Source organism: Triticum urartu, chromosome 2A (assembly GCF_056163025.1).
Source record: "Triticum urartu cultivar PI428250 chromosome 2A, HENAU_Tu73, whole genome shotgun sequence".
NCBI lineage: Eukaryota > Viridiplantae > Streptophyta > Magnoliopsida > Poales > Poaceae > Triticum > Triticum urartu.
Genome location: NC_141874.1, coordinates 448,537,053 through 448,609,141, shown reverse-complemented (window position 1 = coordinate 448,609,141; position 72,089 = coordinate 448,537,053). Strand labels below are relative to the sequence as shown.

Here is a 72,089-nt window from a genome sequence, read left to right as displayed (position 1 = left end):
GACAACCGTCTGGCACCCATGGGTAAGCATTGTGTGTGCATGCTACTTCTTGAGCTTGCGTTGGTTTTTCCCTTGAAGAGGAAAGGGTGATGCAGCAAACTAGACATAAGTATTTCCCTCAGTTAGAGAACCAAGGTATCAATCCAGTAGGAGACAACGCACAAATCACCAATACCTAGACAAACAATCAAACAACTTGCACCCAACGCGATAAAGGGGTTGTCAATCCCTTCACGGTCACTTGCAAAAGTGAGATCTGATAGAGACAGATAAAACTAAACAAACGATAGAGTAAATATTTTTGGGTTTTTTTGGTTTATAGATCAGAAAGTAAAAGATTGCAAAATATTAGACCAGAAACTTATATGATGGAAAATAGACCCGAGGGCCATAGGTTTCACTAGAGGCTTCTCTCAAGATAGCAAATAATACAGTGGGTGAACAAATTACTGTCGAGCAATTGATAGAAAAGAGCAAAGTTATGATGATATCTAAGGCAATAATTATGAAATATAGGCATCATGTCCGTGTCAAGTAGACTGACTCCTGCCTGCTTCTACTACTATTACTCCACACATCGACCGACTCCTGCCTGCATCAAGAGTACTAAGTTCATGAAGAACTGAGTAACGCATTAAGTAAGATGACATGATGTAGAGGAATAAACTCAAGCAATATGATGGAAACCCCATCTTTTTATCCTCGGTGGCAACAATACAATACATGCCTTGCTGGCCCTACTGTCACTGGGAAAGGACACCGCAAGATTGAACCCAAAGCTAAGCACTCTCCCATTGTAAGAAAAAAACCAATCTAGTTGGCTAAACTAAACCAATAGTTCGAAGAGAATTACAAAGATATCAAATCATGCATAAAAGAATTCAGAGAAGATTCAAATAATATTCATAGACAACCTGATCATAAATCCACAATTCATCGGATCTCGACAAACACACCACAAAATAAGATTACATCAGATAGATCTCCAAGAACATCGAGGAGAACATGGTATTGAGAATCAAAGAGAGAGAAGAAGCCATCTAGCTACTAGCTATGGACCCGTAGGTCTAAGGTAAACTACTCACGCTTCATCAGAAGGGCAACAGAGTTGATGTAGAAGCCCTCCATGATCGAATCCCCTTCCGGCAGGATGCCATAAAAGGCCCCAAGATGGGATCTCACAGGAACAAAAGGTTGCGGTGGTGGAAAATTGTTTTCGTGGATGCTTCTGGTGGTTTGGGAATATATGTGAATATATAGGAGGAAGATCTAGGTCAGGGGGTCACCGAGGGGCCCACAAAGTAGGGGCACGCTCTACCCACTAGGCGCGCCCTCCACTCTTGTGGCCGCCTCGTGGCTCTTCTGACTTGCACTGCAAGTCTCCTGGGTGTCTTCTGGTCCAAGAAAAATCACCGCGAAGGTTTTATTCCGTTTGGTATTCCTTTTCTGCGAAGCTCAAAAACAAGGAAAAAACAGAAATTAGCACTGGGCTCTAGGTTAATAAGTTAGTCCCAAAAATAATATAAAATAGCATATTAATCTATACCAATATAAAAAGACCCAAAGGGGCAGATCCAACAAATCTCGGCCGTTCATTCGGGTTAATACAATAGTCCTTATTGTCCTAATGGTGAGTACTAAACATGTTTAGCGTTAAACGATTCTTTCTCCTAACCCCCTTCCTTTCCCACGAAAGAAAAGAACTGTCGCACGCACCATCGGGCATGCTCCCTCACTCCGCCCCAACCGCCTCCACCCGCCGCACCATCACACTGTCGCCCTTCAAGAACGCCCCCACCCATCTCCTCCTCTTACACCGCCTGGCCGGCCGGTGGGATGCCGCCTCCTAATACACCTCCTGGCTGGTCATCGGGGACGCTCACGCATCGCCTCGCGGACGTCGACCGTCGGTGATGGCACCTCCGCCTGCATCGCCTGGCTGGTCGGCTTGACGCCGCCTCCTCCTACACCTTCTGGTCGGCCGTCGGGGACGTAGCCTCCTACTACACCGCCTGGCCGGCCGTCAGGGACGCCGCTACCTCCAACGCCACCGCCCCACCATCTAACACCGCTGCCTAACCAACCTGATCCACTCAATCTGGATTGCCAACGCTCCGGACTTTCTTTGACATGTACATCTCTAATCAAATCTGATCTCAAAGTTCTTTTTTGTCTGTAATCTGGACGAAATTTGACAATTGTACTGAACTTGTTGCAGGGTTGACAAGAATGCATACGGTCAGATCACTGAAGAGGAACTCATTTCAATGCTTCTGAATTTCTCTTCTGTTGTCAAGTCCTCACTTTGACGGCCTCTACAAACAGCTCACCAAGATCCTCGAGTGCGTCAAGGAGTACACAATGTTGATCATAGAGGAGCTCGACCCCGACTAGCACGGCTAGATCGAGAGGTCCATCCTTTTTCACCCTTCATCTCTTTCCGTGGAATATTTTGCTTTAAGCATAACTACTCTACAAGCTTATTTGGGTAGTATATTTATTTGATTGAGTGGATGTGACCTGGAGGTGTGCTCAGTTTTATTTAGCATGTTTAGATTTGATCTGAATCATATCTTATGTAGCACTAGCCTAATTAGTTGGCCATGGAAGGGGACGACGGCTGTGGAATTAGTGGCATCTCCTCGATGATGCGCTTGGTAGCAGTTGGGTAGTTGATCAGTTGAGATGGTTTGAATGGATTGTACTTTCATTTTTGGATTTGTCTTTTAGTGGCTTGAGGAGAAGGTAGGTGCCCCCTCCCCTGGTTACTTGCATGTACAATTAATTGCGTCGGTTTTAGAACAATTTTAACCCATTTGTAAGAAGATATGGACTTGCCAGCTGGTGGTGTTAGATACACAATTACTTTTGGTTCTACTTTTCTACAGAAAATATGGGTATATCTTTGAGATGAATTAAGATTACATGTGCATTGCACGTGCGCATTTACTAGTGCATATAAAACATCCCAAACAGATAATATAATAGCATGGAACAATCAAAAATTATAGATACATTGGAGACGTATCAGCGCATTCGTCATGCTAGCTTGCGCTTCCTTCTTTCCTAAGTTTTCTATATTATACTAATGGTGTTATATACAAAGACACTACCATTTCCCGCCAGTTGGTACTAAAACCGACTGACCTTGGGGTAGGGACTCCCTAGCTGTAGATCTTAGATCTATGGGTAATGATGTGTCTCCAATGTATCTATAATTTTTTATCGTTCCATGCTGTTATATTATCATTCTTCAATGTTTTACAATTATTTTATAACAACTTTATATCATTTTCTGGGACTAACCTATTGACATAGTGACTAGTGCCAGTTGCTGATTTTTGCTTGTTTTTTACTTCGCAGAAAATCAATACCAAACGGAGTCCAAACGCAGCGAAACTTTTTGGAGAATTTTTCTAGGCTAGAAGACACAGGATGGGCCAAAGAAGTACCAGAGGGGGTGCCCCGAGGGGGGCTCAACCCACCTGGGCACGCCTAGGCCCCCAGGCGCGCCCTGGTGGGTTGTGCCCACCTCGGTGGCTTCCTGCACCGCCTCTTTTCTCTATAAATACCCCAATATTCCAAAACCCTAGGGGAGTCGACAAAACACAATTCCAGCCGCCGCAAGTTCCAGAAACCACAGATCCTATCTAGAAACCATCACGGAGGGGTTCATCATCCTCATTGGTGCCTCTCCGATGATGCGTGAGTAGTTCATAGTAGACCTACGGGTCCATAGTTAGTAGATAGATGGCTTCCTCTCTCTCTTTTGATTCTCAATACAATGGTCTCTAGGAGATCTATTTGATGTAACTCTTTTTGCGGTGTGTTTGTTGGTATCCGATGAACTTTGAGTTTATGATCAGATCTATATTTTGATCCATGAAAGTTATTTGAGTCTCTTGATCTCTTATATGCATGATTAATTATAGCCTCACATTACTTCTTCGAATCTTTGGTTTAGTAAGGTCGACTAGATTGATTTTTCTTGCCATGGGAAGAGGTGCTTTGTGATGGGTTCGATCTTACAGTGCTCAATCCCAGTGACAGAAGGGGAGATGACATGTATGTATCGTTTCTATTAAGGATAAAAAGATGGGGTCTATTCCTACATGAACAGATCTTGTCTACATCATGTTGCTACCTCTTGTGAACTGTGCTGGTTTTCCCTTGAAGAGGAAAGGGTGGTGCAGTAAAGCAGCATAAGTATTCCCCTCAGTTTTTGAGAACCAAGGCATCAATCCAGTAGGAGACCACGCATGAGTCACCTCGTACCTACACAAACAAATAAGAACCTCGCAACCAACGCGATAAAGGGGTTGTCAATCCCTTCACGACCACTTGCAAGAGTGAGATCTGATAGAGATGATGATGATAATAATAATAATAATAATAATAATAATAATAATAAGATAAATATTTTTGGTATTTTTATGATATAGATTGAAAGTAAAGATTGCGAAATAAAATAGATTGGAAACTTGTATGATGGAAAATAGACCCGGGGGGCATAGGTTTCACTAGTGGCTTCTCTCAAGAAAGCATAAGTATTATGGTGGGTGAACAAATTACTGTCGAGCAATTGATAGAAAAGCGAATAATTATGAGAATATCTAGGTATGATCATGTATATAGGAATCACATCCGTGACAAGTAGACCGACTCCTGCCTGCATCTACTACTATTACTACACACATCGACCGCTATCCAGCATGCATCTAGAGTATTAAGTTCATAAGAACAGAGTAACGCCTTAAGCAAGATGACATGATGTAGAGGGATAAACTCATGCAATATGATATAAACCCCATCTTTTTATCCTCGATGGAAACAATACAATGCATTTCGTTTCCCTTTCTATCACTGGGATCGAGCACCGCAAGATTGAACCCAAAGCTAAGCACTTCTCCCATTGCAAGAAAGATCAATCAAGTAGGCCAAACCAAACTGATAATTCGAAGAGACTTGCAAAGATAAACCAATCATACATAAAATAATTCAGAGAAGATTCAAATATTGTTCATAGATAATCTTGATCATAAACCCACAATTCATTGGATCTCGACAAACACACCACAAAAAGAGTTACATCGAATAGATCTCCAAGAGAATCAAGGAGAACTTTGTATTGAGATCCAAAGAGAGAGAAGAAGTCATCTAGCTACTAGCTATGGACCCGAAGGTCTGAAGTAAACTACGCACACATCATCAGAGGGGCCATGGAGTTGATGTAGAGGCCATCCGTGATCAATGCCCCCTTCGGCGGAGCTCCGGAAAAGGCCCCAAGATGGGATCTCTTGGGTACAGAAGGTTGCGGTGGTGGAAATAGGGTTTCGTGGTGCTCCTGGATGTTTGCGGGGTATATGAATATATATAGGAGGAAGAAGTAGGTCGGTGGAGCAATGAGGGGCCCACAAGGGTGGAGGGCGCGCCCCCCTGCCTCGTTGCCTCCTCGATTGTTTCTTGACGTCCACTCCAAGTCCCCTGGATCATGTTTGTTCCAAAAATCACATTCCCGAAGGTTTCATTCCATTTGGACACCGTTTGATATTCCTTTTCTGCGAAACACTGAAATAGGCAAAAAAAACAACAATTTGGGTTGGGCCTCCGGTTAATAGGTTAGTCCCAAAAATAATATAGAAGTGTAAAATAAAGCCCATTAACATCCAAAACACATAATATAATAGCATGGAACAATCAAAAATTATAGATACGTTGGAGACGTATCACATGTCATCGTTCTTATTACATTACCCCGTTTTTCCATGAACTTAATACACTAGACGCAAGCTGGATAGCGCTCGATGTGTGAGGTAATAGTAGTAGATGCAGGTGATATGTCTCCAATGTATCAATAATTTTGAATGTTCCATGCTGTTATATTATCATTCTTGGATGTTTTACAATCATTTTATATCATTTTTTGGTACTAACCTATTGACATAGTGCCTGATACGTCTCCAACGTATCTATAATTTTTGATTGCTCCATGCTATATTATCTACTGTTTTAGACATTATTGGGATTTATTATCCACTTTTATATTATTTTTGGGACTAACCTATTAACCGGAGACCCAGCCCAGAATTGTTGTTTTTTGCTTGTTTTAGGGTTTCGAAGAAAAGGAATATCAAATGGAGTCCAAACGGAATGAAACCTTCGAGAACGTGATTTTCTCAACAGATAAGACCCGGGAGACTTGGACCCTACGCCAAGGCACGTAACAGGAGGCCAAGAGGTAGGGGGTGCGCACTACCCTACCAGGCGCGCCCCCACCCTCGTGGGCCCCTTGTTGCTACACCGACGTACTTCTTCCTCCTATATATATCCACGTACCCCCAAACTATCAGAACAGGAGCCAAAACCCTAATTCCACCGCCGTAACTTTCTGTATCCACGAGATCCCATCTTGGGGCCTATTCCGGAGCTCCACCGGAGGGGGCATCGATCACAGAGGGCTTCTACATCAACACCATAGCCCCTCCGATGAAGTGTGAGTAGTTTATTTCAGACCTACGGGTCTACAGTTAGTAGCTAGATGGCTTCTTCTCTCTTTTTGGATCTCAATACAATGTTCTCCCCCTCTCTTGTGGAGATCTATTTGATGCAATCTTCTTTTTGCGGTGTGTTTATTGAGACCGATGAATTGTGGGTTTATGATCAAGTCTATCTATGAACAATATTTGAATCTTCTCTGAATTCTTTTATGTATGATTGGTTATCTTTGCAAGTCTCTTCGAATTATCAGTTTGGTTTGGCCTACTAGATTGATCTTTCTTGCAATGGGAGAAGTGCTTAGCTTTGGGTTCAATCTTGCGGTGTCCATTCCCGGTGACAGTAAATGCAGCAAGGCATGTATTGTATTGTTGCCATCGAGGATAACAAGATGGGGTTTTCTTCATATTGCATGAGTCTATCCCTCTACATCATGTCATCTTGCTTAAGGCGTTACTCTGTTTTTAACTTAATACTCTAGATGCATGTTGGATAGTGGTCAATGAGTGGAGTAATAGTAGTAGATGCAGGCAGGAGTCGGTCTACTTGTCTTGGACATGATGCCTATATACATGATCATGCCTAGATATTCTCATAATTATGCTCAATTCTGTCAATTGCTCAATAGTAATTTGTTCACCCACCATAGAATAATTATGCTCTCGAGAGAAGCCACTAGTGAAACCTATGGCCCCCGGGTCTATCTTTATCATATTGTTCTCCTACTACTTTGCTATTTACTTTGCCTTTATTTTACTTTGCATCTTTATCATAAAAATACCAAAAAATATTATCTTTATCATATCTATCAGATCTCACTCTCGTAAGTGGCCTCATAGGGATTGACAACCCCTATTTGCGTTGGTTGCGAGGATTTATTTGTTTTGTGCAGGTACGAGGGACTTGCGCGTAGCCTCCTACTGGATTGATACCTTGGTTCTCAAAAACTGAGGGAAATACTTACGCTACTTTGCTGCATCATCCCTTCCTCTTCGGGGAAAACCAACGCAGTGCTCAGGAGATAGCAGTGCCAATTGCTGTTTTTTGCTTGTTTTTTACATCGTGGAAAACCAATACCGAGAGGAGTCCAAACACAGCGAAACTTTTTGTGGAATTTTGATGGACCAGAAGATATCCAATTGGCCAGAGAAGCACCTGGGGGTGCCCCAAGGGGGCACAACCCACCAGGGCGTCCCTGGGCTCCTAGGCGCGCCCAGGTGGGTTGTACCCACTTCGGTGGCCTCCCACGCCGCTTCTTTGCTATATAAATACCCAATACTCCAGAAACCCTATGGGAGTCAACGAAAATCAATTCCAGCTGCCGCAAGTTCCAGAACCACCAGATCCAATCTAGACACCATCATGGAGGGGTTCATCATGGCCATTGGTGCCTCTCCGGTGATGCGTGAGTATTTTTTTGTAGACCTTCGGGTCCGTAGTTAGTAGCTAGATGGCTTCCTCTCTCTCTCTCTCTCTCTTGATTCTCAATACAATGGTCTCTTGGAGATCCATATGATGTAACTCTTTTTGCGGTGTGTTTGTTGGGATCCGATGAACTTTGAGTTTATGATCAGTCATATCTTTTTATATCCATGAAAGTTATTTCAGTTTCTTTGATCTCTTATATGCATGATTGCTTATAGCCTCGTATTTCTTCTCCGATATTTGGGTTTTTTTGGCCAACTTGATCTATTTATCTTGTAATGGGAAGAGGTGCTTTGTGATGGTTTCGATCTTACGATGCTTGATCCCAATGAGAGACGGGGAACCGACATGTATGTATCGTTGCTATAAGGATAACAAGATGGGGTCCATTTCTACATAAATAGATCTTGTCTACATCATGTCATCGTTCTTATTGCATTACTCCATTTTTCCATGAACTTAATACAATAGATGCATGCTGGATAGCGGTCCATGTGTGGAGTAATAGTGGTAGATGCAGGCAGGAGTCAGTCTACTAATCTTGGACATGATGCCTACATAATGATCATTGCTTGGATATCGTCATGATTATTTGAAGTTCTATCAATTGCCCAACAGTAATTTGTTTACCCACTGTTTGCTATTTTTTTTGAGAGAAGCCACTAGTGAAACGTACAGCCCCCATGTCTCTTCTTTATTATATTTGCCTTTGCGATATATTTTTATTTGCTTTTATTTTCAGATCTATTAAACCAAAAATACAAAAGTACCTTGCTGCAATTTATTCTTATTTATTTTATCTCACGTTCCCACGAGATCTATTTATCCAATCTATCATATTTTTACCCCATCCACTTGCCAATTTCTGGCGCCATTGCCCAAAAGGGATTGACAACCCCTTTAATACGTCGGGTTGCGAGTATTTGTTATTTGTGTGCAGGTGTCGTTCACATAGTGTTGCGTGGTTCTCCTACCAGTTCGATACCTTGGTCTCATCACTGAGGGAAATACCTACCGTTGATGTGCTGCATCATCCCTTCCTCTTTGGGGAAATACCAACGTAGTTCAATCAGACATCAAAAGGAACTTCTGGTGCCGTTGCCGGGGAGACATCAATATCTACCAGGTTCCTAATCACAAATCTCATCTCCTTGCAATTTACATTATTTGCCATTTGCCTCTCGTTTTCCTCTCCCCCACTTCACAAAAAATTATCGTTTTATTCGCCCTCTTTTTCGTTCGCCGTTTTCTTGTCGGGTCTGTTTTTGAGTGCAATCTTGTTGCGTAGTCACAATGACTCAAGAGAACACCAAGTTGTGTGATTTCTCCAATACCAACAACAATGATTTTATTAGCACTCTGATTGCTCCTCCCGCCACTAGTGTGGAGTCTTGTGATATTAATACCGCTTTGCTGAATCTTGTTATGAAAGATCACTTTTCTGGTACTCCTAATGAGGATGCCACATCCCATCTTAACACATTCGTAGAATTATGCGACATGCAAAATAAAAAAGATGTGGACAATGATGTTGTGAAGTTGAAATTATTTCCGTTTTCTTTGCGAGATCGTGCAAAAATTTGGTTTTCTTCTTTGCCTCGCAATAATATCGATTCTTGGGATAAGTGCAAAGATACTTTCATTACTAAGTATTTTTCGCCCATGAAAATTATTTCCCTTAGAACGCAGATCATGAATTTCAAGAAACTTGAACATGAGTATGTTGCACAATCTTGGGAAAGGATGAAATTGATGGTAAGGAATTTCCCAACTCATGGGTTAAATCTTTGGATGATCATAGAAAAAATGTATGCGGGGTTGAATTTTGTTTTTCGTAATCTTTTGGATTCTGCCGCGGGTGGTACTTTTATGGAAATTATTTTGGGTGAAGCCACCAAATTGCTTGATAATATTATGGCAAATTATTCATGATGGCATACCGAAAGAGCTCCTACTAGTAAAAAGTTAATTTGGTTCAAGAAATTTCTTCTTTGAGTGAAAAAGTTGATGCTCTTATGAAATTGGTTGGTAATAAAAGTGCTCCTATTGATTTTAATGATGTGCCTTTGTCTACTTTGGTTGAACAAAATAGTGATGCCATAGATGTGAATTTTATCTCTCGAAATAATTTTAATAAGAATGCTTATAGAGGTAATTTTAATCCTAGGCCTTTTCCTAGTAATTCCTCTAATAATTATGGTAATTCCTATCATAATCCTTCTTATAATAATAATAGGATCACCTCTGATCTTGAGAATAATATTAAAGAATTTATCAAAAATCAAAACGTTTTCAATGCTAAAATAGAAGAAAAGATGAATAAGATTGATGATATGTCTAGAAGTATTGATAGAATTTCTCATGATGTAGAAACTCTCAAGATGAATTTTTTTGCCTAAGGTTGAGGAATCAATTAAAACTCTTTATGTTTCTATGGATGAATGTAAGAAAAGAACCGCTATGCTTAGAGCTAGAAGAGGATTTTTACAAAAACGTTTTCTAGTGATTGCTTTCATAAAAGTGATGAAGATCTTAAAATGATTGGTGTTTATTCTATTGATTCTTTGTTTAGTAAAATTAAGATTGATAATAAAGGGACTGCAGAAGAGTCAACTTTAGCTAGAAGGCGTCCCGATAATTCGGAGGGTGAAAATCTTGTTGAGAAATTTGATAAAAGTGGGTTTGAAGAGGTCAAAACTTTAACTAGTGATGTGCCCACTCTTTTGGATTACAAAGACTTTAATTATGATAGTTGCTCTTTGATTGATTGTATTCCTTTGTTGCAATCCATGATAAATTCACCCCATGCTTATGAACAAAATAAAGCTTTTACTAAACATATTGTTGATGCTATGATGAATGCTTTGGAAGAAAAGTTGGAATTAGATGTTTCAATTCCTAGAAAATTACATGATGAGTGGGAACCTACTATAAAATTCAAGATTAAAAATTATGAGTGTTTTGCTTTATGTGACTTGGGTGCTAGTGTTTCTACAATTCCGAAATCTTTATGTGATGTGCTTGGTCTTACCGATATTGAAGAGTGTTCTTTAAATTTGCACTTGGAAGATTCTACTATTAAAAAGCCTTTGGGGAGAATTAATGATGTTCTTATTCTTGCAAATAGGAATTATGTTCCCATAGATTCTATTGTTCTTGATATTGATTGCAATCCGTCTTGTCCAATTATTCTTGGTAGACCATTTTTACGTACTATTGGTGTCGTGATTGATATGAAAGAAGGCAATATTAAGTTTCAATTTCCACTAAGGAAGGGTATGGAACACTTCCCAAGAACTAGAATTAAGCCACCATATGAATCAATCATGAGGGCATCATATGGATCTAGAAACAAAGATGGCGATACTTGATCCTTTGCATTATGCCTAGTTAGGGGCGTAAAACAATAGCGCTTGTTGGGAGGCAACCCAATGAATAAAATCTATTTTCTTTCTGTTCTTGAGTGTTTGCACAATTATGCTACTGTTATGATTGTGTTTTTTGTGTTTTAATTAGTGTTTGTGCCAAGTAAAGCCTTTATGATCATGTTGGGTGATAGTTGATTTGATCTTGCTGAAAAACAGAAACTTTTGCGCTCACGAAAATAATTTTCATTTTTAACAGAAGTGCGATAAAATACTAATTATTTTTGCAAAAGATTAATATACAAATTGCTCAGGTTGTCCTATTTTTGGAGTTACAGAAGTATTTGAAATATCCAGATTGCTACAAATTGTTCTGTTTTTCACAGATTATGTTTTCTTTGCATTGTGTGCTTGTTTTGATGATTCTATGGTTTCTTTTGAAGAGTTTTTGCCATAGAAAAGTTGGAATACAGTACATATAATGTAAAAATAAAATATAAATGGGTTTGCAACAGTACTTATAGTAGTGATTTGTTTTCTTATACTAACGGATCTCACGAAGGTTTTGTTAAGTTTTGTGTGATTGAAGTTTTCAAGTTTTGGGTGATGTTATGATGGATGAAGGAATAAAGAGTAAGAAGAGCCTAAGCTTGGGGATGCCCATGGCATCCCAAGCTATTATCCAAAGAGAAGCAATCAACTTAGCTTGGGGATGCCCGAGTGGCATCCCCTCTTTCTTCTAACGACCATCGGTATTTTACTTGAAACTATATTTGTATTTGTCACACATTATGAGTTTTGCTTGGAGCGTCTTGTATGATATGAGTCTTTGTTTGTTTTGCTTTGTGTTCTTAGTCATGAATCCTTGCTGGACACACCTTTTTGAGAGATCAAATTTATGCCATGACTTGTTAGAATTTCTCTCTATGCTTCACTTAAATCTTTATAAGCTATGGAATTGCTCTAGTGCTTCACTTATATCTTTTTTAGCATGGTGTGCTTTAGTATTTTTGGAGAAATGCTCTCATGCTTCACTTAAATTAATTTGAGAGTCAGTAATTTTTTTAAGAAATTCTCTCTTGCTTCACTTAAATTAATTTGAGAGAACAACTTTTTTATGCTCATGTTCTTCACTTAGATTTGTTTAAGCTATCAAAAGCAACATATGAAAATTAGTCCCAAAGTGTAGATATCCAAGGATGATATAATAAAAACTTACATGAAGATCATTGGACAAAATAAACTTGATTCTTTGTTATAGTTTTGAGATATGACGATGTGATATGTGAGTCATGTTGATGGGTAATTATGCTTTAGTAGGAATATTGGTGTTAAGGTTTGTGATTCCCTCTGCAAGCACGAAAGTCAATAGTTATGCAATGAAATTACATCCTACTTGTGGTGCATTATTCAGTGTTAGTTATGCTTAATGCTCGCTTATGAGATTTTTCGTTTCTTGGTTGGTCGCTTCTTAATATTTTGCTAGCCTTCATTTTGCACTAAGTATGATCACTACTTGTGCATCCAAAATCATTTAAACCATTTTTGCCATATGAGTCCACCATACCTACCTATATGCGGTATTGTCATGCCGTTCTAAGCAAATTTGTATGTGCCATCTCTAATTTTCAAAATAAATTTCTCTTTTGTGTGCTAGTACAACTCATGAAACAGTGGGGGTGGCTAATATATTTCCATGCTAGATATGTTATTCTCACGATGAGTGTTTATTCACTTGTCATTGCACGAGAGTACGGCAAAGGTATTAGGGACGCCCAGTCCCGAAATGAAAAAATAAATTTACTTTATGTTGTCAAATAATAAATTCCTTGGAAAGTGTTGGTATGGAAGGCACCGGTGGATACGGCTAGCCATGGAAAGTGAAAGTATGGTTGAAAAAGGAATAACACTATTGCAGGATGCTGCTAACGCGACACTACGATCAAAGACCCTTCGACGAAACTGTGTGCGATGCCATAATCGCAAACGATGGTGTAAAAAACCGTCAAAAAACGTGCAAAACATTTGTGATGGCGGAGCCATCAAACATGGTTCAGATTTTAGTTGCGTGTGCGATGCAGGGCATATGGTTCAGTTCAATTAACTGTTTGCGATGAGGAGGAACAAAAGAATCGGGCAGCCAGATGGAGGTGTGTGCGATATACAACATATGGTTCACTCGGATGAACTGTTTGTGATTAGGCAACACAAAAGAAATGGTCAGCCAGATGAAGGTGTGTGCAACGACACGCGGTTCACTCGGATGAACTGTTTGTGTTGAGACATGAGAACAGAAACGGTTCAACTTAACAAGATGTGTGTGATACGCAGTAAACATGTATGTAATCAGAAATGTGTGCGAAGACCGACAATAACACAAACGGTTGCTGCTAATAAGATGTGTGTGTTGTGCGATACATGAACTGCCTGAGTAATGCGCCTGAACTTCCCTCTGTACGAACCCGACCTTCGGTCTATCTTCGCAACCATGGCTCCCCCCGCGAATTATTCTGCTTAGTCATGTTCTATATGATGTTAGTGTAATCTAGAAACTTTTTTAGCAACTAAATACCGGTTTTAAATAGAAATCTCGCTCATTGGCGGATTTTGCACTCGGGTCATGATGAAATTGCGTTTTTTGCAATTTTACTGCCTGAGTTGTTCGACGTGAACTTCCCCCTGTGCTAGGTTGAACTTCCGCCAACATTGTCGAAATGGGGCTTGTGGTACACCGTTGGAAAGCTATGGACACCAGTATCATGACCCAAGTCAAATTTTTGGCAAAATGTAAGTGGTTTAAGAGCAGTTTCGAAAACATTTTTTTCTTCATACAAAAAAAGTGAATCGTATTTTCGATCGCATTTCTAAACCGTTTATCGGAATGAGGCAAATAATATGGCGTTGGAAAGCTACTACAAAAACTGCTCCATCCACGTGTTGAATGTTTTCTCTAATACCCTATGGATAAAGAGTAATTTGGCAAATCGTAAAATTTTGCAAACCGAATAGCCGAGTTCGTATTTTTGATGTCATTTCTAAATGGATAATCCAATTGAGGCAAATGATATGGCGTTGGAAAGCTTACGGAAATGCGCTACTTTTTCATGTTAAAAGTTTTTTCTAATTTTGAACGGTATAAAAGTAATTTAGAAAATGGAACAAGTTCCACCGAGTTTGTATTTTCGAGGTAATTTTTTACCGTACGACCGAATGCAGCAAATTATATGGCATTGGAAAGCTTGGGAAAATGCGAAACTTTTTGGTACATATTGTTCCTCCCAATTCGTTACGGTTTTAAGTAAATTTTGAAAATGGCTAAAAACGTATTTTGGCTGTAATTTCTACAAACTTTATCGGAATGGGGCAAATAATATACCGCTGAAAAGCTGTGGAAAATGCGAAACTTTTTCATGTTGATGGTTTTCTCTGATTCCTAGTCATTTTCAAGTAATTTCGAAAATGGCAAGATCATGCGTTCTGCCTTTATTGCGAAACAGATTTTTCGAAAATGCACCGTGTGAAGACTTGAACTTCTTGGCATGTCTACTTGAACTTCACTCTGTTTTTTCACGTGCTTTTTTTATCCTAGCTCTCCATCCACTGCTCGTAGCTCTCCATCCACTCATCGAAATTGAACAAGTGTTATACCAATGGAAAGCTGTTGTAAACACGCAACTTTCCCGTGTTGATCATTTTTTCATACTCGCGACGATTTTAAAAGTTTTTCATCTGGAATTCATTTAGCATAGTAGTTGAACGTCTTGCTGTTTTCACGTTGAACTTTTGTGACGTATTTTCATTTTGTAATTTTCTCATCCATTCGCCCGTGTTGCACAAACGATATTCCTTTTGTACAAACCTCTCTCACAATAATTTTTTAACTCTCTCTGACCGAGGACTTGAACTTACACAAATGATATTCCTGTCGTTTTGAAGTAATTAGAGAAATGACGAGATCATGATTTCTGCCTTCATTGCGAATGGAAACGCACTTCGTGAAGTAGTTGAACTTCTCGGGCATGTCTATTTGAACTTCACTCTATTTTTGACGTGTTGTTTTTTGCACTGCATGAAGTAGTTGAACTTCTAGGGCATGTTCGTTTGAAATTCACCTTGTTTCACTTTTTTTGTATTTTTTCTTATATGAAATACATACCATGTAGTACATGAACTTCCGGTTGTTATCGCTTTGAACTTCTCTCTGGTTTGAGAGAATTATTTTAAAACACAAAGAACAACATATTTTTTATGTATTTTGGACATCTAAATACATGGTGAACCTATCTCACAAGAATTTTTGAACTTTTCCTCGCCGAGCACTTGAACTTCGAGGAACCATTTTTTTTCGTTTATGAGTTGTTTTTAAAAGTACAAAAAATGGTGTTGTATTTTTTGAACAGGTAAATCCTATGTTTTAATAAACTCTGAACTTCTCGGTTATTTCAATTTGAACTTCACCTTTTTATATTTTGAGTAAAGAATTCTATTTGATTTTTATGTGGAAAAAATCAAACATGGAAATACAAGGTGAAGCTCTCTCACAAGAATTTTTTAACTTCCCCGGAAAGAGCACTCGAACTTCTTTCAACAAATCTTTTAAACTTTTATTTTTTTTCTATACTTGTATTCTCAAATGAAATGCATTCCTTGCAGTACTTGAACTTCTTGTTGTTTTCACTATCAACTTCTTTCCACAGGTAAGAATTTTTTGAATACATCAAAACATGTTTTAAATGGTATACATGGAAATTTTAAACCGTTCATCGAAATGTGGCACATAATATACCCGGTGGAAAGCTTATGAATCACAACAAGTTTTTCATGTAGACATGTATTACAAATTCGTTGCCGTTTGAGAGCAGTTTTTAAAATGGCAAAACAACGTTGTTTTTTGCTTTTTTAAACAACATATAAATGAACGACGGGTGTCTCATAAATATAATTTTGAACCGTGCAGGGTGGAGCACATGAACTTTTTGCAACAAACCTTTTAGGCTTTTAGTTTTGTATTCTTTTATTCTCTTCCGAAACGAAGTAGTTGACCTTCCCGCTGTTTTCACCTTGAACTTCTGTCACGTATTTTTGTTCAACCTCTCTCACAAGAGTTTCTGAACTTTCTCGGGTAGAGCACTTAACTTCTAGCAACAAATTGTTTAGCATTTCCTTTTTCATTCTTTTTTAATACAGAATGCACACCGTGTAGTACATGAACTTCTTGCAGTTATCAATCTGAACTTCTGAGATCATGCATTCTGTCTTCATCACAAAAACCGAGTATCCGAAGATGTACTGCATGAAGAGGTAGAACTTCAAGAGCAGTTCTATTTGAACTTCACTCTGTGTTTTCACGTGCTGCTATTTTATAAACTCCGTACTTCTCTGCTATTTTAATTTGAACTTCGTAGTTCCATTTCTATAGAAGAAAAAATTGACTTTTCTAAGAAAGCATCGAACAACTTTTTTGAATTTAATTTTTGTTCTAGAAACGAGAAGAATATGAGGTTTTGAATACATCGAGCTGCTCCATTATTTTAATTTGAACTTCTTAGTTTTATTCTTTAGTAACAAGAAAACTTTGGGTTTTTTTTAAAATGCCAAAAAGATGTTGTTTTTTGTTTTTTGAACTTGTAAATCCTAGTTTTTAATATACTTTGAACTTATGTGTTATTTTTAGTTGAACTTCACATTTTTATGTTTAATTAAATATTTTTTTTGATTTTTAAAACAGAAGCATAAAACAACAACTTGATGTCCATATAGAGTCAACCTTCTTCAACAATTCACTTTGAACTTCAAATAAACAAATTGAAAAAACAAAAATACTTGCACAGTACCGCAACCATTCTCATCCATTTTTGAGAAATACATGAAGAAAAATGTCCAGCCCTTTTGTTGGCATTTTCAACAAACAGGTGAATGGCATAAAAAGAGAGGGATCTAGGCAGCGTCACTTGCTGGTGAATGTTGCTTCCCTTGCTGGTGAAACCTTGTTCATTTGGTCAATGCTAAAGTAGATCTGGAGGAACACACACACAAACAGACATACAGTCATACACACATATGTGGAGTGAGAAATTATGTGTACACACTTAGTAATACATGAACCTTCCTGGAAGTAATACATGAACTTATCTGTACAGACTTTTTTCTCACGTACACACGCACATCGGTTTTCCATGGAAGTTCAGGTTTGTGATCTTTAAGCACATCACCAAGAAGTCTGGAACAGAGGCGCGCCACTTCGTGTGAAGCTGCCAATTACTACTCACAATGGGTGATTAAGGCTGCAATTTACTCAAAGAAAACATGAAATTTGCTGCCCACTTTGTTGCAAACCCATTCCATCAAAAAACACATCCTATTGTTTAGTAAGTGCATAACTTTTACACCATCTATGGGAAGCAACCTGGAGCCATGGGACGAGCGCGGAAGTCCTGTCCAGTCAACCAGAGAAGGTCGGGATCACCTATGAGCAGCGACAGGGACGGCAGTCAGCTGAAGTAGCACCTCTGCTCCAATCGCTGGAGCACGGACCCTTCATTGTGGCTAGCCTCTGATAGAGGCGGCAGACAGGGTGGCGTAGTTTGGGAGGGGCGAGGCGTTGCCCATGAAGTAGGAGGCCGAGGGAAGATGCAGCATCGGGGGAGGCCAGTCCTGGTGGCAGGGGCCGAGGGTGCCGGCGGCATGGGGGATGAAGAGCCAGTGCCGCGATGGACGCAATGGGAGGGATGCCACTGCTGCAGTTGAAGCAGGGGCAGGGAGGACGCGCCAGCGGCGCGATTGGAGGTCAGTGCCTAGCGGCGGCGGCGCTGGTCGTAGGGCAGTGGCGGCGCACTTGGTGGTCAGAGCCCTGCGGCGGCGCGAGCCAGGGAGGGAGGCAGCGGTTGCGGGCGTTGACCGGACGCGCTGCGGTGGCTGGGCGGCGCGCGACGGTGTGGTTCACCTGGCAGCGCGCGGCGCAGGGGAGGCAGGCGGCGGCGCGCAGGAGGTGGGACGGTTGTTGCGGGAAGTGCGGGAGGTGCTGGATCGGGATCGGGCGAGGTGGTGGATCGAGATCGGAGGAGGTGGGCTGGTATTTTTTTTTTTGTTGTTGTCGCTGCCCGGTTCGGGAGTTCGGGAACGGACCCATTCGGCCCTATAAGGGGCGTTGTGATCCAAATAACTATATATATATATATATATATATATATAGTTATTTGAATCACAAAACAGAGCAACCTGACCGGCCCACTATCACGTTCTGAACGGACACATAACCTACCCACGAACTTCCTGGTCGTCTCCAACCTCTCGATTCCTCTCATCTCCGGAACCCCAGTGCCGCCATCGGCCTCCTCCGGCAGGCCCGCCGCCACTGCCGACCTCCTACCGCAGACCCGCCGCCACCGCCATGCTCCCGTAGACCCCCCCCCCCCCCCCCGCCGTCGCCGTCCTCCTCTCGCAGGCCCCACCGCAGACCTGCCGCCGCCGCGACCCTCCTCCCGCAACCCCACCGGCGGCCTCCTCCCGCATCCCCACCGGCGGCCATGCCAACGCGTGTCCCTGTTGGATCCACCCGATCCAACCCCGCCGGCGGCCTCCTCCCGCATCCCCGCCGGCGGCCACGCCAACACGCGTCCCTGTTGGATCCACCCGGTCCAACCCCGCTGCCATCAACCTCGCCAGCCGCCGACGCCGCTGACATCGCCTCCATCCACCCCGCTATCAACCTGTGATCTTGCACTCGGCCAGCAAGCTCTCCCTCGTTTGCACACCTCCAACTCACCATGGACGGCTTGCCCTCCTCTGCTCGAACTTCTTCTTCAACCAACGTCCAATCCGAACACCAGCGTCGACCCCAGTGCAGCGCCTAGGTCCGCCATCCCGCATCCGCCTGCATACACCAGTGCGCTACCACTAGCGACCTGCCCGACCCCCTGGCCTCCTACACACTGTTGTTGCTCCTTGTACTTTCTTTGATGAAGTTAGGTGATGTAGCTATCTTTGGATGTAGCAACACAGCTATGGATATTGTGATGATGCTATTAGTCCAGTGTACATACTACAGAGTTACATACGTAATCACGTACTGCTAAAATTGATCTCTAGTAGTACATCTGACAATGTGTTTTACAATCTTCTCTTTTCGCTTATCTTGCCAGCACCACTCAACCGAAGATCGACGATGTCGCCGAGGGCGCAAAGGAGACGGTGCAGGAGACCAAGGAGGCCGTGCTCGGCGAGTCCGACGATGATGAGGACAAGTTCAAGCAGTGGGTCGGGCAGGGGAGGTACGATCAGAAATAAGTGAGAGGGAGGTGTTCCCTTGGTGTATGTCTGCGCGCAGTCATGGCCTGCCCAAAGCAATTAGCTCTGCAGTTTGTATGTCAACCACTAGGCTTGGTATTTGTATGTATAATGTGATATTGGTACTATACAACTTGCCACTTCCCGCAGAAATAAGTAATATTGAGCTTCTGAATGTTTTTTCTTCTCGTCTGAACTTGGATGCACTTTGCAAGAATGTCAATGTATGTTCAACAAGGCATTTGCTTTGATATAAAAAATGAATTTGGATGAGTTCCTATAAAATAGAATGTGTGGCAGGTCAAATACAAAAACAACTGAAGTTCAAAGATAACAGACTGGACAAAAAACAGGAAAACTATAACAAAAAAGTATTTGAACAAGAGTTATGTGGCATGTGCAAAATTAGATCAAAAATAAGAAGATAATACTGAAAATGTGATACTGAAAATGTGTGTGTGTGTGTGTGTGTTCGTGTGTGTGTGTGTGTGTGTTCGTGTGTGTGTGTTGTATCTCCAGGTGCAAACAACTGGTGTGTTGGTCCATTGGTTTCAGTTACATAGGTTGGTTTTCTCCCAAGTATATCTCCAAAATGGAGATTTTCCCTATTTATAAAAAGTAAAACCAAGAAGATCAAATTAAAACAACAGAGCAATTCGATACTCATTAAAACTTTTGGATTTTTCTTGTTTTTTAAAAATAACCAAATTTTATAAAAGTTAGATTTTCCTCGTTTCAAAAAAAATAAGAGAGAAGGCCAACTCAAAATAACAGAGTAGTTCAAAAAAAGTTTGTAAAAAATGGATTTAAAAAACTAGAAAAAATTGAAATAACCGAGAAGGTCAAAAAAACCATAGAAGTTCAAATTGAAAACCCTAGAAGTTTATTTTGGAATAACCGAGAAGGTCAAAAAACCTAGAAGTTCAAATTTAAAAACCAAGAAAATTGTTTGTTTATTTAAAACCATATTTTTGTAAGAAGTTCAATGTAAAAGAAAGAGAAGTTCGAAGGTTAAGAAAACTTGGATGTTTTCTCATTACAAAATAATAAAAATGAACAAATTCAAATTAAAAAAAGGAAAAATTAAAGTTTAAAAATAATTTTCTCGTTTTTAAAAACACCAGAAGTTCAAAATAAAGTAATGGCGTGGTTCGATGTTTATTAAAAAAAGTAGGATTAAAAGTTTCGCATAATAAAATGATGAAGTTCAAATTAAAACAAAGGAGAAGTTTGACGTATACGAAAAACTCAAAATCTTTTCCGTTCTCTATGAAAAAAAAGCTTGATGTTCAATTAAAAAAAGTTTGATGCTTATTTAAAAACATATTTATTTCTAAGAATAAGGCTAAGAAGTTCAAATTAAAATAACATAGAAGTTTGAAGTATATAAAAAAACTCAGATTTGTTGCAAGAAGTTCACGTGCACCTCCGTGCACGGTTTAGAATTTATATCACGGGACGTCCGACCTCCAATTACATGTTTTAAAATGGCAAAAAATGACGTTTGACCTTCAATTGCGTGTCATTCAACGTATACAGAAAAATGTGACAGAAGTTCATAGTGAAAACAACGAGAAGTTCAAATACTGCAAGGAATGCATTTCAGGTGAGAATAAAAGTATAGAAAAAAATCTTAAAAGGTTTGTTGAAAGAAGTTCAAATGCTCTGTTAGGGGAAGTTCAAAAATTCTTGCGAGAGAGGTACTACATGGTGTGTATTTCATATAAGAAAAATACAATAAAGTGAAACAGAGTGAAGTTCAAATAGACATGCCCCAGAAGTTGAAATACTTCACGCAGTGCAAAAAACAACATGTCAAAAACAGAGTGAGGGTCAAACAAACATGCCCGAGAAGTTCAACTACTTCACGCAGTGCGTTTCCATTCTCAATGAAGGCATAAATCATGATCTCGTCATTTCTCTAATTTACTTCAAAACAACAGGAATATCATTTGTGTAAATTCAAGTCCTCGGTCGGAGAAGTTAAAAAATATGTTGTGAGAGAGGTTTGTACAAAGAGAATATCATTTGTGTAACACTGACGAAATGGATGGGAAAATTAAAAACGAAAATACGTCATAGAAGTTCAACGTGAAAACAGCACGAAGTTCGACTACTATAGTGAATGAATTTGAGATGAAAAACTTTTAAAATCGTCGCGAGTATGAAAAAACGATTAATACGGGAAAGTTGCGTGTTTACAGCAGCTTTCCATCGGTATATCACCCGCTCAATTCCGGTGAGTGGATGGAGAGCTACGAGCAGTGGATGAAGATCTACTAGCAAAAAATCACGTGAAAAACAGAGTGAAGTTCAGGAACACGCACCGAGAAGTTCAGGTTCTTCACGCGGTGCATTTTCGAAGAATCTGTTTCGCGATAGAGGCAGAACAAATGATCCCGTTGTTTTCGAAATTACTTGAAAACGGCTACGAATCAGGGAAAACCATCAACATGAAAAAGTTTCGCATTTTCCGTAGCTTTTCAATGGTATATTATTTGCCCAATTCCGATAAAGTTTGTAGAAATGACGGCGAAAATACGTTTTTCGTCATTTTCGAAACTGACTTAAAACCGTAAAGAATAAGGAGAAACAATACATACCAAAAAGTTTCGCATTTGTTCAAGCTTTCCAACGCCATATCATTTGCTGCATTCGGACACACGGTTAAACAATTAGCTCAAAAATATGAAGTTGGTAGGACTTGGACCATTTTCTAAATTACTATTAAACCATTCAAAATTAGAAAAAGAAACTTTCAAGATGAAAAAGTAGCGCATTTTCATAAGCTTTCCAACGCCATATCATATGCCTCCATTGGATTAGCCGTTTAGAAATGACATCGAAAAAATTAACTCAGCTGTTCGGTTTACGAAATTATACGTTTTTTCAAATTACTCTTTAACCATAGGGAATTAGAGAAAACTTTCAACATGTGGAAGGAGCGGTTTTGCAGCAGCTTTCCAATGCCATATTATATGCCTCATTCCGATAAACGGTTTAGAAATGCGATCAAAAATACGATTCACGTTTTTTGTGTGAAGAAAAAACGGTTTTCAAAACTGCTCTTAAACCGCTTATATTTTGCCAAAAATTTAACTTGGGTCATGATACTGATGTTCATAGCTTTTCAACGGTATATAGCAAGCCCCGTTTGGGCAAAGTTGGCGGAAGTTCAACCTAGTTCACACGGAAGTTCAACGTACTACTAGCGAGGCAGGTCAGGTTGTGATCAGAATATTATTCTGATCCCGTGATCAGAATAGTGTTTATATATATATATATGTGTGTGTGTGTGTGTGTGTGTGTGTGTGTATGTGTGTGTGTAAGGACATGCTTGCATAACCAAATTAAACATCCACTTACATAGGTGGCTACTACAACCATGGCATTTGCACACACAAAAGTAAACTATTACATGCATAATTACATAGGTGGCTACTACACGCATGACATTTCCACACACCAATAAAGTAAACTATATATTACATGCACGATTAACTAGCATAAATGATCATCTGATCATCATCTACTTCTTATGACGCTTGCTCTTCTTGTGGCTCAATCCGGGCTCGTCGATTTGGGTAACGAGGCACTTCCTCATGTCAACGATCCGCCTGTGCATCTCGTAGCATGTGTACATGCTCTTGGCCGCGAACCTGAGGTGAGGTTCATCCAGTTGCCGCATTGTTATGTCTCCATCGTATCTATAATTTTTATAATATTTTTGGGACTAACATATTGATCCAGTGCCCAGTGTCAGTTCCTGTTTGTTGCATGTTTTTTGTTTCGCAGTAAATCCATATCAAACGGAGTCCAATCGGGATAAAAACCGACGGAGATTTTTTTGGAATATATGTGATTTTGGGGAAGAAAAAACAACGCGAGACGATGCCTGAGGGGGCCACGAGGTAGGGGGCGCGCCCTGGGCCCTCGTAGCCACCCCGTAAGGTGGTTGATGCCCTTCTTTCGCCGCAAGAAAGCTAATATCCGGATAGAGGTTGTGTTAAAATTTCAGCCCAATCAGAGTTACGGATCTCCGGGAATTTAAGAAACGGTGAAAGGGCAGAATCAGGGAGCGCAGAAACAAAAAGAGACAGAGAGACAGATCCAATCTCGGAGGGGCTCTCGCCCCTCCCGTGCCATGGAGGCCATGGACCAGAGGGAAAACCCTTCTCCCATCTAGGGGGAAGGTCAAGGTAGAAGAAGAAGAAGAAGAAGAAGAAGAAGAACAAGAAGGGGGTCTCTCTCCCCCTCTCTCCCGGTGGCGCCGGAACGCCGCCGGGGCCATCATCATCACTGCAATCTACACCAACAATTTCACCGCCCTCATCACCAACTCTTCCCCCTCTATGCAGCAGTGTAACCCCTCTTTTACCCGCTGTAATCTCTACTTAAACATGGTGTTCAATGCTATATATTAATTCCCAATGATGTATGGTTATCCTATGATGTTTGAGTAGATCCGGTTTGTCCTATGGGTTAATTGATGATCGTGATTGGTTTGAGTTGCATGTTTTATTATTGGTGTTGTCCTATGGTGCTCTCCGTGTCGCGCAAGCGCGAGGGACCCCGCTGTAGGGTTTGCAATATGTTCATGATTTGCTTATGGTGGGTGGCGTGAGTGACAGAAGCACAGACCCGAGTAAGTAGGTTGTTTGAGTATGGGAATAAAGAGGACTTGATACTTTAATGCTATGGTTGGGTTTTACCTTAATGATCTTTAGTAGTTGCGGATGCTTGCTAGAGTTCCAATCATAAGTGCATATGATCCAAGAAGATAAAGTATGTTATCATATGCCTCTCCCTCAAATAAAATTGCAATAATGATTACCGGTCTAGTTATCGATTGCCTAGGGACAAATAACTTCCTTGTGTGACAACAAGCTCTCTACTAAAACTAACTTAGTTGTGTCTTCATCTAAACATCCCCTAGTTTTTATTTACGCGCTCTTTATTATCTTGCAAACCTATCCAACAACACCTACAAAGTAGTTCTAGTTTCATATTTGTTCTAGGTAAAGCGAACATTAAGTGTGCGTAGAGTTGTATCGGTGGTCGATAGAATTTGAGGGAATATTTGTTCTACCTTTAGCTCCTCGTTAGGTTCGACACTCTTACTTATCAAAAGAGGCTACAATTAATCCCCTATACTTGTGGGTTATCAAGACCTTTTTCTGGCGCCGTTGCCGGGGAGTTATAGCGTGGGGGGATATTATCGTGTGTGCTTGTTTGCTTTATCACTAAGTAATTTTTATTTGATGTTCTAAGTTGTTCTCTATCTTTAGTTATGGATATGGAACACGAAATACCAAAAAAATTAGGTGTACTTGTTACTCATGGAGATGGGGAACCTCCTAAAACCCTCAATGCTCATTATGTGAAAAATAATATGTACTACTTTGATAATCCTGAGAAAACCCCATTCAATTATATAATGGGAGACACGTTGGATCAACTTGAATACTTTAGGGATTATCTCTTGGCTCAAAAAGGGAAACTATTATGGGATCGAATTTATATGTTGCATTGGTATGCTCGGCAACTATGCTTGAGATATGATTATACTTGTTGCTCTAGGATCAAGGCTCCACACCTTCCCTTTTCATGCGGAATTAATGATAATGAAACCTTAGCTTCTTATGGTAATGGTATATATGATTACTATGATGTGGAACGAATAGAAGAATTCGTTGCTTTTATGGGTGCTTATGAAATTGAATCTTTGTTTAAAGAGTGTGAAAATCTTGATGATGCTGTTACAGGCCTGAAAATTTTGCTATACTTAAATATTGCTATGAAAATTATGAATTCAATTCCCATATTGATGATTTTATTGATAGAGTCTCCGCTGTCCAAGAAGAGACTAATATTTTGCAGGAGTCTATGGAAGAAGAAATTGATGAAAATATGGGCTCATTGGATGAAAAAGATGATGAGGAGAGCGAAGAACAAAAGGAGGATGAGCGTATTAGCTACCCGTTCCCACCTTCTAATGATAGTAACTCTTCAACTCATACATTGTTTAATTTCCCTTCATGCTTACCGAAGGATGATTGCTATGATGATTGTTATGATCCCGTTGATTCTTTTGAAATATCCCTTTTTGATGATGCTTGCTATGCTTGTGGCCAAGATGCCAATATTAATTATGCTTATGGAGATGAACTTGCTATAGTTCCTTATGTTAAACATGAAATTGTTGCTATTGCACCCATGCATGATAGTCCTATTATCTTTTTGAATTCTCCCGACTACACTATATCGAAGAAGTTTGCCCTTATTAAGGATTATATTGATGGGTTGCGTTTTACTACTACACATGATGATTTTGATAGATATAATATGCATGTGCTTGCTGCTCCTACTTGCAATTATTATGAGAAAGGAACTACATCTCCGCCTCTCCATGTTTCCAATATGATAAAATTGCAAGAAACTATTTATACCATGCATTGGCCTTTACTATGTGAGCATGAATTGTTCTTTTATGACATGCCGATGCATAGAAAGAGAGCTATACTTTGTTGTTGCATGATATATGTTACTTTGTGCTCACTACTAAATCACAAATCATTGTTAATTAAAATTGGCTTTGATATACCTTGGGATCCGGGTGGATTCATTACTTGAGCACCTTATGTCTAGCTTAATGGCTTTAAAGAAAGCGTTGCCAGGGAGACAACCCAGAAGTTTTAGAGAGTCATTTATTTCTGTTGAGTGCTTTTATATAGTTTAAAAACAAAAAAATAAAGAGGGGAACCCAAAACTTTTCAAAAAGGAAAGTGAAAGTGAGAGAGACAAGCACTGTTGAAGTGGGGGAGCTCCTTGAACTTTGTTCATGCTCACGGAGACTTTGTGAATCTTGATTACAGAAAATTTAAAACAAAAATAATTATCCCCTTATACAATTCCATTGTATTATAAAAATAATGTGCCAAGATTTGCCTTTAGGATGTTTACATTGCTTGTTGGTTTGTGCGGTGCAGAACAGAAACTTTGGCTGTAGTGCGCGATTTTACATTTTTTACTGGAACGTCAAACAGTTCTGAAACTTTTTGCACTGTATTTCTATACAAAATGTTTATTTTCCTAATTTTTTCAGAATGTTTGAACTAACAGAAGTATGGTGAATGTTTAGATTACTACAGACTGTCCTGTTTAAGGCAGATTCTCTTTTTGATGCATAGTTTGCTTGTTTTGATGAAACTATCGATTTCTATCAGCGGATTAAGCCATGGAAAAGTTATATTACAGTAGCTACAATGAAAAAACAAAATATGAATTGGTTTGCAACAGTACTTAGAGTAGTGATTTGCTTTATTATACTAATGGATCTTACCGAGCTTTCTGTTGAGTTTTGTGTGGATGAAGTGATCAAAGATCGAGGAGGTCTCGATATGAGGAGAAGGAGGAGAGGCAAGAGCTCAAACTTGGGATGCCCAAGGAAACCCAAGTAAATATTCAAGGAGAGTCAAGCATCTAAGCTTGGGGATGCCCCAAAAGGCGTCCCATCTTTCTTCAACAAATATCGGTATATTTTCGGATTCGTTTTGTTCATGCGATATGTGCAAACCTTGGAGCATCTTTTGCATTTAGTTTTCACTTTTCTTTTATGCACCATGCTGGTATGAGATAGTCCTTGGTTGATTTATAGAATGCTCATTGCACTTCACTTATATCTGTTGAGTATGGCTTTATAGAATGCTTCATGTGCTTCACTTATATCTTTTGAAGTTTGGATTACCTATTTCTCTTCACATAGAAAACCGTCATTTGTAGAATGCTCTTTTGCTTCACTTATATTTGTTAGAGCGTGGGCATATCTTTTGTAGAAAGAATTAAACTCTCTTGCTTCACTTATATCTATTTAGAGAGATGACAGGAATTGGTCATTCATATGGTTAGTCATAAAATCCTACATAAAACTTGTAGATCACTGAATATGATATGTTTGATTCCTTCCAATAGTTTTGCGATATAAAGATGGTGGTATTAGAGTCATGCTAGTGGGTAGTTGTGGATTCTAGAAATACTTGTGTTGAAGTTTGTGATTCCCGTAGCATGCATGTATGGTGAACCGTTATGTAACGAAGTTGGAGCATGAGGTATTTATTGATTGTCTTCCTTATGAGTGGCGGTCGGGGACAAGCGATGGTCTTTTCCTACCAATCTATCCCCCTAGGAGCATGCGTGTAGTACTTTGTTTCGATGACTAATAGATTTTTGCAATAAGTATGTGAGTTCTTTATGACTAATGTTGAGTCCAAGGATTATACGCACTCTCACCCTTCCATCATTGCTAGCCTCTTCGGTACCGTGCATTGCCCTTTCTCACCTCGAGAGTTGGTGCAAACTTCGTCGGTGCATCCAAACCCCGTGATACGATACGCTCTATCACACATAAGCCACCTTATATCTTCCTCAAAACAGCCACCATATCTACCTATCATGGCATTTCCATAGCCATTCCGAGATATATTGCCATGCAACTTCCATCATCATCATATACATGACTTGAGCATTCATTGTCATATTGCTTTGCATGATTGTAAGATAGCTAGCATGATGTTTTCATGGCTTGTCCGGTTTTTTATGTCATTGCTACGCTAGATGATTGCACATCCTGGTACACCGCCGGAGGCATTCATATAGAGTCATATCTTTGTTCTAGTATCGAGTTGTAATATTGAATTGTAAGTAAATAAAAGTGTGATGATCATCATTATTAGAACATTGTCCCGTGTGAGGTTATCAAAATAAAAGTGGCCAAAGAAGCCCCGCCCCCCCCCCAAAAAAAGATAGGCCAAATAAGCCTACAAAAAAAGAGAAAAAATAAAAAAAAGGTGAGAGAAAAGAGAGAAGGGACAATGTTACTATCCTTTTACCACACTTGTGCTTCAGAGTAGCACCATGTTCTTCATAGAGAGAGTCTCCTGAGTTATCACTTTCATATACTAGTGGGAATTTTCATTATAGAACTTGGCTTGTATATTCCGATGATGGGCTTCCTCAAATGCCCGAGGTCTTCATGAGCAAGCAAGTTGGATGCACACCCACTTAGTTTTCAGTTTGAGCTTTCATACACTTATAGCTCCAGTGCATTTGTTGCATGGCAATCCCTACTCCTCGCATTGACATCAATTGATGGGCATCTCTATAGCCCGTTGATTAGCTGCGCTGATGTTAGACTTTCTCCCTTTTTGTCTTCTCCACACAACCTCCACCATCATATTCTATTCCATCTATAGTGCTATGTCCATGGCTCAAGCTCATGTATTGCGTGAAAAGTTGAAAATATTTGAGGAACATCAAAAGTATGAAATAATTGCTTGGCTTATCATCGGGGTTGTGCGTGATTTGAATGTTTTGTGTGGTGAATATGGAGCATAGCCAGACCATATGATTTTGTAGGGATAACTTTCTTTGGCCATGTTATTTTGAAAAGACATGATTGCTTTATTAGTATGCTTGAAGTATTATTGTCTTAATGTCAAATGATAGACTATTGCTTTGAATCACTCATGTCTTAATATTCATGTCATGATTACATTACATGATCAAGATTATGCTAGATAGCATTCCACATCAAAAATTATCTTTTTTTATCATTTACGTACTCGAGGGCGAGCAGGAATTAAGCTTGGGGATGCTGATACGTCTCCGTCGTATATATAACTTTGATTGTTCCATGCCAATATTATACAACTTTCATATACTTTTGGCAACTTTTTATAATATTTTTGGGACTAACATATTGATCTAGTGCCCAGTGCCAGTTCCTATTTGTTGCATGTTTTTTGTTTCGCAGTAAATCATATCAAACGGAGTCCAAACGGGATAAAATTGATGGAGATTTTTTTGGAATATATGTGATTTTTGGGAAGAAAAATCAACGCGAGACGATGCCCGAGGGGGCCATGAGGCAGGGGGGCGCGCCCCAGGGGGTCAGGCGCGCCCTAGGCCCTCGTGGTCACCCCGTAAGGCGGTTGATACCCTTCTTTCGCTGCAAGAAATCTAATATCCGGATAGAGATCGTGTTAAAATTTCAGCCCAATCGGAGTTGCGGATCTCCGGGAATTTAAGAAACGGTGAAAGGGCAGAATCAGGGAGCGCGAAAACAGAGAGAGATAGAGAGACAGATCCAATCATGAAGGGGCTCTCGCCCCTCCCGTGCCATGGAGGCCATGGACCCGAGGGGAACTTCTCCCATCTAGGGGGGAGGTCAAGGAAGAAGAAGAAGAAGAAGGGGGCTCTCTCCCCCTCTCTCCCAGTGGCGCCGGAACGCCGCCAGGGCCATCATCATCACCGCAATCTACACCAACAACGTCACCGCCCTCATCACCAACTCGTCCCCCCTCTATGCATTGGTGTAACCCCTCTTTTACCCGCTGTAATCTCTACTTAAACATGGTGCTCAACGCTATATATTATTTCCCAATGATGTATGGTTATCCTATGATGTTTGAGTAGATCTGTTTTGTCCTATGGGTTAATCGATGATCGTGATTGGTTTGAGTTGCATGTTTTATTATTGGTGTTGTCCTATGGTGCTCTCCATATCGCGCAAGCGTGAGGATCCCCGCTGTAGGGTTTGCAATATGTTCATGATTTGCTTATGGTGGGTGGCGTGAGTGACAAAAGCACGAACCCGAGTAAGTAGGTTGTTTGAGTATGGGAATAAAGAGGACTTGATACTTTAATGCTATGGTTGGGTTTTACCTTAATGATCTTTAGTAGTTGCGGATGCTTTCTAGAGTTCCAATCATAATTGCATATGATCCAAGAAGAGAAAGTATGCTAGCTTATGCCTCTCCCTCAAATAAAATTGCAATAATGATTACCGATCTAGTTATCGATTGCCTAGGGATAAATAACTTTCTTGTGTGACAACAAGCTCTCTACTGAAACTAACTTAGTTGTGTCTTCATATAAACAGCCCCTAGTTGTTATTTACGCGCTCTTTATTATCTTGCAAACCTATCCAACAACACCTACAAAGTACTTCTAGTTTCATACTTGTTCTAGGTAAAGCGAATGTTAAGCGTGCGTAGAGTTGTATCGATGGTCGATAGAACTTGAGGGAATATTTGTTCTACCTTTTAACTCCTCGTTGGGTTCAACACTCTTACTTATCGAAAGAGGCTACAATTGATCCCCTATACTTGTGGGTTATCACGCATCCAGGCCCTGTGCCAGGATAGGGGACTTGTTCTCTGGGCATCCTGCTTCACCTTTTCGTAGTAGGGGTCGATGATGGCCGAGGCAAGTTCGACCAGGGAGTCCTTCTTCGTGCTGCCCCAGACCCTGTAGTGGTCATGGATTTCAGCAAGGTTCTTGCAGACCAAGCCTGTAACACTGAGTGCTTTTACACCGTCGGTGGTTTCCACCGTGGCGAATTTGTAGTCGGTGCTGTTGACAAACCTGTTGAAACGGTCGCAAGGCTCTATGGCCATGCAGTAGTTGTAGATGAGGACATGATGTCGCACGCACAACTAGGCGATGGCGACCTTCTGATCTATGTCGGGACGACCGGCGGTGTACTCGAGGTCGATGCCGACCACCTTGTACTTGTCTCCAGCAAGCAACTGCCCAACGTTGTTGATGTAGTCGTTCACCACGGCCGGGTCAATGGTGTACACCACCGAAAGATCCATCTCCCTCGCGTGGGTGTTCACTCTATGCTCGCCAAACTCCATTGGAGCGCCGCTGGACATCCCCTCTTTATGTGTCGTCATGGGTGTGCTTGTTGTGTTGTGGGGAGCGATTGAAAGGTTGAAGAGACTAAGGTTATAATGGCCGCGGGAATTAAAGGGGAAGCCGGACGACCAGGAATATCGGCAGGCCATGATGGCAATTCTAATTTGCAGCGCGTAACTCAATTGCGCCACAACTGCATCGCGTGGCAACGCGCGCGGTGCAACTGCATGCATATGGGGCCCCCGACGTGATCGTGCGCATGCCCAACCGTTGGCAAAGCACGTGCGGAGGGACGCGAGCAAAGCGCTCCGCAGTCGCCTCAACGATGAGCAACCCTATATATATAATCTATTAAGAACCCAGGGTGAGGAATAAATAATTCTTCACCCCGATCCATCCAGCGAGCCAGACTCCCTCGGTCCCACCCGGGCCAGAGACCACCGCCAGTCCGCTACCCACCCCACCGAAAGCTACAAACCGTTTCATGGTAGCCCACGAGGCCACGACCCGGTGTCCCCACTCCCTAGTTCCTCAACAGCTCGTGAGTGTTGAGCGGCAGTTTTGACGATGAATGGCGGGCGGCACCTGGCTTGGTGGTCGGCGGCATGATGCTCAGCGGGTTAGATCGGCGAGAATGGATTCAGACGCGAAGCATTTTGAGCAGGCGTGTGGCCTCGATGTCGGGGCAGCGCAGCAGGTGGTGGTCGCGGCGGCGCTGCAAGTGGTGGTCGCGACCGCACTGCTAGTGGTGGTCACGGCGGCGTTGGTTTGACCACGGTCGCCACGGACTGCAGAAGGACGAGCATCCCGCGCCGACACCGGTATTTAAGTTCGTGCTCCTCCCTTGCACATGACACAACGAGCACGCTGCCCTTCTTCTCCTTGCATGCGGCTGCTAGCTCTTCCTCTTACACCATGTCACCTTTTTCTGCTAGCCCCTTTCCTCCTGCTATATAGCATCTTTATTGATCTGATGATTGCCTCCAAAAATTTCACTGCTTAGGTGTCCTCCGTAATTCCCTTTGGATCTCATTCTGTGCTGCCTCATTTCTTGCCCACGAGGTGTTTGTTTTAATGCCTGAATGGGAACTGCTACTGACAATGTGCTCAAAGAAGACTCTTAACAGTGATATATTGATAGGTATGCCATGATTGATTATCTTGTTGTTTGTTTCGTCTTTGTACAATTACTGATTTTGGAATCTTATGTTGCATATATATCTGCCATATAGTTTATGATGTCCAATAAGGTTAGCTCTGCATTAGGATGCTTATTACCTCACTAGTCCAGCCAAAGCTAAGCATGTCTGCGTATGAAAAGATCCATCTAGCATCAGTCTCCTTCTCAATGTTCAGTTTACATCCTTAATTTCACGATAATGCTTCTTGTAGTAACCTTGGAGGTGATTTTTTTTGGAAAGCCATGATGGATGTTGGGAGTCGTTGCCGAGAGTATGCAGGCATTTATTTCTTTAAATCTACAAAAGCTAACAAACATAAAACAGAAGCTACCAAAGAAAATTCAGTTTAAAGAAAGATGCATCAGTCCACCTTGGTCTTTTATGTTGAGTTCATCAGTCAACTCCTTTATTCTTCCATGTTGCTCGCTTGACACTGTCTTCAAATCTGTAAGCTTATTTATTTTTATTCTGCAAGCTTTCTCTGATTAAACAATATCTCAACATGTTTCTCCAAATTGCGTACTTCCATTCTTGCACCTTCCAGCTCAACAGAAAATTGTTTTGCATAAGATTCAGCTTCCCTTTTCTGAGATGCAATCTCTGATCCGATTGTGCTAATTTGCACATCTTTTTCCTGAAGTTCCTGCTGCAACTGAAGAACAATCTCCTTAGTTCATTTGTGTTGCCTTCTTTTACTATGCCAAGTAGTTTTTACAGACGCACCTAATTGCTCAACTACTGATTTTACATATGGTCATATGAAAATAAATGGTTCTACCCAGCAGAATTGCTCGAGTTATCAGGAGACATTCCAGTCATTCCTTCAATCTCAGAACCATACCGAAGATCATTGCAATCAGTGGGATTCATGATGCTATGTTTCCTATTTTTTTCCTTGGGCTCATTCTGTGACTATTTTTCTATTTGATGGATGTTACTTGCCGTGTGTCGTCGTTCCTTGGTTATTAGATGTGTTTTGCTGCATGAGGAGTTTTGCATCCTGGGTTGCACTTGTTATGTTCTGTTCCGGAGTTCCTGTAAGAGCTGGTACCCAGCAAACTATCGCTTTTGTTAAAGCAGGGATCGAACCTTTTGTCCAAAAAGGTTATCTACATTTTACATTATATGCTTACTTGTGGTTGTATTCTTGTATTTAACACTCTGTAACTGCATTTTCTTAGGAACACTCCATTTTTTCCATTGGTGGGTGGTCATCGATTCGCAGTAGGCCAACTAGTTGTGCAACATCGCTAGTGGTCCTCAGTGTCAGGTTTCGTTGACCGTTGGCTTGCTTATTCATGTGCTTTGCATCTCCTCCCTGCAAGATGGTCAGTAACCAGGTCTTCGCCGATAGAGCTCTCCAGTGTCGCCTCCTCCCCATAAATTTGTAGGAGTATATGTCTATTTATCCGCCCAATATGGTTATATTTATTAAAGAAGTTTAGTTATCTGCCCATAAGTCTGAATCTTTATTGACTTGTGGCTTCTTTGCTATGGTTGATTTTTTGTTATTACTAGCATGTTCTAATATGGACTGTCGCCTTGTGTCCCCTTGATAACTGATTGAAACTCCCATCTAAAAATTAGCATGTACACTATTATTTGTTATGTTCCTTCAAAAAAAATGTTTAGTACAAATTTCATCATGGATGTAAATTATCTTGTCAAGCTTTGAAGCTCATAATCTTAGAGATTTATGTTTACCTCTTTAGGAGGAGATATCACAAGTTTAAGGTTCCATTTGTTCTTTGACAATTTTCTCATTTTGACCATATTACATAATTCTACTAGTTTCTGTTCACTTTGGTTCACTACTTCATTCAGATTCACATATTACAGTCTGTAGAACCTTTATTTTTCAGTCCCTTTTTAATGTGATGTTCTAATCCAAATTAATGTTCTACAGACAAAGGCTAATCAGTACAGTGATAAAGTTCTCTCCTATATCTTGTTCCATGATTTGAATTAATGCAAGCCTTTACCTGATTCATTGGAGAAATTCAGGCCATTAAAATTACATAGCTGCTCATATGTTAACAACCCAAAATGCTCTCTCTTGTGCCTGGTCGTTGTAATGTACTTGTGTATGTCTGCTTGGACGCTTATTTTTACTATCAAATGGATGTATATTAGTAATGAGAACGGCGTCAGTCTTATGTGTTATACCTTTACAACAGCACATCATGCATTCCCCCATTTTGTGATATGAAGTTCAGACCAAAAACTTGTCAGGATTGACTTTAATCTCATCCAAAAATTCGTTCCACATAGCCATAAATGTTCCTGTTAGTTATCAGTGAAAATTTTGGATTATTCCTATACGGCTTTACAGATAATAGCTTTTTCACCTTTATGTTCATGTTTTGAGTTCAAAATTATAATTAACTACAAATACCCGTGAAAATTCCAGTAATTCACAAACGTGTCTAGTACTGGTCATGCAAATTTTGTGATTATTTGGGCAATATGTTTTTGAGATAAGGTTTTGTTTCAGCTGGATGTTCAAATTGAGAGTTCAAAATTAAAAATGTGCTGAAGAAATAAAAAGGATTCCAGCAATTAATAAACGTTCTGGCCAGCAAACAGGTATAATACGAAATAATGTCAGAACAATGATTTTAGAGGTAATGACGTTCCAATATCTTTTGGACTACTAGAGTCATAATGAATAGCAGAACATATATTTCACATTCAAAAATACCTACAATTTTTTAACGCAGCCTTGTCATATTAAAAATTCAGATTGCCTCCTAATGCTGATTTTCTTCTCTCTTTTTTTCCTCATCTAAACACGGTGAACATGCAGCCTTATCCAAAGAAATCATGCAATAACTTTATGGCGCAATCTCTCTTGTCCTCCTGGGCTTTTTTAGCGTTTCGGATGGATTCTCTAGGCAGTAATCTTACTTCGCATGCAAACAATCTTACCTCATGGTCCCTTCGTGACCTTGTCCCGTGGTGGCACAGGACCAAGAATGTAATCTTACCACACAAGCAGTTTTCCTTATGGTTTGATGCACGCTGGTTCATGGCTAGGGTGAGGAAGACGAATAGCGCGACCATATATATATATATGCGGCGCCTAACGGCGGGATAGACCTTCATTTAAGCCAATTAAAATAAGACTGGACCAGACATATCTATATTGAGCAAAGGGATCGCACATATCTGTATTGACTAGAACAAGAATGCAATTGCAAAATAAGAATTAAGGCCACGATGATGCAATCGCAGTGGTGGTTACGGGAGGCAAGAAGAAAGATGCATCCATTAACGTATGACCTCCTCCTCCTCAACTCAGTGCGCCGGCCGGGCCACTGACCGGCGGCTAAGGAGCGACGGCTTTTGTGGAGAGGTCAAGGTACTTCTCAGCAAAGGCATCCAAGGCTTCCAGCCGGCTGAAGAAGGCCAACGTCGTAGCGTCCTCACTGGCCTTGTAGATACCTATGTACACGATTCACTTGTACACATGGATGTGTAGGTCGACGGTTTCTTGCAGGGCGAGGCACCTCGCAGCGAGCGCGACCTCCAGGTGGACATTCTTCGTGGCATCGGCGGGCAGTCGCAGGGCCACCAGTGCTTGAAAGAGGTTCCGACCATGGAGGCCGATTAGGGTGGCAGGCAATGAGGAGCTCGGGCGTGCGGGCTAGAGGAGTACGGTGATGTCATCCACGAGCTTCTTGACGACGGTGAACCTGTTGGTGGTGCGAATGATCATCTGGTCCAACTGAGAGTCGTAGTTGGCGTCGACAGCGGCCATCCACTAGCCAGCCGCCAACTCCGTCTGGAGACGGTGCCATGCCGCAGGCCGGCGTCGTGGACCATCTGGCACAGTCGCTGGCCGCTCGCGCGCATCGCCGCCATGGGTCTGGAGTGAGCACTTTTGCGCTTATTACTGTAGGTGCTTAGGCAAGTGCTTAGGTGCATACGATGTGGTAGGTGCATTGGAATGGAGGGGCGCCTTGGGGAAATACTGACGTAGTTCAAGCAGACATCAGCAGGCAGGAGTCGGTCTACTAATCTTGGACGTGATGCCTATATAATGATCATTGCCTGGATATTGTCATAATTATTTGAAGTTCTATCATTGCCCAACAGCAATTTGTTTACCCGCCGTATGCTACTTTTCTCGAGAAAAGCCACTAGTGAAATCTACGGGCCCTAGGTCTCTTCTTTATCATATTTGCCTTTGAAATATATTTTTATTTGCTTTTATTTTCAGATCTATTAATCCAAAAACCCAAAAATACCTTGCTACAATTTTATTTATTTATTTTATCTCGCGTTCCCGCGAGATCTATTTATCCAATCTACTATAATTTTATCCATCTTTTTACCTGGGAGGGATTGACAACCCCTCTTTTACGTCGGGTTGCAAGTATTTGTTCTTTGTGTACAGGTACCATTCACGTAGTGTTGCATGGTTCTCCTACTGGTTTGATAACATTGGTCTCATCACTGAGGAAAATACCTATCGTAGCCATGCTGCATCATCCCTTCCTCTTTGGGGAAATACCGACGTAGTTCAAGCCGCATCAGGTAACAGGAGACAAAGGGGACAATATTTACCCAGATTCGGACCCTCTCGAAGAGGTAATACCCTACCTTCTGCTTTGATTGTATTAATGATGATGTGAGTACAAGCTTGATTTACCTCAAGATCGTAAGTTGTGTTCTAACCCTAAGGCTAGGTGGTTGTAATTGTGACCGTGGTATCTATGGATTAAACCCGTCAGCTTATATAGATGCCGAGGGTAACTAGGGTTACACGTGGTCGGTTGCCCATCCAGGGATACATACGCCGACGGCCGATGCTGTCCTTGGAGTACACGTCAAGTCTTCGGCAGAATCCATCTTGATCATGTTGAAGAAGTACATGTCAAGTCTTCGGAGTTGGCATCGCCATCCCCACCCTGGTGGCGCACGACCATGGTGAAGGAGGAGCCCTCCCTGGCGACCGCGAATGTGCGCGGCCGCCTCCTTTACTATCTCGACCGTGGCGGCATTTCCTCGCCCTCGCGCACTAGGACGGCGATCGACAAGACGTCACTCGAGGAGGATCGCTGGGAGCGGTGCAACACAGCGCATCATTCGACCTTCGTGAAGTCGAACGCGACACCGGACTGGGTGCGCATCGACCCAGACCTTGTGTTGGCCCAGGCTGAGGATCAATCTAGGACTACCACGTAGACTTCCTCCTGTCGTCGGCGCCAAATCAACGACCAACTCTACAAGATTGGATTGTCTGAGTTCGAGCGTGCCACCCTTGCCCTTGCCGGCAATGGGGCGGGAAGTGTGGGCCGGAGTCTGCGCCTGACCGTCGCCGCAAGCCGGACGCGGCCGATCATCTGCGTGAGGAGGAGCGGCTTTGCTGCGAACGCGCAGCGCCGACCGATCAGGGCTACCGCGACCCCTGGGCAGTTGTCCTCTGGAAGGACGACGACGACAACAGCAACAGGGACGTCAACGCAGGTGCCGACAACCTCGGAGATCATGCCTATTGGATCAACTTCCGATACATCGCATAATTTAATTACTTTTTAAAAAATTTGTTAACCCTGTTGAATAGCGTTTGTTGTGCATGTAATATAAGAAACTTGTTTAAATTTTGTTCATTTTCATGCATTTTGTATGTTTATTTAAATATCCACTTGAAATATGGGCAAATATTTGATGCATAGAGTCGGATGACCGTTCCCATATACGGGGAGAATATCTGGTGCACCGGTGCTTGTGGTGCTACCTGTGCACCGAACTCACGTTACATATTTTAAATGTTCAAAAAACTGGGAAAATAATTTAGCATATTCGCACAACATCAAAGTACGTTGTCACAAAATTTCAAGTCAAAATTTGAAACACACCTTGAAAAACAAAATTGACAAATTTAATACTGAACAGTACGTAACATAAGGTGGGCCTTAGATTTGGCCCATTGTCACATCGATATCAAATTTATCATTTTCATATCTTAAGATATGTTTCAAATTTTGACACGAAATTTTGTAACAACATACATAGATATTGTGTCAATGTGCTAGATTCTTTTTTAGAATTTTTAAAATGTTGTACGACATCCGGTGCACTGGTAGCATCACAGGTGTGGGTGCACCGGATACATTCCCCCCCTATACGTTATCTATGGACACGTTGGACGAAAATTTTATTGTGTTCGATTTAATGGACTGTTTTTTTTTGTTTGAGAACCGCCTCATAGGCATTTATTCATTCAGGCCTGATCATAAAACATCAGAAACACAGAAACTACATTGAGAGGGAGAATCGAGCCCTAATACTAGAGCTTCTTTCGCACACAGATGAGCAGCCCGATTGGCTTGCCTTCCTATCCATCTCAACTCAAAGTCCTGGAAGTTTGGGAGATAAGTGCCAGAAGAACGATCCTCCCCACGTTCCCATGCATTGGCAACGTCCTGACAATCAATTTCCGTACTTATCCTTGTGTATCCATTGGCCAATGCAAACACCATTGCATCCCGGGATCCGGTCAGCTTTGTTAGAAGGGAGAGAGAGGATTGATGAAATTGTTATTGTATTGCTTGAGTCTTGTGGGCATATATATGTATAGGAGTACATGATCTACTTGGAGTACAAGACAAGTCCGAATATTATCTAGTCTATCCTATGTTTCCAATCTAATCAATATACTCAACATCCCCCCGCAGTCACAACGATAGCGACACAGACGGCGAGACTGGAGAAGAATCCGAAGGCAAGCCGACGGACCCCCCCCCCCCCCCCCCCACACACACACACACAATCGTAATAGTCGATACATCACGGAGTCGTGGCTGGAGTGGCAACCGGCGAGGTTGTTCAAGCAAGGCGGTAGCCCTTTGTGCCGTTTGTCGAAGTAGCCGAGAGCGTAGGGTGGTGTAGCCGTGGTCGAGGTAGCCGTGCGAAGAACGCCGTGGTCGGTGTCGAGTCAGGGGTCGCCGGTGTCGAGGTAGTCTCCGTGGAGCCGCGAAAGAAGAACAGCGGCGGCGGCGGCGGCGTAAGGAGGCGGCAACGGCTAGAGAAGGAGAGCGGCGGTGATGCTCGAAGTAGGCGAGGAACCCGACAGCGTGACGAAGACCGGCGCAGACGGCGGCGTTCCCGCGCCAAGGGAGATGGCGCGGTGCATACCGCGAGAGGTCAACGCGCGGGGACGGCGGTGGACCGCGGGCCGCGGCACTACGACCCAAAGGGGCGACTTAGCGGCGGCGGGCGGGTCAGGGCGACGACGGAAGACCTCGGGACGGTTGCGGGGACCACGGGCCATGGCGCTACAGCCCGAAGGGGCAGCGCGGCGGCGAAACGCGGGTCGGTGCAACCACGGGAACGGCCTCAGGACAGCAGCGTGGACCGCGTGCCACGCTCGCTATGGTCCGATGGGACGACACAGCGGCGGCGCGAGGGTCGGTGCAGCTACAAGGACGACTAAGAGCGGACGACCTTGGGACGGTGATGGACGACGGGCCACGGCACTACGGCTTGAAGAGGTGATGGAGCGGTGACACGGTCGGTGCAGCCGGAAAAAAATCACAGGGCGGCGGCACTACGGCCTGACGTGATGACACAGTGATAGCTCATTGCTCGATCGGTAAACGGACGTACGAAACTGAAAGATGATTTTCACGGGACCCGTGAAGGCGCACGCAAGCGACGGCCAGATCTATCGCGTGGCACGGATGGAGGCATGTATACAGCTGATCAGGCCGAACATGCAATGAAGATGGAGTGATTGGACGCCAAGATGAAGACGGCGGGTTCTGCAGCGGTCGCGTCACATGAGCAGGCAACTAAGCCACGAGCACACGTGTTGGACAGGAAGTTGATTCGTACATGTATACGAACGATCAGCCAACATGCACACAACACGGATCGGGCCAGCGCAACGCACGCCATGCGAGCAAAGCCGGTGCACCCACGCACGTACGTCCAACCCTATCCTGCTTGAAGTGGATGGAGGTTGACTTGACGTAGGATCCCCGATCGGATCAAGGCGACGACGGCCAGCGCATACCGACACGCGGACGGAGGCGTGGACGACGGCCGTTTCAGGCCGTCGCCTAGCACGCAAGGCTGTCGTGTCGGAGAAGATGCTAGTGTGGTCGATGCTGAAGTCGGAGTGGAGGCGCGCGAGGGTCGACGGAGAAAGAGAGAAAATCTGGATTAAGCAATCAGGAAAAAGACTCTGTAGGACAACCGATCAATACGATTGGCGGACGAATACTAGGTACGGGCGGCGCGGCCCCCGGCGACGGTCATGAGGCCGACCGCCCCGGGGGCGGCGCGGAGCGGAAGCGGCGGGCGGCGGCTAGGGTTTGGATCGATTAAACTGATACCATGTTAAAAAAGAGAGAGTGGATTGATAAAATTGTTATTGTATTGCTTGAGCCTCATGAGCACATATATATATGAGTACATGATTTACTTGGTGTACAAGACTAGCCAGAATATTATTTAGTCTATCCTATGCATCTAATCTAATCAATATACTTAACAAGCTCGATGATGAATGGTTCAAGCATTGCAACATACTTGGAACACACTCCCTTGCAGAACTGTCCGTTAGCATCCCTGGCCACCACTCATGTGCCAGTACAATCATGAGAGCGCAGTTGAGAGCACCATCAACATTTGTTTTCACCCATCCCGGCCTCGGCGGACGCCAAACTACCTGGCTCACAGGTTTAATGGACGGTGTTGAAGATGCCCTAATCACGCACATTTGATTCCGCTAAGGAAAAGAATAATCAGACGCGAATGACCACGTCAGCTGGTTCTGGTCGACCACGCCAAATAGAAGAGCCCAAACGCTAACTTGCAAACATTTCGCCTCTTCTTCGCTTCTTCCACCCACTCTTGAATCATTCGCCTTTCCTTCCTACCCCCTACCGATCACCTTTTCCTAAACCAACGCCTCGCTTGCTCTCCCCTTGCCATGGACAGGACAAACGCCGCGGCCGCTGCCCCGCCGCCCGTACCCATGGCGGCGCCCGTCGTCCCGGTCGATCTGACGGTCGTCAAGAAGCTCCTCGGGGGCGGCGGCGACCTGGCGGTCCACGACGCGTCTGGCGGTCTCGCCTTTCGCGTCACGGCGGCGGACGGTTGTGGCAGGAGGTGCGGAGGGAGGGCGCTCCTCGACGCCTCCGGGAGCACTCTGGTCACTGCCAGGACCAGCGAGGTGATGATTCCAGCTTGGGCGTCTGCTCTGGTTAATTTAATTCTGAGTGAGAGATTCCACCATCATCAAGTCAACTTGGCTTCTTAATTCGGGTCTACTCCGCTGTTGCTTAGAAAAGTTTCAGCTTCAAGTATACTGCTTATGAAATAGGAGTAGATTGCTCGAATTTGTTTGTCCTCACTTGATTCGTATTAGTTGGATTGCTGCAAAAATGTTACACTTCAGGAGAGTTCAGGAAAGAATACAAGCACTTTGTGTCAGTAACTCAGTATCATACTTCCTCTGTTCATTGAGCTGCCAAAATGTCTTATATTTAGGAACAGAGGTGGTACCTGATAAGCTTAATTAGGCCGATAAGACAGAACAAACAATGAGTAATAGTACGAGCTGCCACAACGTCAGTGCAATACTTGACGTAAGTTTATTTCCGTGCTTTTGTTTTTTGGCTCTCGGAAGCCTGAAGATGATGCTACATTTGTAATGCCCGCCTTAATAATTCGTGATTTATCCCTTGTTGTGCATAATACATATGTAAACTATGTCACTGAGTGGGAGGCTACTATTTTCCAGGGTGCGTGGCAGGCATTCAGAGGAATTAGTTGGGAACAGAAAGACATAATTTTTTCAACAAAGGTAATGTGTACTTCTTCAGATCGAAAGGAGGTACATGTCTTTGTCCCGCCGAGAAGCACATCTGAGGAGCAAAAACCAAGCTACATACTCGTAGGAAATCCATCTCGAAGAGCATGCACGATTATAAGGGGAAACTCCATTGTTGCTCAGGTACTATGGAAATTTTGGTTGGGCGTAATCCACTGATGATCATTATCTGTTGTCTAGTGTACTGGTCCAATGGTTATAACTTTCAACACATTTTAGACTGACACTAAAATGTCAATTATTAATTTGTGCAGACAAATCTCCCGTACAAACTCAATAAGGCCGTCTATTCAAGGCGGAAGTTTAGGGTGACGATTTACCCAGGAAACGATAACATTCTGATCATGGCAATGGTTATGACCTTCCTTGTTCAAAAATAACATAGGTGATGAATACGAACATTGCTTTCAGAAAGCTCAGAGGATGATTTAGTTCATTCTTCTCTCACTGACCAATTGCACTTACTGGACGAAAAAAGGATTCTCGAACATGCACCCAAATGCGTGTCGTCTTCTTACTGGAAAGACTGATATGTTGTAAATATTTTGTTGTTGTCCAGTTTCATTTTTATTTTTTTTGGCTAGACTACTACTGAAAGCGTCTACTTTTCTCGCATTCATTGGCATCAAGGGATGGATAGGACATGGTACTATGAAACCCAGCATTATCTTCTGATCAAGACAGCAGTATGTGTTGCATAATTGTGGCTATAATCCGGATTACCGACCAGATGTTTGTTCTAGTTGTTATGGAGGGCATGGAAAATCATACCAGAATCTCAGCCCTTGTACCGAGCTAGTGAATTTTCCCCTCAAAAGGAAGAAAATAGCTAGTGAATTTTCTTTTCTTATTAGACAATGAATGAACTATTAAATTTCCTGCGCAGGTTCCTAATGAAGCAGACGCCTTCAGTAGAAAGGCCTTAAGCCCTTGAGCACCCACACGAGAAACAGTGTTCCATTAGAATGATACATTCTCTCTGAAAACTTCTGAGAACTTGAGTAAGGCGTTCAATGAAATTCTGCAACAGGATAAGAGAAGTTGAGCACCAAAGTTTTGTCGTGTCCACTTATCGCCGATGATGAAATGTATACATTTTATAACAAATGCTATCTTGACTGAATAGATGGAATCAGTGAAAGTATGGGCAATCATTTCAGCGCTTGAATTACCAGAACCTTTGAATGCTTAGGGCGCCGTCACTTGGCGAGGTTCTCGGAGTTCACAATACACTGGCCTTGGCCTGGCATGTGTCCAGATGAATTGTATCATGTCATGAGCAATAATGAAAATGTTAAATTGCATTTGTTCAGCCTGGGCATTACCAAAAACATGGCATCACATGGCGACAGAGTTCCGTGTATACCTTGGCTGGCATGCCATGTGTGGCTGCTTGATCCATCCGAGGGTGTTTGTATCACTCAAAACTGTGGCTGTTTCATTTATGAAGGGTGGAGTTCTCAAAGAAAAATCTCCAAAACATCTTAGAGGGGCATTCTTGGAACGTAGTCTAAGAGTTCGGTAAAATGAAGATAAAATGCAGCCATGGAAGAAAAAATGATTTCTAATCATGTCCATATGCATCCAGGAAACAAAATGCAAAACTTTGCTACCACTCCTCCGTTCCTAAATATAAGCCTTTTTAGAGATTTCAATACAAACTACATACGAAGCAAAATGAGTGAATTTACACTCTAAAATATGTCTATATACATCTGTATATATCCCTATTGAAATCTCTAAAGAGGCTTATATTTAGAAACGAAGGTATGATACTCCCTTCATTCACAAATATAAGATGTTTTGGATATTTTAATATGGATAACAGACTAAAATAAGTGAACAAACACACTAAAACATGTCTATATACATCTGAATCAGAAAAAGAATTACTTAAACGGAGAGAGTACATGATTAGAGAGATAAGTTGCAGGGAATGGAAATTCATTGGAACTCTCACACCAAGTCCCATCTTGGATTGGATTCTCCCATATTTATTCTTCCTAGGATGCCCAAAGAGCCATTGGTATTGTACGGACATACTAATAAGTAGAACAAAACAAGATTATAAAGATATATGTCTTGGACAAAAAAAAAGATATATGTCAAAAGGTTAATATAAAGCTCAGGGCAAGATAGGTGCAACTGGCAACCTTCCCGACACAACGGCTTGGAGACATACAACGCCTTGACAAAATCGTCGAACCTATATATCAGTATGCACTTCTCTGAAGCACGGCAGCTAAGGCTCCTCCTTGCTAACTTTACCAAGTGCTCGCTGAGCAAACAGCAACTCCTCTCGCTCTCGTTTCTTCGCCAAGGCCTCCTCATCGAGCACTTGGATAGGTGACCATTCGGGTACAGTAAACCAGTCTTTCGTATCAACGGACAAATGCTCTTTCCAATCACGCCATTGAGGGCTTAGCTTCATCGCGGCATAGTCCAGTGCAGTACCAGCAACCGCTAGGGTGACTGCATACTTCACCGCCCCAAAGTGACCACCTGCAGTTCCGGTCAGTTGAGGAAATTAGAAATGGTGACGCATTGTTGGTGTGTTTAGGCCTTTAGGACATAAATATAACTTTCTTTGTTTGAATATTCAAGGCTCACAAAGCATAGTAGAACAGTGAGCAGAGTACTTTTGGACTACAGAGTCAAATACAACAGTGTGTCTCTGCAATCGTATCAAACTGAATATATTGAAATTGAGATTGTCTAGTCACACCTTACTTGATTTTTTGTTATATCCCAGTCACATTTCTTATCCATTAGATCAACATCCAAATTTTGGGCAATGATGTTAAGTTTGGTAAGACCCAATTAATCCAAAGTGAGCAGAGTACTTTTGGGCTACAGAGTCAAATACAACAGTGTTTCTCTGCAATCGTATCAAACTGAATATATTGAAATTGAGATTGTCTAGTCACACCTTACTTGATTTTTTGTTATATCCCAGTCACATTTCTTATCCATTAGATCAACATCCAATCTTCCTCGTCCCCATCCCACGTATATAGAGAATTGACTTAAATTTTAAATACGAGAAATTGATTAAGCTTGTTTGAAACTGAAAAGACAAACGGAAATCTAAGATACCAAGAAGTATCCTATGGAGGATTAACCTCACTAAAACTGAGAATTGAAGTAACTTTTTACTAAATACTGCACATATTTGGACTACAATTTTAGGTTTACTATTGTTTAAGTTGAGATGACCAGGATTAGCAAACATTCCAAGCATCTGAGAATTACTAAAACCGATTGAAATTTGCAGTAGATGCTAACTGATCTCAAATACCCATGGGAAACCAAGGTTAAATATCTTTAAGTTCCTGAAGTACAATAGAGTTAGAATGGCCGACTTGCAAATCAATCAGAAAAGGTACTCCCCGGCCCAAAATATCATAGCGTCAAAAATGATCTTACTGGAATTCTTTTTGTGTCCGTGTGTGTGTGTGTGTGTGCGTTGGGGGCCGCGGGGGGTGCTGTGGTAGTGGTTAATTTGAACAGATCAGAAGATCCCGTGGAGACCTCCGATGTGCAAAGTAATACAGGCAATCTGCCATCTCACTAAATATGGGAAAACAGACAACTTTCTCAATAGTTGCCTTGCTACTACGCCCCTGGCCACACACAGCATGTGATTATAGAAAACAAGATAAGCCCAAGGTGCCGTTTAAATTCACCCTGTGATGTTTCGTACATGGATACATTTATGTAGTTGAAAAAAAAACTTGTACTTGCGCGAAAATAAGAGTGTCCCATTACACGAGGTCATGTGGTAAAAAAATATTTTGATCATGTATGATGTAGCCAGTTGGCACAGCACTTAGCTTCTAAGCACTTGGACAAGCTCTACCAGAACGCACATGACTGACCACAATCGCACGTTTTCCCTGACCTTCAGTCCGTAATGCAATTTAATATGTATCTTGATCTGATACTGGTAGTATGTGTGATATCATAAACTTAATTCTTTCAGATATATAAGTTTGCTTGGTGCACTGTGGTGATTAAATCCATAAGAACAATGAGGAATTGAACACTATAGACAAATTTGACTTGAGGAAAACTGCAAACGTGAGTCACTGAAAGACGTTAAGTATGAAAAGAAACATAAGTCAATATATGATTGTGCAATATAATGACCAACCTTGTATTCGGCCAAGAACAGCTCCACTTGCTAGCCCACCAACAACAGAATTCATGAGGTCATCAGGTGTTGTAGCTCGAGCATCTCTTGCAAGTTCACGTGCACCTAAGTATCAAAAGAGTATGTGCTTTGCAAGTTTACTCCAACATGCTATTTGTTACCTTGATCAATTCACATGAGCAAACTAACATTTCAAAGTAGAGAAAAAGAAGTCACGGAACTGTGCAAGCGTGCAATACCATGGGAACTGGCACTAGTATGGGCCACTTTGCTGTTTAAATTAGCTTGTAGCTATATATTTAACTTGCATCCTTAAAGCAAGACTTGAGCCAGCAGGTGAAACTTGTATATAGCCAACTAAAGATCAAGACATAAACCATATTCGATGACTTAAAAGTAAGTGCATTCATCATGCCAACCAATAGAAGCTGAACCCGCAAAAACTACACTATTCCCAGAACACATATAGGGCCGTGGCTACATCCTACTTCAACATATAAACAGCCACTTACACAATTCGACACGATATTAAGCAGTAAATCCCTGGGCACATTCTTTCACTAGTCAAGTGCTGGCAGTAATAAACATATCCTGCTGTGAGCAATGTGCTGCAAGATTATAGCTGCCAGCCTGCCACGTTGTCTATGTGATTACTCATGAGCAAAGACCTTAGATCTTGTGATCAAAATATCCAAGAACGAAAAAAGGTTGCTTCAATAGAGTGATTTACATTACGAGCAATTTTACGCGATGATAATGAAGTGAACAACAGACTAAGATAATCAAATACTACTTTAAAAGAAGGCCTTGGGTAAATTTGAGTTTTTACTATGGTTAGGGCACAACATTTTGCAAACCGTTCATAGCATGGGCAGGGACAGGGCAGGCACCATATTCAAATTTCCCACCATAAATGACTAGAAACCATAATCAATGGTAAAAGGATGCATATCCAGTATCTCGAATGGTGCACTAGAAACAGGAAAAGCATTCCACCGCCGCATCATGATACCATCTACACTAAATGTTCCACGCAGAAACATCAAAAGTTGATTCAGTTCATCTCGAAGTTGCAATCAAGCCAACAAATCTGATGCCTCTGTGTTAGGGGCCTCACCTCCGTAGCATCCGGCCACGATGGAGAGGTTAGCCGCATAGGTAGCGGCAGCGCGGATCGGGCCAAGGCGCGCCCTGTGCCGCGACACCAGCCCGAACCCAGCTCCGACAACACCTGCCAAGCAACCAGGTCAACGAACTCAACAGATCAGAGATATCTCCCGAAAGTGAACGAAATCCACGACAGTTCCTCACTCCAACGGAGGCGGAAGTGAAAACGAGGGACAGGTGAGGGCGGCTCACCGGCGGCCACGACGGGGACCAAGATCCGCTCCTTCCAGTCGGCAGAGAATGGCGCGGCTGCTTCCGGCGTCCCTGCGCCGGGGTCCTCACCGTCGCCGGCCGGAGTAGACATTCGTGGTGCTGTGGTCGGGCTTGGCGTCGAGGTGACTGAACAGAGCTCGGGCTGAGTGCACGGAGGGCCCAATATCGGGTGACCTTTTCGGTGTGTATCCGGTTGATGGGCTCTCTCGCTTCTCCGCTATCGCCAGTATTGGGCTTTTACAGAGCATCTAAACTGAGCCTTTTTCTCAAAAAAATAAAAAATAATCTAAACTGAGCCTAAAGCGAGCCCTCTCACCCTATCAGTCTTTTTAACCGTTCGATTTCACATCTGGGTGATTTCTGGCCGTCAGATCTTCTTGGCAAACCTAGCAAAAAAGCTCACTCTCCAAAATGCAAGAAAAAATGATTAGCCTCTTTTGTTTGTAGGGGGTGGGAAAAAGGGGTATGGCAACTTGCTTATCTAACATGATTAGGGAATATTGCTTGGATTTTATTGGTATTCAGGAAACAATGAAGAAGGACTTTTCCTCTAAGATCTTGAGGAAAATTGATCCGGAAGAATCATTTTGTTGGAAATGGATCCCTTCTGTTGGCAAATCCGGGGGTATCTTATGCGGTATTAAACATGACACTTTCGATATCAGGTCTTATATTGTAGGAAGGTATGTTATGAAATTTGAGTTATGGGACAAAAGAAAAAATGAACTATTCTATACTTGTAGTGTATGGATCTGCACATGAGGAATTTAAAGTAGAGTTCTTAACTGAGTTTTTTGACATGTGTAGTAACATTTCCTGTCTGTATATTGCGGGGGGAGAGTTTAATATCCTTAGACATGTTGGTGAGAAGAATAAGAAAACTAGACTTTGCATTCTTCTCATATGTTTAATTCTATCATTAATTCCTTTTCTCTAAGAGAAGTAGACATGAATGGTGGTATGTATACTTGGTCAAACAATCAACAAAACCCCACCCTTGAGAAATTGGACAGGGTTCTTATGTCCAACTCTTGGGAGAGCCTATTCCCTTTGACTTTTGTTAGGAAATTGGTGAAAGAGATTTCATATCACTGTCGCCTGATCTTGAATACTGAGGATCTGATCCCTGCTCCTGTGCAGAGGAGAGAATTTAGATTTCACTTGAATTGGCTAAAAAATCCCAATTTCCTTCCCTTAATTGCTAAGGTCTGGATGAAACTGGTTAACTCCAATGATCCAATTGATATTTTGAACATTAAACTAAAGAGATTTAAAAAGTTCTTCAAAGGTTGGGGATCCAACATGTTTGGGCACGCTAGAAAAAAAAAGAGATTGTTAAGAGAGGAATTGGAACATTTAGAAAACTAGAAGAAACAGATGTCTTGTCGCCTGAGCTGTATTGTAGGAAAGTTGAAATCTCGGTGGAGTTGCACAATCTCTTAGTTGAAGAGGAAGTTGCTTGGTTACAAAAATCTCATGAAAGTTGGTTGTTGAAAGGGGATACAAATACATATTATTGTCACAGAATAGTAAATTGGAGAAGGAGGAGGAATACTATTTTCTCTCTCAGTTGTGGAGATATGGTGATAGAAGGAACTAAAAACCTGTTGAAACATGCTACTGGTTTCTACAAGGACCTTTTTGGTCTTGCAGTTGGGAACATTTGTAAAATGGGTGAACATTTGTGGGGGACAAATGAGAAATTGTCAGATATCGATAATTTTATCCTTACTAGACCTTTCTCAGAAACTGAAATAAAGAATGCACTTTTTGCTATGAAACCAAATAAAGCACCAGGGCCAGACAACATTCCTATTGAATTCTTCCAACATTGTTGGGAGATTGTCAAGAGTGAGGTGATGTTATTATTTGAATGGTTCCATGATAATAAGCTTGATGTTTTTTTGACAAATTGACAGTAGGAGAGGTTCCATATAAAAGGTGGTTTACATGGTGGGGTGGTATGTACAGAGGGGGGGGGGGTGATCATCCACTAGAGAGAGGGTGCTAAACTAAAGAGGTGAGTAAGATGTTACAAGAGAGAGTTACAAAAATTAAGCAGTGAGGCAATATGTGCCTCTTTAACCCTATGTTGAAGCAACTCAAAGTCTTTTTTGAATCTGTCCAGCCAAGAGCGTATCAATGGAGCCACCCCCTGAAGTGTTTGTTGTTTCTTTCTTTCCACAGGCTCCATGCTGAGGTGATGAAAATTTCCACGAAGAGGTGGTCGTGCCAGGCAGCCCTAACTTCGCGAATCACATCTAGGCGCGAGCTGAATGTGGGCCATGTGATTTGTAACTTGCTCCAGCAGGTTTGACTGAACGGGCATGTGAATATCATATGATCAACCGTTTCTTCAACATGGCATCCACAAAGGAGGCAATCATAGTCATGCCCAATGTTATAATGGCGCCTCCTCAACATATTGCGGGTGTTGAGACGGTCATGGAAGAGCAGCCACCTGAACACCTTGAGCTTCATTGTACATTTAGATCGCCAGAGCGGGTTGAAGGTAGGATGGGCACGAGCTTCTCTGAAGCAAAACTTGTAATAATCAAATGCTTTGAATTCAGTTTTGCCCCACGTATATAACCAGATATCAGAGATTGAGGTGGTCGGGTTGGTTTGCCAGGAGAGAGTTTGAAGGTCCCGTAATTCGTTGAGATCTTGGGGTGTGAGCGGTAAATGAAAGTTCTCATGCAATGTTGTGCTCTCCAAGAAACGCTTGACAAAGACGTCTTCATGCAACGCAAACGAGAAAGCCCGGGGGTGTGAGTCTTGTATTATGTTGTCCAGCCAGAGATCTTTCCAAAAAGCATCATCGTCCCATCTACCACCAGAACTTTGGAAATCCCACAAAATTTGGACGTGAGTTTAAGAATTTCACGCCACCAGAAAGAGGCCAACGGATCTATGGCATGTGGTATTTTGTCAGAATAATAAGCGTCCCAGATCAAACAGACCCATGGAATGTCCTTCTTGTTATAGAATTTATGCAAAAAATCATCAGGAGGGCTTCACTTTGAATATTTAAGTTGATCACTCCCAACCCTCCGCATTTCTTTGGTTTGCATACCATATCCCAGGCAGCCAGGGAGTTACACTTGTCTCCTTGTTCATTCTTTTTTGTCCAAAGGCATCGACGTCTGATTTTATCAAGCATTTCAAGTATCTTGGGAGGGATTTTCAAAGTGCACATGTCATAGATCAGTAAGGACGTGACCGTAGCGTTAAGCCAAGAGAGTTTACCCCCGTACGACATCATTGCAATGGTTGGGGTAAGGCGATGTTCCGCACTGCAAATGATGGGCATGAGGTCCTGAACAGATGGTTTTGATGTCCCAAGAGGTAGGACCAAGTACGTAAAAGGCATTTGACCAACAGAACAGTCAAATATGTTAGCCAGAGCACTACTAGGGAAAAGCCTAGCAGCAACGCGGGGTTTAGGTATAGCAATAGCGCGGGCATCCGCGCTATTGATACGGCGCTACAGCTAACCTGTAGCAGCAGCACGTGTTGGCCCGTGTTACTGCTATACAAGCATAGTAGCAGCGAGCTGTAGAACAGCGTGCTACTGCTAATAGCTCTAGCGTTTTGTATTAGGCCGCGCTACTGCTAGTGGCACGCTGCTGCTAACTTTACTCCCCTCGCTATTGCTAATTTTATTAGTTTTTGAATTTTTTTCTCCATATTTGTTTTGTATTTGAATAGGCTTTATACAAGAATCTTTAGCACATACAAATGTCATCATCATACACATACAAATGGCTGCGAGACCACAAATGTAATCATAGCATATACATACAAATAGTCTCATCAAATCATGTCATCATCATCCAACACAAAGTGGTCTCTCGTCATCATCTCGAAAATAGCGATACAAGTCTCGAATACTTGCAACTACATCGTCATTTATCTAAACAATGATGTACGCGAGAATAGCTATCACTATGAGTGAGAGCGGAACTATGCAGTACATGAGGCGGCGGTTACGAGTCCTCTCTTGCGCTAGCGTGAACCTCAAGTAACTAGCTTCGGCTTCTTGTCTGCTTTTGAGGCATTTATGGCTTGCGCCCGAGAACCCATCCACTTGCTCCTAACACTCAGGCCACTCATCGTACACTCCTGGAACCTTCTTTTCGTACATGACATAGCACTGCTTCTTCGCCATCAAGAATCTAGGTAATTGTTAGAGATGCACCTTCATCAAGAGAATGTACGATCATATGCAACAAAATATACTAGATAAACACGAAAAAGAAAGGGTTAGCAACTAGATGCAACATATAGTACGCAAACTAATTAACTAGAGGTACGCATGTCATCGTACCCAAGCTAACAAAGTAGCGTTACGCAAGTTTGGCAGGGACCGTGGACATCACAAAGTTTCATCGCTACATAAAGTATACAAGTTCAACCGACACATATCATCATCATCGGCATCGTAAATCATTAGAAGTTCCATCCTTCCATATCATCAAGGATGGACCCTAGCTTCTTGAACGATGTGAGGTCATGAGTTGGATGCCTATGCGAGTTTGGACGTCAGCTGGCGATATAGGGCCGTGGTGGAACATCCCCTTCTCATCGACGACTTCTTTCATGATGATCGTCGCAATGTCCCTTTGGATGCGAAAGAAGTCATCTCTAAGTTTATAATCCGCTTCTCCATGAGATTCTACCCACTTGCAGATATGATCATCGTTTTTGGTTGTCATGCGAAGCTTTTGGTGATCCGTGCTGAACTCAATCATGAGATGGAGGAGGTAGAATCCATCTTTCTTGCTTGGTTTTGGGACATGGATGCAGCAGAAGTTAGTTTTATGCGAGAAACCCAACTTCTTGTTCCTTTGTTTCCTGATCTGCAGGTGGCCACCCCTAATGTTGAAGCCTTAGAGAGCATCATCTAGAATATTCATTATGTGGGTGTAGTCCTTCTTCTCATAGTCTCTGGTAGGGTCGAAATACACAGCATGGGAGACTCGCGGGTAAGAACGATAAGGACGGCGCGCCCGTTACTGCGGGGAAAAATACACCTCAAATTATTCTCCATATGAGCGAGAAGGAATGATTGAAATGTACGAAAGGGTTGTTCGGAACTGACTTACTTTGGATGATAAGGCAGGAGGACAATTTCCTGGTCCTTATTCTGTACCATGAAGTTTTGGAGGTACTCCCTAGCAGTTTCACACTCAAAGTCGCCGAGACTCAAGAAAGACTCATGCACGTAGTACGGATCCACCACACAGATTTGCGAGACTTCTTCTCTCTTCATGTCAGAGCTCATATGTAGCGCAAAAAGGCGGATGATTGTAAAATCGAGCCGCCTTGTCAGAAACATCTCGAAGATATGGTCAAACCGCAGGAAGAACACCTCCGCGGGCCGTGTGTCGACGTAGCACTTCCCCTCAGGCACACGAGCCGCGTATGTCGGATATCCTGGATCCTTCGAGGCTAGTAGGCTTTTCTCAGTCAACAGCACATGGTCATGCATTCTCCTGAGATCCCTTGATAGTGCCTCCAGCAGTTTTGGCGATAGCATCGGCTCGCCCGTGACATGGAACATGGCCGCACCTTTCATGGGTACACACTCTTCAAAATCCATCGTTTGGTTTGCTATGTGCTCTAGCTTGTTTGGAGGCAGCTATTGATACGTCTCCAACATATCTATAATTTTTTATTGTTCCATGTTGTTATATTATCAATCTTGGATGTTTAATAATCATTTGTAGTCATTTTATATTAATTTTTGGTACTAACCTATTGACATAGTGCCAAGTGCCATTTGCTATTTTTTCCATGTTTTTTACATTGCAGAAAATCAATATCAAACGGAGTCCAAATGCCATGAAACTTTACGGAGAATTTTTATGGGCCAAAAGAAACACAACAGGCCCTGGCTGCGCCTGGGGGGTGCCCCGAGGGAGGCACAACCCACCAGGAGGCCCAGGCATGCCCTGGTGGGTTGTGCCCACCTCGGGTGCCCCCCGGACCGCCTCTTTGCTCTATAAATACCCCAATATTCCAAAAACCCTAGGGGAGTCGATGAAATATTGATCGAGCCACCGCAGAGTCCAGAACCACCAGATCCAATCTAGACACCATCTCGGATGGGGTTCACCACCTCCATTGGTGCCTCTCCGATGATGCATGAGTAGTTCTTTGTAGACCTTCGGGTCCGTAGTTAGTAGCTAGATGGCTTCCTCTCTCTCTCTCTCTTGATTCTCAATACAATGGTCTCTTGGTGATCCATATGATGTAACTCTTTTTGCGGTGTGTTTTTGCGATCGATGAACTTTGAGTTTATGATCAGATCTATGTTTTTATATCCATGAAAGTATTTGAGTTTCTTTGATCTCTTTTATGCATGATCTCTTATAGCCTCGTATTTCTTCTCTGATATTTGGGTTTTGTTTGGCCAACTTGATCTATTTATCTTGCAATGGGAAGAGGTGCTTTGTAGTGGGTTCGATCTTACGGTGCTTGATCTTAGTGACAGAAAGGGAAACGACACGTATGTATCGTTGCTACTAAGGATAAAACGATGGGGTCTATCTCTACATAGATAGATCTTGTCTACATCATGTCATCGTTCTTATTGCATTACTCCGTTTCTCCATGAACTTAATACACTAGATGCATGCTGGATAGCGGTCGATGTGTGGAGTAATAGTAGTAGATGCAGGCAGGAGTCGGTCTACTAATCTTGGACGTGATGCCTATATAATGATCATTGCCCGGATATTGTCATGAGTATTTCAAGTTCTATCAATTGCCCAACAGTAATTTGTTCACCCACCGCTATGCTATTTTTCTCAAGAGAAGCCACTAGTGAAACCTACGGCCCCCGTGTCTCTTTCTCATATTATTTGCCTTTGCGATCTACTTTTATTTGCATTTATTTTCAGATCTACTAATCCAAAAGTACAAAGATACTTTGCTGCACTTTATTTTATTTGCGATCTATTTATCCAATCTATTACAACCTTTTTCCCGTCACACACTAATTTTTGGCACCGTGACCCGAAAGGGATTGACAACCCCTTTAACACGTCGGGTTGCGAGGATTTGTTATCTGTGTGCAGGGGTTTTTTACATTGTGTTTCTTGGATCTCCTACTGGTTCGATAACCTTGGTTTCATATCTGAGGGAAATACCTACCGCCGTTGTGCTGCATCATCCATTCCTCTTTGGGAAATACCGACGTAGTTTCAAGCGACATCAGTTGTCTTCCCCCGTCTCTTCCTCTCCTTTTTCTTGGGCACACCTTCCAGACCATTCCTTAATCCCCGCCCTAGTGTTGCCGGGCTAAGCACTGTATGACCCCCGGCTAGTTGAGCCTATGTTGAGGCGGCATCTTCAGGCGTGTCCTGTGAGGATTTCATGAAGAGGGATTTCTTGCAATCCCTGGTACGACGTTCCTGCCCGGGTAGATCATCCCTATCATCATTAGCATGCTGATAGCCCGATTCGTCATATGGTTGACTCATCATATCTAAGTCGCCGTCATAGGCGTTTGTATTGAGGAAACCCATTGGGTCCTCCGTCTCCTCCGTCTCATCATCCATTCTCTGTTCTACGGGACCGATTACATAAGCCAGTACTATTGCACCCCCTTCATCACATCGTCCACCGCTCTCACCCGGTGCTACAGGAGCTGGTAATTGCGCATGCGTGGTGGTGGTCTCCATACATGCTTGTTGATGTGTGGTTATTGGTGTGCTCTCGGCCGGCTCCAGACAAAGAAGATTCTTCGGCCATAGCAGCACCCAACCCTTGCAGCTTCCAATCCGCGATGGGGTCTCATCGTCCTCTCCCCCTAGGTGTAATGGAGGAGGCAAATCCTTGTGCCCTGATGTCACACTCGACAAGGTAACCCTGAAGTGCCCAGCGGGCATCGGCTGGTTGCGGAACATGAGATCCAAGGGCTTCGTTATCACCCCCTTTCCCACATCCACCTTCTGGCCTTTGATGAAGTAGAGTATGGTGCGCGGGGTTTCGTCGGCCTACAAACACATGTCTGCGGCGTAAAACATCCAAAAGGCAATGGAAATGGAATATTCTAGATATATATGTTCGTGCGACATGTAATTACCGTGAGGGCGTCGAGCTCAACCAAAGACGAAGGCCCGCCTAGCGCACCAGAGATTGAGGACGGGCTGCTATGAGCGGGTGCGGGTGCGAGAGGAGGCCCGGTTGCGTGAGCAAGTGATGGTGCGGTGGTGTTGTTGCTCACGGAGTTGCTCGTGACGAAACTAGGCAACGGGAAATCATGTACCGTCTTGTCTGGATTTTCCTTCGTCCAGTTGATGATAGCCGGGACCAAGTTAGTAGCGAAATCATTTCTGCAGGCAGTTATAGCTGCATTGATTTCCTATTGTAGCAACTCATTTTTCTCCTCGACTATTTTTTCGCGTCCTCGGCTGCTTTTTTCTCGAACGCAAGCTTCACCTTCTCGTAGATGTCCGCCTGACTAGACTTCTTTTTCTTCTTCTAGGCCTCCGGGCCCTCGTTGTAAAACACCTTCGACGTGGCGCCGTCTCCGGTGCCGTGCACACGTCCATATTGCGGCCGCTGGCCCAAAGGGAGTCCCTTAAGTTCTTTCAAGGCCCGGTTGAGAGGGGTGTCCCACTTGGGACTCATCGGAGAAGTAGGGCTTTCGGCTGCAAGCTGGTGTTGCTTCTCCTGTAGAAGGAACATGAACCATTTACGAATGTGTAGTCGACTTGATCTGGAGCTAAATGTAAGGTGGTAAAAGAATAATTACCAGTAGTCTAATCAATCTCCTCGTGATCTGGTCCATGTAAACCTTCTTTTCCTTGTCCCACTTGTAGCGGGCCCTGATGAAGTCACGCTCCAAGGGGTTGGTGAACTTCGCGAAGGGGTCTGGGAGACCCGCGGCTTCACATTATGCGTCCTGCTTATCCCATATGGGTCTTTTACCGAGGTAGCCACGGCTTCCGAGGCGATGCTTCCCCATGTTCCTTTGCTGAAGGCTCTTGAATTTCGCAGCCTTAGCCAGGGCTGCCTCGGTAGCGCAAGTGTCCTTGAACTTTTCGAACTCCTCTTCTGTAAGTGTCAGGTTTTCCTCCAGAATCTTGGATAGGGGTTCCTCAGCCTCAAAAGCTCGTTTCACCCTCCCTTTCCAGGAGGCCAAATCATTGCTAAACATGCCCATGGCGTGATTGTTAATCTTTTTCATCTTCGGATCATCCCACGGTTGTTCTATGTTATCATCCCAGTCGGGGAACTTGAATCTCTTGTGCAACTTCGTTAGGAGCAACTGCCTCAAATGTTCTTTACTCCTTAAGTCATCATCGTTGATTCTTGCGCATTCCCGTAGGATGCATCCTACTTGGTTCCCATAGCACTTGCGAGGTTCTTCTGGCTCTAATGGCTCAAACTTGCCAGGTGCCATCTTTGTGATCACTAGTCGTCCAATGCCTAGTTTGTTAGGTTTTCGTATCCTCTGCTTCTTCTTTTCGGCAGCGACATCGACGCCGGTACCTTCCCCGCCGGTCTCGGCGCCGTCGTCGGTGTCGATGTCGACGTCAGTTCCATCATCGAGGATGACCTGCAAACCTTGACTGTGCTTAGCAGACAAAAAGTCAAGGTACTCTTGTTCACCCTCATAATCCATCTCGTCTGCATCTTGGTCAGAAGGCTCGGTTTCTTTGTTGTTCAATATGTTTCCTATGATTAAGTCTCCTCGTTTAATTCTAAAACTATGAAAAAAATGAGAAATGACATAAAAAGATCTATGTTTGCCGGAATGTCGTTTCCCAGCAACTCCCAGCACTCGATATGCCTACTATCTGCTAGCACAAGTCATGCCAAACTTCACAGAAAATTTCGGCATGACCTTTGCTAAAAAATGGACATATCGAGCGCCTAAAATTCACCAGAATGGAAATGAATCAACATTCCAGCGTAACATAGGCCACTTGGATCATTTACCCTACACATACTCATCATTTTCCAGATATGACATGTCCAAAACATCACATTTCCAAATGACATGTCCAAATTCCAAATATGACATGTCCAAAACATCACATGTCCACATATCACATGTCCACTTCAAATTTGCATATAAAAGGAAGAAAAATATAGAACTTGAAGAAAAATGCAAGAAGTCATTTTTCTTCAAAATATTTGAAAGTAAATTCAGCCTACCTAAATTTGCTTTAACAAGGGATGTTGATTTGGACAAACTAATTCTGTTATTTAATACTAATTCTAATTAACTAACTAGCACTATAAAAATTTAAATAGCAACAATTACTTAAACTAAAAAATGCAAGAAACCTATATAATCAATTCTGCCTTTTCTTTTAACTACAATTGCTTAACCCTAAATTTATGTCCTATTTTGAAACCTATGATTCATAAAAACCTAGCTAAATTCATAACTAAATAGATAACCTAATTAACCTACTGCCCTAACTAAAACCTAAGTAAATTAACCGAAGAACCCTAGCTAGCAGAGAGAGGAGGAGCGGTGGGGGCTTACAGAGGGTGCAGGGGCGAGGAGGCAAGCCCGACGACGGCCGAGGTTGGGAGGAGAGGAAGCAGAGGAGGGAGGCGTGGTGCATCGAGGTCGGGGCCAGGGTCGGAGGTGAGTGCCGGGACAGGGGCGATCGCCGGGGTCGGATCTGGGGCCGGGGTCGGGGTCGGGGTTAGGGTCGGGGGCGAGTGCCGGGGTCGGGGGCGAGCACAGGGGCGCGGCAAGGGCAGGGCTCCGGCGGCGCGACGGGGGAAGAGAGAGTGTGGATTTGGGGCGAAAAGAGGCGGGATGAAGCAGAGAGAGTGAGGATTTTGGGGGTTAAGTGGACATAGCAGTCGCGCGTTTAGAGCAAACACACTATAGCTAAGTTAGCTATATAGCGCTTTTATTCGGACAACGCTACTGCTATTATAGGTAGCTATAGCGGTTTTATACGGAAAGCACTACTGCTATCTTGACTAGCTGTAGCTCTTTTTCATAAAAGCGCTACTGCTATAACCAGTACCTATAGCAGTTTTCCTGTTTGTTTCTTCTATTTTATTTTCCTTTATTTTCTCTCACTTTTCTTTTCCTTTTTTCCGAGAGCAGTGAACGAAGGGAAGGTGATACAATGTATATAACTAAGGCGAGATATATTGCGTCATTTGACGGTTAAGTATGTATACAAAATAGGAACATATATATTACATCATTGGACCCATGCATAATGGCTAGGTGTGTACACAAAATAGAAACATATATATTACATCATTTGACCGATAACATACGGTTCCTTAGCGTCGACGTTTTCGTTTTTGAGTGAGCTTCTTTCCCTTCTTGTTCGTTGAAGAATAATTGATCCCCTCATTGTGACTTTTCCTTTTCCATGGAGTACGATCTTTCTTAGGTAATGTAGTATTGATTCTTCTTTTGACGTATACTTCATCGTCATCGTCATCTTCCCTCATTGGGTTGCCGTACTGGTCGTAGTCTTCCTCGTTGGCGACTCCATCCATTCCAATGATGTTCCTTTTGCCTCTCCTCATGACAACACGGCTGGGATTGCACGGGTCGGTTATGAAGAAGCATTGTGTCATGTGCTTAGCGTGTACCCATGGCTTGTTTTTTGCGATAGTCTTCACGATAGAGCTCTTGGCATCTGGTATAGTCATGGTAGTGAAATACCGGTTTTCTCTTTCGACATTCTTAGCCCATCTGACATGGAACATTGTCGCATGGTGCATTCCAGAGTAGTCAAGCTCCCATATCTCCTCAACCCTTTCATAAAATCTCTCAGTTGCGCCGTTGTCACTGCCAGTCATGCATTCCATCGTCACCCCTGAATTCTGATCATCACTGTCCATATCTTTGGCCTCCGTGTAAAACGTGTATCCGTTGATATCATATGCTTGATAGGTGTTAAGGTTGGGCGAGGGGCCATGTGCTAAGGCGTATATGAGCAATCCGTCCTTAGAGCCCTCTTCCGGGGGATTAGCAATAATATGCTCTTTAAACCAATGTAGGAAAGTGGAGTTGTGCTCTCTAGTAACTTCGGTGGCCGTCCTGCATACCCCCGGTCATGATGCTTCTTTGCGATAATTTCTTTGTGAAGTGTCACGAAAGGATCTACTTCGTCTAGGTGTTGTAGCACTACCAAGTTTACTCTGTCAAAGTCGTTGCATCGATCTGAGTATGCCACGTGCAGTTCCCTGCGACCGTTGGAGTGACCTTCTCCTTCGAGCCTCCCATCGTGCTTGTTAACGGGCAAACCAACACCAACACTAGGCTGCTGGTTTGCGCCATATAGAAAATTCTCGTAGAAAGAGATGCACTCTTGTGTCAGATAGCCCTGGACGATGCTTCCATCCGGACGGGACATGTTACGAACGAATCCTTTGATGATCCCCTTCATCCTCTCAAACGGCATCATGTTGTGCAGGAATGACGGCCCCAGGTCTATTATATCATCCACAATATGGACACACAGATGCACCATGATGTCAAAGAACGCGGGCAGGAAGTACATCTCAAGCTCATTCAGTATCACAGCGATCTCTTCCTATAGCCTTCGGAGTTGCTTCACACTAATCGACTTTCGAGAGATGACGTCGAAAAAGTTGCAGAGACCAATAAGCGTGTCACGGATGTGCTTGTCCATTATCCCTCTAAGGGCAACAGGTAGTATCTGTGCCATCATCACATGACAGTCATGGGACTTCATCCCGCTGAACCTTTTCTTATTCGTGTCTAGATATCTGCTTATCTTGCCACAATAACCGAAACTAACTTTGGCTCCGATAAGGCACTTAAAGAATTGATCAATCTCAGCCTGACTTAAGGTGAAGCAAGAAGGGGGCAATAATCATCTTCCTTTACTTCCTTTCCCTTCTTCTCCTGCGCCTCTGTCTCAGTCTCTGTCTCTTCTGACTTTTTATGGGGCGGCATGTGCAGATCTTCGCTGATATTCAAATCTTGCAAGTCTTTTCTTGCCTTTGGCCCATCCTTGGTCTTATTCAGCATGTTCATTAGTGCCGCGAGCAAGCTCTCAAGGACATTCTTACAGATATGCATTTGATCATGGCAATGAGGTGTGTCGAGTTTGTGCCAGTACTCCAAGTCCTAGAACACAGACCTCGTCTTCCATACCTTCAGCAGCGGCTCCGACGCCTTTTTCATCGTCTTCCTCGGCGCGGGGCACTGTTCCTAGTTTTTCAATAGCTCATCGATTTCGGCGTCGCTCCACTTACGTGGAGGCCCTCGATGCTCAGCGTGGCCATTGAATAAATCTCCACGGTTTCTCCACGGGTCGTCCTGATCAAGCCATCTTCGATGCCCCATGTACACGATTTTCCCAGACCCGCCATCTTTCCTTGGCGTTAGCTGCTGAGACGCCGTATCATCCATGCACCGCGTGCATCTGCAATATCCATGGCACACCTGGCCTGTGACATACACGTAACCGAGATAGTCGTGCACCGTCGTGATCAACGCAACTCTGATACGCCTCCAACATATCTATAATTTTTGATTGCTTCATGCTATATTATATTATGTTTTGGATGATTAATGGGCTTTGTTATACACTTTTATATTATTTTTGGGACTAACCTATTAACCGAAGGCCCAACCCAGAATTGTTGTTTTTTGCCTATTTCAGAGTTTCGCAGAAAAAGAATATCAAATGGAGTCCAAATGGAATGAAACCTTCGAGAACGTGATTTTCGAAACGAACGTGATCCAGAGGACTTGGACCCTACGTCAAGACATCAACCAGGAAGGCACGAGGTAGGGGGGTGCGCCTACCTCCCAGGCGCGCCCTCCACCCTCATGGGGCCCATGTTGCTCCACCGACGTACTTCTTCCTCCTATATATACCTACGTACCCCCAAACAACCAGAGACGGAGCCAAAAAGCTAATTCCACCACCGCAACCTTCTGTACCCATGAGATCCCATCTTGGGGCCTTTTCCGAAGCTCCGCCGGAGGGGGCATTGATCACGGAGGGCTTCTACATCAACACCATAGCCTCTCCGATGATGTGTGAGTAGTTTACCTCAGACCTTCGGGTCCATAGTTATTAGCTAGATGGCTTCTTCTCTCTTTTTGGATCTCAATACAAAATTCTCCATGATTCTCGTGGAGATCTATTCGATGTAATCTTCTTTTGCGGTGTGTTTGTTGAGACCGATGAATTGTGGGCTTATGATCAAGTTTATCTATGAACAATATTTGAATCTTCTCTGAATTCTTTTATGTATGATTGGTTATCTTTGCAAGTCTCTTCGAATTATTAGTTTGGTTTGGCCTACTAGATTGATCTTTCTTGCAATGGGAGAAGTGCTTAGCTTTGGGTTGAATCTTGCGGTGTCCTTTCCCAGTGACAATAGGGGCAGCAAGGCACGTATTGTATTGTTGCCATCGAGGATAACAAGATGGGGTTTATATCATATTGCATGAGTTTATCCCTCTACATCATGTCATCTTACTTAAAGTGTTACTCTATTCTTTTGAACTTAATACTCTAGATGCATGCTGGATAGCGGTCGATGTGTGGAGTAATAGTAGTAGATGCAGGCAGGAGTCGGTCTACTTGTCACGGACGTGATGCCTATATACATGATCATACCTAGATATGCTCATAACTATGCTCAATTCTGTCAATTGCTCAATAGTAATTTGTTTACCCACCGTAATACTTATGCTCTCAAGAGAAGCCACTAGTGAAACCTATGGCCCCTGGGTCTATTTTCCATCATATTAATCTCTCGTCAACAAGCTATTTCTGGCACTATTTATTTTGCTTTCTTTACTTTGCATCTTTATCATAAAAATACCAAAAATATTATCTTATCATATCTATCAGATCTCACTTTCGTAAGTGACCGTGAAGGGATTGACAACCCCTTTATTGCATTGGTTGCGAGGATTTTATTTGTTTGTGTAGGTGCGAGGGACTCGTGCGTGGCCTCCTACTGGATTGATACCTTGGTTCTCAAAAACCGAGGGAAATACTTACGCTACTTTGCTACATCACCCTTTCCTCTTCAAGGGAAAATCAACGCAGTGCTCAAGAGGTAGCAAGAAGGATTTCTAGCGCCGTTGCCGGGGAGTCTACGCAAAAGTCAACATACCAAGTACCCATCACAAACCCTCATCTCCCGCATTACATTATTTTCCATTTGCCTCCCGTTTTCCTCTCCCCCACTGCACCCTTGACGTTTTATTTTCCCTCTCTCTCCGTCCTCCTTCTCTTTCCCTATTTGTCTCTTTTTGCCCATTTCTTGTTTGCTTGTGTGTTGGATTGCTTGCTTGTCACGATGGCTCAATATAATACCAAATTGTGTGACTTTACTAATACCAACAACAATGATTTTCTTATCACTCCGATTGCTCCTCTTACCGATACTGAATCTTGTGAAATTAATGCTGCTTTGTTGAATCTTGTCATGAGAGATCAATTCGCCGGCCTTCCTAGTGAAGATGCCGCTACCCATCTTAATAGCTTCGTTGATTTGTGTGATATGCAAAGAAGACAGATGTGGACAATGATATTGTTAAATTGAAGCTATTCCCGTTTTCGCTTAGAGATCATGCTAAAGCTTGGTTTTCATCTTTGCCTAAAAATAGTATTGATTCATGGAATAAGTGCAAATATGCTTTTATCTCTAAGTATTTTCCTCCCGCTAAGATTATCTCTCTTAGAAACGATATCATGAATTTTAAGCAACTTGATCATGAACATGTTGCACAAGCTTGGGAGAGGATGAAATTAATGATACGTAATTTCCCTACACATGGTTTGAATCTTTGGATGATTATACAAAACTTTTATGCCGGATTGAATTTTGCTTCTAGAAATCTTTTAGATTCGGCCGCGGGAGGCACTTTTATGGAAATCACTTTAGGAGAAGCTACTAAACTCCTAGATAATATTATGGTTAATTATTCTCAATGGCACACTGAAAGATCTACTAATAAGAAAGTGCATGCGATAGAAGAAATTAATGTTTTGAGTGGAAAGATGGATGAACTTATGAAATTATTTTCTAATAAAAGTGTTTCTTATGATCCTAATGATACGCCTTTGTCTACTTTGATTGATAATAATAATGAATCTCTGCATGTGAATTTCGTTGGTAGGAATAATTTTGGTAACAACACATATAGAGGAAACTTTAATCCTAGGACATATCCTAGTAATTCCTCTAATAATTATGGTAATTCCTACAACAATTCTTATGGAAATTTTAATAAGATGCCCTTTTAATTTGAGACTAGTGTTAAGGAGTTTATGAATTCGCAAAAGAATTTCAATGCTTTGCTTGAAGAAAAATTGCTTAAAGTTGATGAATTGGCTAGGAACGTTGATAGAATTTATCTTCATGTTGATTCTTTGAAAATTAGATCTATTCCACCTAAGCATGATATCAATGAGTCTCTCAAAGCCATGAGAATTTCCATTGATGAGTGCAAAGAAAGAACTGCTAGGATGCGTGCTAGAAAGATTGCTTTATAAAAGCATGTTCTTCTAGTTTTCATGATAATAAAGATGAAGATCTAAAATTTATTGATGTGTCTCCTATTAAATCTTTGTTTTGCAATATGAATCTTGATAATTATGGGGCTGAATATGATCCACCTTTACCTAGAAGGCGTTCCAAAAATTTGGAGTCTTTAGATCTTGATGCTAAAATTGGTAAAAGCGGGATTGAAGAGATCAAAACTTTAAATATCAATGAACCCACTATTTTGGATTTTAAGGAATTTAATTATGATAATTGCTCTTTGATAGATTGTATTTCCTTGTTGCAATCCGTGCTAAATTCTCCACATGCTTATAGTCAAAATAAAGCCTTTACCAAACATATCTTTGATGCTTTGATGCAATCTTATGAAGAAAAACTTGAGTTGGAAGTTTCTATCCCTAGAAAACTTTATGATGAGTGGGAACCTACAATAAAAATTAAAATTAAAGATCATGAATGCTATACTTTGTGTGATTTTGGTGCTAGTGTTTCCACGATTCCAAAGACTTTGTGTGATTTGCTAGGTTTCCGTGATTTTGATGATTGCTCTTTAAACTTGCACCTTGTGGATTCCACCATTAAGAAACCTATGGGAAGAATTAATGATGTTCTTATTGTTGCAAATAGGAATTATGTGCCCGTAGATTTTAGTGTTCTTGATATAGATTGCAATCCTTCATGTCCTATTATTTTTGGTAGACCTTTCCTGAGAACGATTGGTGCAATTATTGATATGAAGGAAGGGAATATTAGATTCCAATTTCTGTTAAGGAAAGGCATGGAACACTTCCCTAGAAAGAAAATTAAATTACCATATGAATCTATTATGAGATCCACTTATGGATTACCTACCAAAGATGGCAATACCTAGATCTATCTCCGCTTTTATGCCTAGCTAGGGGCGTTAAACGATAGCGCTTGTTGGGAGGCAACCCAATCTTATTTTTATTCCTTGCTTTTTGCTCCTGTTTAGTAATAAATAATTTATCTAGCCTCTGTTTTTTTTGTGTTTTTTGTGTTTAATTAGTGTTTGTGCCAAGTAGAACCATTGGGAAGACTTGGGGAAAGTCTTTTTGATCTTGCTGTAAAAAACAGAAACTTTAGCGCTCACGAGAATTGCTGCCATTTTTATTTGGATAGTGATATTTAGTTAATTATTTTTGCAGATGATTAATAGATAAATTCCTCACGTCCGTAAATTTATTTTAGAATTTTTGGGGTTCCAGAAGTTTGCGTTGGCTACAGATTACTATAGACTGTTCTGTTTTTGACAGATTCTGTTTTTCGTGTGTTGTTTGCTTATTTTGATGAATCTATGGCTAATAAAAGAGTTTATAAACCATAGATAAGTTGGAATAAAGTAGGTTTAACACCAATATAAATAAATAATGAGTTCATTACAGTACCTTGAAGTGGTGTTTTGTTTTCTTTCCCTAACGGAGCTCACGAGATTTTCTGTTAAGTTTTGTGTTGTGAAGTTTTCAAGTTTTGGGTAAAAGATTTGATGGATTATGGAACAAGGAGTGGCAAGAGCCTAAGCTTGGGGATTCCCATGGCACCCCAAGATAATCTAAGGACACCTAAAAGCCAAATCTTGGGGATGCCCCGGAAGGCATCCCCTCCTTCGTCTACTTCCATCGGTAACTTTACTTGGAGCTATATTTTTATTCACCACATGATATGTGTTTTGCTTGGAGCATCTTGTATTATTTGAGTCTTTATTTGTTATTTTACCACAATCATGTTTGCTGTAAACACCTTTTGAGAGAAACACACATGATTCGGAATTTATTAGAATACTCTATGCGCTTCACTCATATCTTTTGAGCTATATAGTTTTTGCTCTACTGCTTCACTTATATCTTTTAGAGCATGGTGGTGGATTTGTTTTATAGAAACTATTATTCGCTCATGCTTCACTTATATTATTTTGAGAGTCTTAAACAACATGGTAATTTTCTAAAATTGGGAAATTAATCCTAATATGCTAAGTATTCGAGAGTAGTAAAAAACTTTCTTATGAGTGTGCTGAATACTAAGAGAAGTTTGATGATTGATGATTGTTTTGAGATATGGAGGTAGTGATATTAAAGTTGTGCTAGTTGAGTAGTTGTGAAATTGAGAAATACTTGCGTTGAAGTTTACAAGTCCCGTAGCATGCACGTATGGTAAACGTTATGTAACAATTGTCTTCCTTATGAGTGGCGGTCGGGGACGAGCGATGGTCTTTTCCTACCAATCTATCCCCCTAGGAGCATGCATGTAGTGCTTGGTTTTTGATGACTTGTAGATTTTTGCAATAAGTATATGAGTTCTTTATGACTAATGTTGAGTCCATGGATTATACGCACTCTTACCCTTCCATCATTGCTAGCCTCTTCGGTACCGTGCATTGCCCTTTCTCACATTGAGAGTTGGTGCAGACTTCGCCGGTGCATCCAAACCCCGTGATATGATACACTCTTTCACACATAAACCTCCTTATATATTCCTCAAAACAGCCACCATATCTACCTATTATGGCATTTCCATAGCCATTCTAAGATATATTGCCATGCAACTTTCCACCGTTCCGTTTATCATGGCACGTTCATCATTGTCATATTGCTTTGCATAATCATGTAGTTGACATCGTATTTGTGGCAAAGCCACCGTTCATAATTTTTCATACATGCCACTCTTGATTCATTGCTATCCCGGTATACCGCCGGAGGCATTCATATAGAGTCATACTTTGTTCTAGTATCGAGTTGTAATCATTGAGTTGTAAATAAATAGAAGAGTGATGGTGATCATTCATAGAGTATTGTCCCAAAAAAAAGAAAAAGGAAGGCCAAATAAAAAAAGGAAGGCCCAAAAATGTTTCATTATAGAACTTGTTTTGTCACTTTCATATACTAGTGGGAATTTTTCATTATAGAACTTGGCTTGTATATTCCAACAATGGGCTTCCTCACATGCCCTAGGTCTTCGTGAGCAAGCAAGTTGGATGCGCACCCACTTAGTTTCTTTTGTTGAGCTTTCATGCATTTATAGCTCTAGTGCATCCGTTGCATGTCAATCCCTACTCCTTACATTAACATCAATAGATGGGCATCTCCATAGCACGTTGATTAGCCGCGTTGATGTGAGACTTTCTCCTTTTTTGTCTTCTCCACATAACCCCCATCATTATATTCTATTCCACCCATAATGCTATATCCATGGCTCGCGCTCATGTATTGCGTGAAGGTTGAAAAAGTTTGAGATTACTAAAGTATGAAACAATTGCTTGGCTTGTCATCGGGGTTGTGCATGATGAGAGCATTCTTGTGTGGCGAAAATGGAGCATGACTAAACTGTATGATTTTGTAGGGATGAACTTTCTTTGGCCATGTTATTTTGAGAAGACATAATTGCTTAGTTAGTATGCTTGAAGTATTATTGCTTTTATGTCAATATTAAACTTTTATCTTGAATCTTTCGGATCTGAATATTCGTACCACAATTAAGAGGGTTACATTAAAAAAATTATACCAAGTAGCATTCCGCATCAAAAATTCTGTTTTTATCATTTACCTACTCGAGGACGAGCAGGAATTAAGCTTGGGGATGCTTGATACGTCTTCAACGTATCTATAATTTTGGATTGCTTCATGCTATATTATATTATGTTTTGGATGATTAATGGGCTTTGTTATACACTTCTATATTATTTTTGGGACTAACCTATTAACTGGAGGCCCAACCCAGAATTGCTGTTTTTTGCCTATTTCAGATTTTCACAGAAAAAGAATATCAAACGGAGTCCAAACGGAATGAAACCTTCGGGAACGTGATTTTCGGAACGAACGTGATCCAGAGGACTTGGACCCTACGTCAAGACATCAACCAGGAAGGCACGAGGTACGGGGGCGCGCCTACCCCCTAGGCGCGCCCTCCACCCTCGTGGGGCCCACGTTGCTCCACCGACGTACTTCTTCCTCCTATATATACCTACGTACCCCCAAACTACCAGAGACGGAGCCAAAAACCTAATTCCACCGCCGCAACCTTCTGTACCTGTGAGATCCCATCTTGGGGCCTTTTCCGGAGCTCCGCCGGAGGGGGCATCGATCACGGAGGGCTTCTACATCAACACCATAGCCTCTCCGATGATGTGTGAGTAGTTTACCTCAGACCTTCAGGTCCATAGATATTAGCTAGATGGCTTCTTCTCTCCTTTTGGATCTCAATACAAAGTTCTCCATGATTCTCGTGGAAATCTATTCGATGTAATCTTCTTTTGCAGTGTGTTTGTTGAGACCGATGAATTGTGGGTTTATGATCAAGTTTATCTATGAACAATATTTGAATCTTCTCTGAATTATTTTATGTATGATTGGTTATCTTTGCAAGTCTCTTCGAATTATTAGTTTGGTTTGGCCTACTAGATTGATCTTTCTTGCAATGGGAGAAGTGCTTAGCTTTGGGTTCAATCTTGTGGTGTCCTTTCCCAATGACAGTAGGGGCAGCAAGGCACATATTGTATTGTTGCCATCGAGGATAACAAGATGGGGTTTATATCATATTGCATGAGTTTATCCCTCTACATCATGCCATCTTACTTAAAGCGTTGCTCTATTCTTTTGAACTTAATACTCTAGATGCATGCTGGATAGCGGTCGATGTGTGGAGTAATAGTAGTAGATGCAGGCAGGAGTCGGTCTACTTGTCGCGGACGTGATGCCTATATACATGATCATACCTAGATATTCTCATAACTATGCTCAATTCTATCAATTTCTCAACAGTAATTTGTTTACCCACCATAATACTTATGCTCTCGAGAGAAGCCACTAGTGAAACCTATGCCCCCAGGTCTATTTTCCATCATATTAATCTCCCGGCAACAAGCTATTTCTGGCACTGTTTATTTTGCTTTCTTTACTTTGCATCTTTATCATAAAAATACCAAAAATATTATCTTATCATATCTATCAGATCTCACTTTTGTAAGTGACCGTGAAGGGATTGACAACCCATTTATTGCGTTGGTTGCGAGGATTTTATTTGTTTGTGTAGGTGTGAGGGACTCATGCGTGGCCTCCTACTAGATTGATACCTTGGTTCTCAAAAACTAAGGGAAATACTTACGCTACTTTGCTGCATCATCCTTTCCTCTTCAAGGGAAAACTAACACAGTGCTCAAGAGGTAGCAAGCTTTCATGTAGAAATACTCGCCTTTGCTGGCGTCCCATGTCTTGGCCGGTGTTTTCCATAACATGTCTAACTCCTCTTGAAGTAGCCCTAGATACATATTAATATTATTTCCTGGTTGTCGGCCCTTGAATCAGCATGCTCATGTGAATGTACTTCGACTTCATGCACAACTAGGGGGGAGGTTGGACATCCATACAAACACGGGCCATGTGCTATGGTTGGTGTTCTAGTTGCCAAACGGATTCATGCCATTGGTACACATGCCGAGCATGATGTTCCTTGCATCACATTCGAAATACCGATAGAAGCCGTTCAACGCTCTCCACTGGCTTCCATCCTTGACGTGTCTCAGCTTTGGATCATCTCCATCGTCGGGCTTCTTCCTCTCCGCGTGCCAGCACATGAGCTTTGCTTCCTTGGGATCTACGAAATACCGCTGGAGACGAGGAGTGATCGGTAAGTACTATACAACTTTCTGGGGACATTTCTTCCCAGCCTTCTTGTATCGAGAAGCATTGCACACCGCACAGCTTGTTTTTTCCACGTGCTCCTTCCGATAAATTATGCAATCGTTGATGCATGCATGGTATCTAACGTGCGACAGATCAAGAGGTCCCATGATCTTCTTGGCCTCATCCACACTAGTAGGACATAGATTCCATGCAGGAAGAACATCCTTTAGGTACTTGAGATGCTCATCGAGGCTAGTGTCGGTCCATTTGTTTTTAGCCTTTGTCTTCAGGAGTTGGAGCATGAAACTCAAGCGGGTCACCTCAGGATTGCAACCACCATACAATGGAGTGTTCGAGTCTACCACCAGTTGCTAAAGCTTACCCTCCTCTCTAGAAGCAGCTCTCTCAGTACTTGTCTCCTTGTGAAGCAGTGCTTAAACATGAGGGTCCTGCATGATTGAACTTAGTACCGACAAACTCTGCGGCGTGGAGTTCACGTTCTCTCCGCCTCCATGTCCGGCCCCTTCTCGACAGCCATGTCCGGCCCCTTCTCCTCCGCCATGTCCGGCCCCTTCTCTGCCGCCATGTCCGGCTAAAGGAAATATGCCCTAGAGGCAATAATAAAGTTATTATTTTATTTCCTTATATCATGATAAATGTTATTGTTCATGCTAGAATTGTATTATCCGAAAACATAATACTTGTGTGAATACATAGACAAACTAAACGTCACTAGTATGCCTCTACTTGACTAGCTCGTTAATCAAAGATGGTTATGTTTCCTAACTATAGACATGTGTTGTCATTTGATTAACGGGATCACATTATTAGGAGAATGATGTGATTGACATGACCCATTCCATTAGCTTAGCACCCGATCGTTTAGTATGTTGCTATTGCTTTCTTCATGACTTATACATATTCCTATGAATATGAGATTATGCAACTCCCGTTTGCCGGAGGAACACTTTGTGTGCTACCAAACGTCACAACGTAACTGGGTGATTATAAAGGAGCTCTACAGGTGTCTCCAAAGGTACATGTTGGGTTGGCGTATTTCGAGATTAGGATTTGTCACTCCGATTGTCGGAGAGGTATCTCTGGGCCCTCTCGGTAATGCACATCACATAAGCCTTGCAAGCATTGCAACTAATGAGTTAGTTGTAAGATGATGTATTACGAAACGAGTAAAGAGACTTGCCGGTAACGAGATTGAACTAGGTACTGAGAAACCGACGATCGAATCTCGGGCAAGTAACATACCGATGACAAAGGGAACAAAGTATGTTGTTATGCGGTCTGACCGATAAAAGATCTTCGTAGAATATGTGGGAGCCAATATGAGCATCCAGGTTCCGCTATTGGTTATTGACCGGAGGCATGTCTCGGTCATGTCTACATTGTTCTCGAACCCGTAGGGTCCGCACACTTAACGTTACAATGACAGTTTCATTATGAGTTTATATATTTTGATGTACCGAAGTTAGTTTGGAGTCCCGGATGTGATCACGGACATGACGAGGAGTCTCGAAATGGTCGAGACATAAAGATTGATATATTGGAAGCCTATGTTTGGACATCAGAAGTGTTCCGGGTGAAATCGGCATTTTACCGGAGTACCGGGAGGTTACCGGAACCCCCCGGTAACCTAATGGGCCTTAATGGGCCTAGTGGAGGAAGAGGAGAGGAGGCCTAGGGGCTGCCACGCGCCCCTCCCTCCCCAGTCCGAATTGGACAAGGAGAGGGGGCAGCACCCCCCTTTCCTTTCTTCCCTCTCTTCCTTCTTCCCCAAGTCCTAATCCAACTAGGGAATGGGGGGGGAGTCCTACTCCCGGTAGGAGTAGGACTCCTCCTGCGCGCCTCCTCCTATGGCCGGCCGCACCCCCCTTGGCTCCTTTATATACGGGGGCAGGGGGCACCCCTAGACACACAAGTTGATCTCTAAGATCATTCTCTTAGCCGTGTGCGGTGCCCCCTTCCACCATAGTCCTCGATAATATTGTAGTGGTGCTTAGGCGAAGCCCTGCGACAGTAGAACATCAAGATCATCACGACGCCGTCGTGCTGACGGAACTCTTCCCCTACACTTTGCTGGATCGGAGTCCGGGGATC

General features: G+C 42.3%; 2 protein-coding genes and 1 long non-coding RNA gene across 5 annotated transcripts; 2 read left to right on the top strand and 1 right to left on the bottom strand.

The window, feature by feature from the left end:
- The first annotated feature begins 31,718 nt into the window (after nucleotides 1-31,718).
- LOC125538091 (uncharacterized) lies at nucleotides 31,719-34,053 on the top strand. Of its 3 annotated transcripts, none has more exons than XR_007296233.2 (3): nucleotides 31,734-32,100; nucleotides 32,275-32,412; nucleotides 33,634-34,053. It is a non-coding gene; the product is annotated as an uncharacterized LOC125538091 (long non-coding RNA). The 3 variants fall into 3 exon arrangements; XR_007296234.2 differs by having other exon boundaries at nucleotides 31,735-32,092; XR_015616696.1 differs by having other exon boundaries at nucleotides 31,719-32,412.
- Nucleotides 34,054-41,277: 7,224 nt separating this feature from the next.
- Nucleotides 41,278-43,149, top strand: LOC125538090 (protein LURP-one-related 7). Its single transcript, XM_048701392.2, has 3 exons — nucleotides 41,278-41,639; nucleotides 42,210-42,422; nucleotides 42,554-43,149. The coding sequence occupies exons 1-3, from the start codon at nucleotides 41,397-41,399 to the stop codon at nucleotides 42,677-42,679; spliced, it is 582 nt and encodes a 193-aa protein (XP_048557349.1). The 5' UTR covers nucleotides 41,278-41,396; the 3' UTR covers nucleotides 42,680-43,149.
- A 1,017-nt stretch (nucleotides 43,150-44,166) lies between these two features.
- Nucleotides 44,167-47,995, bottom strand: LOC125538089 (Mitochondrial import inner membrane translocase subunit Tim17/Tim22/Tim23 family protein). Its single transcript, XM_048701391.2, has 4 exons — nucleotides 47,812-47,995; nucleotides 47,570-47,683; nucleotides 46,453-46,557; nucleotides 44,167-44,801 (listed from the first exon to the last, which is right to left on the bottom strand). The coding sequence occupies exons 1-4, from the start codon at nucleotides 47,921-47,923 to the stop codon at nucleotides 44,542-44,544; spliced, it is 591 nt and encodes a 196-aa protein (XP_048557348.1). The 5' UTR covers nucleotides 47,924-47,995; the 3' UTR covers nucleotides 44,167-44,541.
- Between the last annotated feature and the right edge of the window lie 24,094 nt (nucleotides 47,996-72,089).

Bases quoted from the DNA above. Each gene is read 5' to 3' on its own strand.
- LOC125538089 (XM_048701391.2), bottom strand. From the start codon at position 47,923: ATGTCTACTCCGGCCGGCGACGGTGAGGACCCCGGCGCAGGGACGCCG. The intron at 46,558-47,569 runs GTGAGGCCCCTA...TTTGATACTTAG, and splicing joins CGTGGCCGGATGCTACGGAG to GTGCACGTGAACTTGCAAGA. The intron at 44,802-46,452 runs GTTGGTCATTAT...CCGGAACTGCAG, and splicing joins TGTTCTTGGCCGAATACAAG to GTGGTCACTTTGGGGCGGTG.
- LOC125538090 (XM_048701392.2), top strand. From the start codon at position 41,397: ATGGACAGGACAAACGCCGCGGCCGCTGCCCCGCCGCCCGTACCCATG. The intron at 41,640-42,209 runs GTGATGATTCCA...ACTATTTTCCAG, and splicing joins TCACTGCCAGGACCAGCGAG to GGTGCGTGGCAGGCATTCAG. The intron at 42,423-42,553 runs GTACTATGGAAA...TAATTTGTGCAG, and splicing joins GAAACTCCATTGTTGCTCAG to ACAAATCTCCCGTACAAACT.